Here is a 72089-nt window from a genome sequence, read left to right as displayed (position 1 = left end):
ATCTTGTTTAATCCAAATAAGTAATGTCACGTTCGCAAACGAGAACATGGTAAACAACAACGGACTAAAGATCATCAAACAAAACGTGATATCGAAAAAGGAAATAAAATCCCCAATGATATCATTATGGTCATCGTTAAACTTTTCTTTCGTTTTCATTAACCTGTGTCCTTTCGAACGCTGATGGGAGTTTGTCAGTTGCCGACATCTTGTAAGAAAATTGTGATATAGGGAAAAGACATTGAATATCTAATCACCTATTACATGTAAACACCATAGGTTGTGGATGCAGGCATGTTGCTCTCATCAAATGAAAGATAAAAAAGGCACCCTCATTGATTTCGTTGCGGGGAATGATTGAGGTAAGCTGTTGATTAAAAACGTCTCTCATGTCCTTGATTTGAAATTTAGGTAGGTATATACGATGGACATAATCAATAAATGCCTGGCATTTAAAGGCAAGATATAATTTATATATCAGGAAATGAAATTGAAGGGCTTCGCAAGATCTTTGTGGTATGTTTTGATGAGCACTTAGATTAATTCAGTTTCGTATAAAAAAAAAATGTTTGGATACCGCCAAAGTCAACGAAAATCTTCAGAAATTCAAAAATTCTTTTTCTGTATATTTCGTCTTTGATTTGAACATGTTTTTCACGAAATCCGCTCCATATTTATATATCTATATGTTGTTTACCATCCCCGGAAAAGAAAAGTCTCACCAGGATAGCGAAGGTGGTCCTTCAGTTAGGAATGGAGTATTATACTTTCATAAAGACATCAAATTGAAATTTCATTATTTGTAAAAGATATACAGGGATTGTTTATATAAACACCAATATTTTCCCAGCTTAGGCAGGTGCTTAACACAGACACCGAAAGCGATGTTTTATCAAGAGAAGAATGATAAGGGAGAAAATAGCCCAGGAAGAATAGATGGAGATTTGAAATTATTTTGAAAAAAAAAATGACAACTAGGTTTCACTTGTGTGTCTCTTGTACAATCTTTCACTTAATTGTGCAATTTGTTTCGCATTCTTTATAGATTAATGGAACACCATAATCGGACTTTTACCTCACGCGACAAGCTTATCACTGAATTTATGTGCCATTGTCTCGCGGAAAATGTTCCACAAACTCGTCGTCGGAGTTGTATAACTAATAGAATGCAGCCTATGCACTACGGTCGTTCGTACTTTAATGAAGTGCAGAATTGAAAACACATTAGTGTGTCGATAATGAAGCATCGTATGAGCTCTCGAGTACCTTCATGTCTGTATCGTTTCATAAAAATTAAGAAAAAGTTACTGATCGATGATCGTGAAGTGTCTTCAAGCTTCTGTTACATGTGGTGATCAGAATATGAACTAATGTACTGGAGGAATGTTGAAAGATATTTCTAAGGATGCATTTAAAAGAATGGAAATGCTAGTGCTTTCCAGTCAGAAACGTAATACCGCCAAACTCTTTGTCAGCATTTTCCATAAAATTAGTCTTTCTGACGTCTTGGCAACAACTTATGTTACAAAATGACCTTAGGCTTGTATATACATTGAAAGTTAAGGAAAATATACTTGTATCCATTGTAAATAATGATCTACCGAAAGACAAGTTTGTTTTAGGTGATGTGCGAGTTTGTCGTTATGTCTGGACAACAACCATTAAGGAAACCCGAACAGTCATTCGTTGTGAACCCTTGGGGACCGATTTAAGTCTTTCACAAGGTCGGCAGACGAAGTGATCTGTAAAATAAGGACTATGCATCCGGATGGGACACTCACTGCTAAATGTCTTCATTAGAGATATTAACTGCAAGGGCTCCGAAGGGAACGAAAACCTTTCATCCGGGAATGCGTTTGGTAGGAAATGTGTCGCTGGTATTGAACAAACAGATCATTGCTTTACGATCAATAATAATATATTGATAGCAATTGGTTCAGCTACATTATTTTTTCTGTTTATTTGGAATTGCTTATTCATCGCAGTCATTACATTACCATACATCCACCGTTATCTGTGACCAAGAAGCATTAGAAACAGTGTTGTTAACAACAGAAACAAAATAAAAAGTGACGTTATTATCACCTTGTATATTTTCTTTAGTGACGTCACAATGCATGTGACACCAAGTAATGACGTCACACTTTAAACATTGCCAACATTCGATCAAATGGAGATCTTTTAAATTTTATCACAAATGTGTATTAACGCTATTAGTGCGATTAGTCTGATGGCAAGGTAGTTACGTGATATACAAAAGATATTTAATCGATTAGAAAAAAGTGAAAAACACATTGAACTGGTACTGGACAGCCTTATGGGTGTTATCCATGACCAACGAAGCTGTTGGGTGGACGTTAAACCGACCCGTAAAAAAAATTCCGTTGCGTAAAAATGTCGACGAAAAATCTATTAATGTACTACCGATAATTATCTTGATTCATTTTACCGAATAAATACATTTCTGAAGAGCAAATTAAATATATAACAGTGCAAATATGGCCAACTTCGTTTAACGAGCTAAACGTTTTGACAAACTATTCATTAGACAGTCTGTATGGGCAACTATTTTTTTTATAAGTTTTAAAAATGACATTTTTATGTAATCACGACGGTATAGCTTAATTGTCTCAAATTGTAAATAAAATGTCTGATGATTTAAGAACAACGCCAAGTATATTCTGAACGGTGCCACTATTCAAATGGATTCAAACGTGGCCTGCAGGTTACGGCAAACCTCGGGGACTAAATGTCCACCAGCAGTGTCAACCACCTGCTATCTCATAGATTGTACAAAAGACACACAAGCGAATATTATCTTTTGATACAAATTTAAGTACGATACAGAAGAGCCAAACAATTAATTAAGCTGCTTCGTTCATTTGTTTTGTCATTTTAGGCCTCGTCAGTGATACTAAGGGCCCTAAATACCAAGGAGACGACTGCAGAGGTGGGAGGGGCGTGGTTAACAGGGTTTGGTATTATGGAAATATTCGATTTTCTCCGATATACACAAATAAAAAACAGAATGTTGTCAGTATTAGGAGAACAAATGATGTGCTGTCATCAATTTTTCGAGGTTATATTAGATATGTCTTTATAAACTAATGTGAATGACACTCATACATAGTGTCCCTAGATCATACCACATATCGACCGGATGTAATTTACGCTAACTAATTAAAAATTCAATAAACGGATTTTAAAAAAAGCCTGTTGGAACCACGCATACAGATTAACATCATGCACAGAAAATAACGGAAATAAATTGATAAATACCACGGACTAAAACCAGCTTTACAAACCTACACGAAAACCTCAAGAGTGTATAGAAATTCAGCAGACCGTAACGGACTTAGCACGTCCGAATTCAAAGCGATTAGGAATACGGGGAAAAACACTATTTTTGGGAGCTTTGTTAATGTGAAAACCCAGGCTTGCCAGGAAAATCACACTTGGCTTCGCTTTGAAGACGTGTTGGAATTCTGCTTTTGTTTTCTATATATACAACAGGAAAAAAAATCTTAGACGCGGTGTTTCAAACCATTCATTTGAAAATACACTATTTTAAGAATCCTAACGAAATCAGACAGCAAAGTTATGTCGGATATTAAATTTTGTAAATTATGATAATCAAATTCGGTTTCCACGCAAGTTCAACTAATTGCTTTTAATTATTTTAGATGATATCATTGTGTATCATGAGAAGGGTAACGTATGTATTGAACGTATGTAAAACACATCCACTACACCAGAACCTATCTGCTTCAGAATCTCCCCATATTTCCGTTTTTTGTCCTTTTAAATTTTTGCGAAAATATTGCTTCGAAGCTTGTATTTTAAACATGAATGCAAATTGGATTTTACCCAATATTTCCGGTCTATGCTACATCATATACATATTATAAAAGAAACATTAACAAGGCTAGAAAGGTTATTTTTTAATTTACGAGAGATTGGAACATAAATAATTACAGATTTACTTATTGCCTTTTCATTTTCTATCAAACATTTTCCATACTTATTGAATTATTGTGTGTGTGTGTGCGTGCAAGGGTACGTGCGTGAGGGTGTGTTTGTGTGTGTGTGTGTGTGTGTGTGTGTGTGTGTGTGTGTGTGTGTGTGTGTGTGTGTGTGTGTGTGTGTGTGTCTGTGTGTGTGTGTGTGTGTGTGTGTGTGTGTGGTGTGTGTGTGTGTGTGTGTGTGTGTGTGTGTGTGTGTGTGTGTGTGTGTGTGTGTGTGTGTGTGTGTGTGTGTGTGTGTGAGGGTGTGTGTTTGTGTGTGTGTGTGTGTTTTCATTATATTACAGTTTGGAGTATTCTATCATGCTTGCCATGTGGGTTGCGTTTATCCCCTGTATTTTGAAGCTTCGATTCACTATTTACCGCCTTCTTGGCTCAACACAGCCGATATGGGTTGAGCTGCCGCTACATCAACAATCAATAAAAAAAATATTCGTAAAGTTTGCTATTTTTTTTTCAAAAAAAAATTTGGTGGGTTTTTCCCTGATGATTCACAATTTCGTGTTTTTAACTAAATTTTATCGCGCGCATACAGCAGCCCTTCCAGCACATCGAGACTCTAGTGACCATGACGTGTTTATTTATTGAAAATAAGATTACATTTTAGTTTAAAATTTCGTGTTTTTAACTAAATTTGATAAAGAGCTTGAAACACAACCCTTACAGCATATCAAAACTCTTGTGACCATGAATTGTGTCTATGTTTGAAATAAGATAATATTTAATTTGTTTTTAATTTAATTTTTATGTTCGAAGCCACATTATTCCGTTACATGTAAACCGTATCTTATTCTAAAGTATAGGGAGGTGTTATTGATTAAATGTCTTCTCCATATAATCCTTAGTATAAAAATCATTATAATCAATGATTTATCAGGAGGAAGCTGATTACACAGCGTCAACAGATAATTATCAGGGACAGCGGCCAGACCCATTCATAACAAAACCAGTCGTTTCAAACGTCAGGTTGTAAAACATGTTTTGGCCAAGCTCAGCTGTCAGGCTGCCCGCCATATTAGGAGCGTCACTAATTGTCCTTCATTGTAGGTCGGATGACCTTCATTAAGGCCATAATATACACAAAATTCGTTATATTATTGAATCGGACCCATATTTATCTACAATACAAATCCGAACCGACATTGAGTGCGTTAGTCTTATTGATAGAATCGGGACTTAGATCGATTTGCTCCTTTATCTAACCCGAACGCTTTGTATCCAAACATGGCGAAGAGCTGTTCTATTTATTTATAGGTGAAGTTAACATTATTGAATTCATAAGAGCCCCGGAAACGTAGTGTGAATACAATCATCCACTGTTTATCTCGGAAGCAGTTGAAATGATTTGTATGGCAACGTGGTGATTTATATGGGGCTGTCATCTTGTGTCAATATATGTCAGCGCGTTCATGATACAGCTTTTTACTTCATCCTGATGTAATTTTTAACAGTACACTTCCGAAATAATGGAATAATTTTCACGATATGCTCATCAGTTCTGACGATAGCACAAAGATGCGGTCATCTTTCCGGTTGAGGCAAGAGGTGACCTTAACTTTGGAGAAATTTGTTAAAACCACATGCTTAAAGTTTGGTATCGAAATGCGAAGTGGACAGTATGATGATGAAAGCGACATACTCCGATTGACTTTTCTCTGCTACTAGTGAGTTTGTTGGTAATGTCAGAGTGTCGCTTAGGATCGTTATAGCAGGAGACATTCTCATTCCAAAGATCAACTTCAGTTGATAATATCATAACTAGATTAAATGATGTCATTTTGTATTGTCTCCAACCTTTACTGGATAATAATGAAGAGAATAATACATCATGTGAAATCTTCATGTGAAAGAAAGTACTGTTAATTTCGGATGAGTCTCCCAGGACGATCTCTTGTCGATGCCTCTACACGCTGTCCGTTGCTTTATCGATCTATATTAGGGAGCAAATATCTTCATCATTCAGAGGTATTTCAGAAAGAATATACACCAAATATCAACATAGATAACAATTTACACAGATAATCAACACAGAGAAACATTTAAAGCTTTTTCAAAGGTCTTGACCTACATGTTGACCCGAATTTATCGACATCTTGACTGGAAAATGGGTGTAATGTCTACGTCATCACTGGCTGAAAGCAGCATTTTGATTGGCTAGGACGATGTGAGGGACAGTTTCAAACAAAATTGTACAGGTCTTAGTTGTCGCTGAATTTCAATGATACATATATTGCGATAATTACCACACATTTAGACTCATTTATTTTGAAATGGGAAAAATATGCTGTTTTATGTTTATTATTGAGATTAATCTACAGTATATCCGTGAAAACAAGCATGATCTAATCTCCAGCAAAAACAGGCATGACCTAATCTCCAGGATATCCGTGAAAACAAGCATGATCTAATCTCCAGCAAAAACAGGCATGACCTAATCTCCAGGATATCCGTGAAAACAAGCATACTATTCCCAAAATAATGTATAAAACCCCCAGACGACAGAATATTCCAGGGATTGGCTATTTTACAATGTACACAAACTGCTAGAGTTTTAGGAAATGTCATGTCATTGCTATACTGACATTTTTAGACTCGGTTAAGTTAAACTAGGAGTATTCTGACACACATTCCTTGCATCCATTGCAACACTTCAACAAGGAATATTATTTAATATTCAATATTTATTTGAACCACATACACGTAATTGATTTATTGAACTGGTTTTGTGTATTTTATATCATACCGGTTATACATGTCCTTTCTATATCTCCGGTGTGTATAGAAAACACTATCATAATTTTTACGAGCTCTCACGGAACTAGTCACGCGACACTGGTTAGACCACACCGCTCCTGTCCTTACACGTATATTTTTGAACGAAATCAATTAAAATCAATATAAACATGCGCAGTGGATATGATTACAGTCCTCATCACACGGAGGTTAGGTTTAGTAGAGTTTACTGTTGCACCTATATTTTTTTTAAAGGGTGGTCGGGTGGCCGGGTGGCGCAGTGGTAACGCACTCGCCTTTTTCGGGTTCGATTCCCGGAACGGACGTGAAAAGGTAAGGGGTCACCTGCCCGACCACGTGGGTTTTCCCCGGGTACTCCGGTTTCCTCACACAGTAAGACCCCTCGCGCGCTTACATCCGGCCCAACAAGAGTGATTAGTATAAGTTGACATAACTTGTTTCGCAATTGTTGTAAAATAAATAAAGTTTATATTTATTAAGACTTCTAGAGCTAACCAGTGTTAATGAAAATGTTCAAAGCATGAATTAAACGAAATTGGGAAGATCACAAATCAATTGACAGCCGTAGATTTGTTGTGACAGGTCAGATTGATGTATTCTGAATGTTAAATTTGCATTTATGTATTTGTTTGCTCAGTGCAGGGAATGTTTGCACTAATCACTAGTTAACTCTAGGTAACCTTTGAACAACCGGGGCCTGACGTCGGTGATATTTTCCCCAGGCCTACAATTACCATCTTCTTGACATTTCACTTTAGTTGCGTGGATGTTTAACCATATTTTGAAAACATTCTGATGTAACCGTGTTTTACAATACAATTTATAAATGATCACATCGGCAGTGTTTTATTCCTGGCACCAAATCTATTTTAGCTTTTGCCCTTCAGGTTAAATGCGGTAAGTGATAATTGATGCTTGACGTTTAGGTCCAAACGCAATTTTTAGGAAGCATCATGTGACACCAATTTACCTCAAAAACATTTCATTGTTATTGCGCAATAAAATGAGCAGGGAGTATATATATATTATTTAGTTTATGAAATATTTTTGTACAACATTTGTGAAATTGGTCATATAATCTTAATTATTACTGTTAGTCCGTACAGAAATGCGGTAGGTGTTTTATATAATTACTATCGGAAACAAGGATAAAGCGCCTCAGCTGGTCATGTGTCTCATAGCTATTTATGTATGAAAGGGAATCCTTGGTGCGGTCACCTTGCTGATAGAGGATGTTGCTACTACTGTCGTTTAACTGAACTCTTTTCTCCTTTAAAGTCTCCGAAATTGAAGAAAAAATACACTTTTAGAGAAATAAGCCGTTGGATACAGCAAATTTCTTTCTTTCTTTCAATCCTTAGGGGAATGGTTCTTTTTCAACCTTTTGGTATCGTCAACAACTAAAGTAGAATCGAAACGACAATAAAGACCATAGATGGAAGAGTAATTCTTTTTAATATCGATTCTGGATTACAAGGGTTTCCATTTTCAATTTAGATTACTGATTGCGGAAACACGTTTGATAAGGACGAAGTGAAGAATATGTAGCATACTTCTTTAAAATGACGAGTATCGTTTTACAGACCTCCATAATGAAGTACGGACGTCAATCAGAATCGTGGTTTGAAAATATTTTGTGGGTGTTCCAATGAAAAAAAAAAGTTATTGAAGTGTTTCTCAGAGGAATTTTATTGACAGATTAGGTAGATCTCACGAGATCATAGCTGCTAATATTACATTGCTGAGATTCGTCTTCAAGTAGAAAGAAAGTAAAATCAGCGTTAATTTTCTATTTTACATGTGTTCTAGATGCAGTTTACAGCGATAATTGATCTCGAGACTAACCAGAAGGATACCGATTGATGACAATTTCAAGTGAATAATGCTTCCGAAGTGCCGTTGTAATCAATTCCCACGTGGGAAAGAAATTTGCATCATTAAGGGTCTTGTTAGCGTTTTAATGATCTTAAGTGTGTTATGCGGCGGAACTGACATCTGAATCTAGCACTTTGAAGCTTTGAATTACCTCATTTTCCAATCGCGTTCTTGTTCGTAGTTGTTGCTCTAATCAAATGTTCGTTTATCGTGGGTACAGCAACCTCAAACAAACATGGTATAATTGTATTTAACGTAACTTCTAAAGATTTAAAATTTATGTTATTGAATTAATCGAAGTGGAATGTTGTCGACACAAGTATAATGCCACATGTAGGCGGGTGCCCAGACGGGGACCCCACCACTGGGAGAAACATTCTGAGATTTGCAATAGGCAACAGGTCTTTGTTATCTCGTCAAGGTTATCTGGGCGCAAACTGTGTTCACAGATTGTACAAAAGAGACACAAGCGACAAGCACATTATAGTAAACAATTAGCAATAAATTAAACTGCATCATGCCGGTGTTTCGTCCTTCGAGAAATCGTCAGAAAAAGTTCGTGTTGGCTACGTCTATGGTCTTGCCCATGCTTCTTTTATCCGACATGACGACAGACCAAAAGAGAGTTACGTTTAGACGAAGTATATTCCATATCAGCATAACCTTCTAAACAAAATTTTGGAACAAAATTCGGAAAATTAAATCGCAAGAAATCTTAAACATATTAAGAAATTAGATGAAAGTAATACCACAAACAGTTTGCACTCTCTCCAAGCTTCAATGGCAACGGAAGTGACGTCACCTCTGACGTACATCGTGGTCGATAAATGTTAAAATTTTAATCCTCTGTAGGCCCACAACGCAATAACTGAAATATTTTGGCCGACATTATAAATCAATGCTCTCTTTGGAAACAAAATCAATTAACATATTTGTAACAGAAGTATGTGATAATTGCCTATATTTTCCATAGCCTTATATAGGAATTTAACATTCCAGTGATGTCATATTTCTCGGTGAATACAATCATTGATGCAGAGCCAGACATTGATCTCAACAATTTTGTTAGCATGCACTCCTTGGATCAATGTGACTTCTTCCGTAACTGTCTAGACGTTTTTGCGTTCATCTTGCACGGTGTCCTGACGCGCGTTCAACCGTACGATGTATACTAATGCCGAACATTAGCTATCTCACTTAACATTTACTATACACAATAGAGAGCGCTCTCAGGAAGTTTGGTGACCACGAATTTTCATTGCTTTTTCATGGAAGCAAAGTATTGAATTCACAATTATTATTACTGAATTTATATACCGATCAACACAGAAAAAATATTAAAAACAACAAGAAAATACCGACATGTAAACATCATCATAATCAAAACCAGGATACCTCTGACCAAGTACAAGGAGAATAAGAACGGATGTTCCGGAAGGGAAACCGTCTTCTACTTCATTGACGACAATTAAATTAAAAATCAGCACAGATTGAATAAGGAAAGTCGTTCTGTGGCGAGATCTTGTTTTTCACCACAAAACATTCTCAAATTGTCATGGAAGATGTTCACTGAAGGTCATACCTCTACAAATAGATATTAATGATATCGTACAATCGTTTTTGTTGTTAGATATGCAAACAAGTGTTTCATAGTATTTCAGAGGGCAGGAACCTCTAAGTCATGCGTCTCTTACCGCCTTGTTGTGGGATATACAAGACCTAGTCCATGTCAATTTCAACCTCCAAACCGGGTCGTGACATTATATCCGTATTGCTCCCGTCTCTTGTGATTGATATCTACAACAGTGCCATAACATTGGATTACCATTCATCAGACACGTGTCACGATACTGAGTACTTCCGGTGTAAAACTGAACAGCATTTCCTAGAACATCTATATTGATGATTAAAATGTGCAACATTCATACTTCGGTTTTGTACTTTTGATTATTGTCCACAAAGGCTAACTCTGTAAGGATTTTGTTGAGGACAAATCTAATTGCTTTAACTGACATTTGTATGTTACATTGAGACCTCTATAAAAACAATTTCAGTACCAGATATATCTAAGGGATGTATTTTATTGGTAAGGATTCCTTCTGTAATTGCTGATATAAACTAAACCAATGCGATCATCTATCATCATTACCCTGCAGGTCCTGTGAATTTGTCAGCAAAAAGTACTGTTATAGAATGCTTTACGACAGCAAGGTTCCTCTAAGGACCAATCTGTGTTAGCCTGGTGTCGCCACCTTGTCAATTACGCAACACCGCTTCCTCAAACAGGTGACCCCAAGCTCATTCATTTCCGTTCACAGGACTGGAAACACTTTAAGACAGCCGGGTTATTCGAAGAAGAGTTACAAAATAAAACTGCTTTATCCCTGTGCCAATATGTGCTGCAAGTGCAAATCAAAAGTACACGGTGGTTGGTTTTGAAATCGATGAAGACATATACCACTTTCACAAAATATCAGCCGTGGTAACTTTCTATGGTACTTGTATGTTGAAAACAAATATTGAGGATCTGACCAGACTTTGAGAATCCTTTTTTTTTCTGAGAGTGCTTTGTCAAGAAGATGACAACTTTCCCTTGCAGGTCTTCGATCGATTCATCATGGGGGACGGATTAACAAAATACTTATTGACAACGATATAAATCATGTGAAATTTCTTATAATTAAAACAGTTACTCCCGGGAAATGTTAATAAATAAGGTAGCTCCCAATATTTTGTTCTATTTTTCTTTTTTATTTTCATTTAATCCATCTCGCGTTATCGCCATCGGTTAGGTTAGTGTAGAAGGCAGAATTTTATGACTTTCTACAGGAAGTAATTTTATTTTATGTCCTTACTTTGACCAGTAAGAATGTACATGTATAGGGATCCTCTTTATCTACACACCAAACACTTATACTCCGATAACCACGTTTAGGATCTTTATTTCATTTTTCTATTCCAGTGTCTTCCATAAAACTTTTCTGATTTTCTTAATATGATGGTGACTGAAAATGATGGCGCTAATCGTAGAATCAAGCTAACCATATCCCTTTGTGTTGTTCGTCATCTTGCCAGATAAAACGAGACAATACAGAGAGGTATTTTTCTTTGGGAGTGGGGGGAGGGGGGTGCTAATTTCAGATAATATGGAGGTTGGGGGAAAACAAAAACACATTGAAAGGAAAATAAAAGGCCAATGGGCTTAACTGTCACCTGAGTTTTAGAACTTATCCACCAGTCCAAGCTTTGGGGCAGACAGAATACAACTGATATAGGCATACTTTGTTTGAAGGCTTAATCTTCAATTAAACGAAACTGATAATTCTGTCTGTTGTTGAAGTTAAGCATATTTGACCCCTGTGACTTTGAATGAAGGTCAAGGTCATTCATTTGACCAAACATGTTAGCCCTTCATCCTAGCATACTACTGGCCCAATATCATGACTGTAGAACCGTTCAAAGATTCAAACACATTTGACCTCTATGACCTTAAAATAAGTCAAAGTCATTCATTTTAGCAAACCTGGTAACCCTTCATCCTAGAATGTTACTGGCTTAATATCATGACCCTGGATAATTTGGTTATAGAAAGAAGTCGTTCAAAGATTTTTGATCCATTTGACACATGTGGCTTTGAAAATGGGTCAAGGTCATTCATTTGAACAAACTTCATAGCCCATTATCCAATCATTCTACTGACTTAATACCATAAACCTAGCACTTTTGGTTATTGAGAAGAAATTTAAAATGTAAATTGTTTACAATAGAAGTCGCACGAGGGACGATGCCGGTGGTCTCAGGTGGTATTTGAATTCCATAGAAAAAATAATAGGTTTTGTATTGATTTGCGTATGAAAAGTGCGAAATATTTTATTAAGAATCCGCGAAAATTTGGACCATTGAAAAAACCATATTAAGTACAATATTGGTTGTGTAATGTTTAAAGGAACCAAAACACATACACGAAAGACGTTTGCCAAATTTTGTATTTTTTGTGAGACATTTATTTTCGTTTATTTCGTTGATACTCTTGTTATACGATTTCATATGTTCATAAACTTTAAAATCAGTATAATTAGATTTAAGCAACATTTTCCCATGAGAGTGTCAGTGATATAGTATTACCAACACGCGGAAATTGAACACCACGAAGTTTTATGATTTTACAGTAACCACATACAGCTGGTGATGTAGAGAACGCCGCGGTTTTTAGATGACGTTTTACAAAGAAACACTTACAATGCTCTGTTTACCTAAATATCTCTCTTAAAGGCGTTGTCATAGTATAATGTTTTACAAAGAAATTGTATAAACACAAATTCCCCAGGATTACGGGAACACCGTGTTAAGAACCGCCTAGGGTTACGTTATAGATATACAGGAACGTATTTATGAGTACACGGTTCACGTGGGTATGGTTACTCATCCTTAGCCAACAACCTGTCCGTCGATCGATGACTATCAATGCTTGTAGAAGCTTCATACCTCTCTCCTCTTCACTGTAACTAGCCGGGTATTAAACTCAGGCCGTGTGTTGTGTCTCGGGTCATTATCATGTAACACGGAAATCCTGGTGCTTCTGACACCACAAACAAAGCAACCCTTCGTCAATATGTAGCTAATCCATACAGTAGCATGAAGCATCATACACGAAAGTATGGTTCGGAGGAACAGTGAGATATGATTGTGTGCCCGTGTGTTATTCCTGTACCTCAGGTGTGTCTTAACTTCAATTGTGCTAACACGATCAAATTGGATAAAGTATTTCTGTGATCAAATGTAAAATTATATCGTTAATCAACAACCGCTGTTATAACACTGGTATAACTTATGTATCGATAATGTATCTTGCGCCTTCCAGTATTCACTTTACACAATGTACTGGGGAAACGGATGTCGGGGATATAACGAAAGACATCGACTTGGAACGCCTGACGGCAAAGTTCGAGAGTAAGGATACACTTCCAAAAATCCAGGTAGTCGAAAAAGATGGTCATTATTTCACCTTAAATAACATACAGCTACAAGTGTTTAGGAAGCTGGAGGAAAGGGGACACTGTCAAAATGTCAAAGTGGAGGTCATTGCTACCAAAAGGGTGCCTGTGGCTATCAGGGACTTAATGATCCTCCCTCCGGATTTCGACCGAAATGGTAAGTACCACAAGAACGACATTTAATTAATATCACATGCAATTTATAAGTACTGTATTGTTATTATTCTGATAGAGGTTTAGAAGCAAATTTTAGCAGAGGCTGTTTTTGACAGAAATTTACCTTTAACGAACCCTATGTGAATGTTTCTAGTGACAAAATTGGTATAGGTTACGTTAGAATGTCAAAATTGGTAGAGGTTACGTTAGACTGACAAAATTGGTAGAGGTTAAATTAGAATGTCAAAATTGGTAGAGGTTAAATTAGAATGTCAAAATTGGTAGAGGTTACTTTAGAATGTCAAAATTGGTCGAGGTTACGTTAGATTGTCAACATTAATTTTCCAGTAAATAAACCAGTTGCCGTAATTAAGACGTATCCTTTGTAGTTATGGGATTTCTATGCTAAAATGTACTGTAGTGGAGCGTGTTGTTTTGTTCGCATGGACATTAAGTAGGCTATTCAAACATCAGCGGACCGACACGTCCTCACTATACCTGAACTTAACGAGGTCGTCCACATTGTATTACACATCAAAGCAACTCAACAGAGCTTGTTAGAAGAAAACTAATGTGTGACCAACGTTTTATGTATTGCTAGTTAAAACTTCTGCCTGAAATTGGCCAGGAATTTAAACCAGTAATGTCGAATGCTATGTATTGTTCTGTCAAATGCTGCAATCAATCGGACATAAACTGACGTTACCAAGCGTAGCTTTGTGTAATAATTTAAGAATAATTGTTGGTCAATTATATTAATGTATTGTGACTTTACTTATTCTTTAGCGTTTACCAACCTTCCAGGGGTTAATTATGCTATACTCTACCTTTTTCTTAATGATACATCTTTGTACTCTGTACTTTGTAATATCGAATTAATTTAATTTTGTTATTCTACGGTTCCTTAAAGATGAAAGTTTTTACCAACGAATCTAAATATTGGAAAATCTTCTGCTGACTGTTGGAATAAACTATCTCATATCCAGGCAACAGCGAGTTATCATTTAGGGAAAAGACTCTGACAATTTAACAGATACTTTATTAATATTATTTGCTGGGAGCATATTTAACATTAACGACCTAACGCAAATACACAAACAATCCAAAATCGACCAAACAATCGAAACAATTGCGAATTGTGCATTTTAAAACTTAATTCAACATGTATTATTAAAATAATAATGATAATAATAGTGATAAACTTGATTTATTTTACAAAAATTGCGATGTAAGTTTTTTAAACTTACATTTATCACTCTTGTTGGCTCGGATGAAAGCGCGCGAGGGTTCTTAATATGGAAGGAATCCGGAGAACCTGGGGAAAACCCATGTTGTCAGGCAGGTGACTCCATACCTTTTCACATCTATTCCGGGAATCGAACCCCGAACGGCTAGGTAAAGGCGAGTGCGGTACCACTGCGCCACCCGACCACCCTATTGAATAATGAGAATTACACGAAATTGATTTTCTTTTCTATTATATAGAACATTTAAATTCTAGTTAAATATCTTCAGATTATAATCGATCAAACACATATAATTTCATCCAAATGTTTGTTATTCATACACACTAAACTCTACAAATTTGAAGTTTTTTTTATACACCTTTCTCTTCAAGTCACAGTTAGTCTTCCACAATTCTATACTTGATTTGATATTTGAAAAATGTGTAACAACCGTTAGAAGACACCGAAAGGCTAATATTTAATCAACCGTTTTCGAATGATAGCTGACAAATGGAGATCTGTTGAAAAGAAATCATTACGTGAGAATACAAAAGCGGATAGAGGAATCATGCAGAGTAGCAAAAAAAAAGGTCATAACAAAATGTCATCATGACTTTTTCTTAAAGCAATATATCCAACCTCGGGAGACAGTATCGTAATTTCCGTTTCTTGGCACGTTTTTCACCACATGTTCCTAATATACTATATACTGTGGAAGTATACCATGTAATCTGCGTAAACATAGAATCCGCACTTCTAAAGTTAGACATCACAAAATATTCTATTCGATAAATGCTGTCTTGTCACGTGAACGTTGAAGAACTAACCATTCGATATGGTTTTATGTTCTCAGAATCCATATGATGCGGTCAGCTATTGCTGGTCAGTTTTTTCTAGAATGTAAGCTTTATGATAGAGTAAGAATAACGTTTTTTCAAAGTATAAACATGTTGAATATAGATCAAGTGAATTTACATCTATTTTTATTTGGAAATGAAAATCTGTCCCTAACCACCAATACAGAAGTATTCAGACACGTGCAAATTTCTATCAATTCCAGCAACAGATTTTAAGTAAAATGTACCAACTGTTAAATATATTATGTATGTCTTGTTAATGTTATCATGTAAATATTATCATGTATTGTATTAGAGGAAAAGGCGGTCATAAGTTGAAATAACTTGTGCCTAATCCTCTGCTCAATTTTGGGGCAGTAAATATGTTTAAATCAAATCAAAATATTGCTGATATTTTCACATGTAAAAAAAAGTTATTAACATGAAACGAATTTTAGAATTTGAAATGTCTTACTCTTTATTCATTCAGAAAAAAATAACGGAGCAAAAAACCATAAGCTACTTTCCTAGAAATTTTACAGATTTATTCATCATCGTTGTTCTACTTTATGAGGGATAAAATAGTGCCCATCAAACACTGTTTTATCGTTTCGTCAATACGGTTTAGTTTGAAAAAATCAATTCTGTTTTCATGTCTGGGATGTTCGATAGGTTGTAGCTAAATATTTCAAAAAGCAATAAAACATATCGATTGGTTCCCCACCATGAATTGAGTTCTGAGTTATCGTTCCTCTGAAGAGTAGGTGAGAAAACTTTTAAAGGGATGGTGTCGCAATGTTTATCAATATTCAAATTTACCATGGTCTTTGATACGCTTAAATGTAATGCACTGACACGCTTTTTCTGAAAACGTCATGTCGGATATGATCGAATGAGGATTTCACATTGTAGAATGATAAAGTGATAAATGCTCGGATCCTGCTGTGCACTTCATGTATTCGTTAGCTGCTACTGGAAATTGGTCTTTAGTTATAAGGATACGAAACATTACATCTTTTCAATTCCCATAATACAAAATATTGGTGTTAATAGAAGGCAACTTAACACTTACGTTTCGTTGTTTAAGTATATGATAAAAAATAACGTTCTGTCTTCAAATAAGAAAACGTTAAGCATTATATTGATTGGTTTCTGTCACAACGTTATTAAAGTTAATCGTCCGAACAGTGTGGTGTTGCGTTGTGTCATACGACCTGCCGTACCAAAGCGGTAGCACCATGCATACATGTAAACGTGTTTTTCTAAAATTCAAAATGTCATGTACAGATGCTGCAAGATTTTAGGTTAGCCCATCACATACACGCTATTTTTCTGCATAAATATTCACATAAAGACATCAAAACCCGTCTATGTAGATTTTGATGTTTCCTTCGATCAATTTTAAATGCGTATAGTTTGCCTGCTATGTATTAAAATCTAGACCTTCATAGATTGTGTTGTACAGAAGTGAATGGGATTATGTTGTACAGAAGTGAATTAAATTATGTTGTACAAAAGTGAATGGGATTATGTTGTACAGAAGTGAATGATATTATGTTGTACAGAAGTGAATTAAGTTATGTTGTACAAAAGTGAATGGGATTATGTTGTACAGAAGTGAATGATATTATGTTGTACAGAAGTGAATTAAGTTATGTTGTACAAAAGTGAATGGGATTATGTTGTACAGAAGTGAATGATATTATGTTGTACAGAAGTGAATTAAATTATGTTGTACATAAGTTAATGAAATCATGTTGTACAGAAGTGAATTAAATTATGTTGTACATAAGTGAATGAGATTGAATGATATTATGTTGTACAGAAGTGAATTAAATTATGTTGTACATAAGTTAATGAAATCATGTTGTACAGAAGTGAATTAAATTATGTTGTACATAAGTGAATGAGATTTTGTTGCACAGTAAGTGAATGAGATTAGGTTCTACAGAAGTGAATTAAATTATGTTTTATAGCAGTGAAACTATGATATTATATTTTTGAAGAATTTTCATCAACCTTACCATTCGTTGATAAAATGACTCGAACCAATCATCCTTAGAAACCTATATTTTGGTTTAGTCTCATTTTGCTTAACGTCCTGTCAGTAGGTCTGATGGCGTGATTTAAATGGAAAATCGTCCGTTGACATTGATAATAAATTGGCGAAGTAGTTCGTGAAAATTGCTTATGAAAATGGTCCAGAAATCTTTTATGAAATTATTTAATGATCCATAGATATATTGATGTATGAACCTGCGGCTTAAGTTATCATCATCAAATACGAACACACATGAAGCTGAATGTTGTGGAGAATCAAATAAATGAATACTCTAGTACACAATTATTGTTTTACATATCAGCGTAATTCTGACGACCTTTAGAGATATTTTTCATTGTTCAACGTTAATGGATGACAGACGTTTGAGTGCGAGATAAGAACGTAAATGTCATGCCACTACATTGCTATCATTCTACGTGCATGCATTGTCCGCTTTATTTGCAGTGTGAATACAATCGAACCGGGGGATATACTAATTGCTCGAAACGCCCGTCCTTGTGTGGTTATTATCCGTGTCCTAGTAACATAATCACATAATGTTTTATCTCCGCGCTTTATTTGGCGTCATTCTAAAATGCGGGTCGGTTTTAACAAGATAAATATTCAAGACTTGTACTCAACATTTGTGTACTCTTAAGTGTTTGTTAAGCAACATGTCTTGTTAAAACACACAATAAGCATTGACGTACTGCTCATTAAAAAAATGAATATCTTGTAATGACGACCAAAAAAATCTTTACAAATAGCATTATTAGGATTTTCTTTTCTGTCTCCTTTCTATAAACTGTTTTCTCGTTGTCTGTCTCTTGCTTTCGTTAGCCAGGTCCCTATTCTTTGGGCGAATAAGTTATCCAAAAACTGACATGAAGTGTGGAAAATGAGATACGGAGGGAGGAATTGTCTTCAACAAAAGACATAATTAGGAAGTTTTAGACTTAAGGTCCATTTCCTTTTTGTACAAATAAACGTTGTCAATGCAGCTTATTGCAAGAACGATTTACATTGATCAAACGGAAAACGTAGAAGTTTTTACGTTCTCACTAAAGTAAGGATTACATGATCAGTATAAACTGACCAGCGAAGTGGTCAGCTTTGTGTGTTTATTTCTATTTAACGTCCTGGTATGCTTTCAATAAATCTAATTTGAATGTTCAAGGTAATCGGAAGTGCAAGTTTACAATAATTCCCTTGATATTGTTGGCAGTGATGAGTTTTATCGCAATGTTTTACAATCTATCGATATTAAGGTATTTTGGGAATAAATGTGAAAAAAGTGTGAAGCGCGAAACTTAACACCAATAAAACGTTTGTAAAAAAAGAACAGACTCGAAGAAAAAGAAGGTCAGAAAACGTAAAGCACATGCGTTCTGAAATGAAACAAAAGAAGGAAAGCGTTTAGGTGAATTTAACTCTCCTCATCTCAAAACTTCCCCTATATCTTAAGAATATATGCAATGCCAAAATGTACTTATGTCTATGTCACCTTGTTGTCAACGAGTTTGCTGAATCATGCCAATCCGTGATCATTTCGGTCTTCGGGAAAATTCAGGACAACACTTGGCACAATACTGATCAAAGCGGCAAATATTTTGGTGAATTTCGAAAATGAAAAGACAAGAAACATTTCCATGTCAAGCCTTCCAATACCAATAACACATTTGACTGTCCATTTTAACATCAGCATTGTGGCATAGATATATGGAGGGTAAGGTATGGTATTGTTATTAGACCTCAAATCTCTGAGAAAGCTATATATATATGTGTGTGTGTGTGTGTGTGTGGGTGTGTGTGTGTGTGTGTGTGGTTGTGTGTGTGTGCGTGTGTGTGTGTGTGTGTTTGATTTATACAAGCCGTTCTGTCCTTGGTACAGTATGTGAAGACTGTTTATCTCTCGAGAGACACAAACTTTCCAGCAAACATTACAAACAACTGTGCTGCTGTCTATGGACGTTGCTTCTAACAGCAGATTAGTGGATAAGAAGATGTTGATATATCTGAACCATCGCACGTGTAATGTACGAGATCTTACTCACGTGATATTGTCAGACGACCGACCTACACATTCCCGACATGATGATAGACGGTCAAAAGTAACGTGATGTTGTCAGGAAATCGAATGCGTGTTCGGTCTTAGCGTGTGATTTTACAACATTTAAAAGGAAAGTGATTACTGCATGTGTTCTTTAAATTCAATATGACAACGGCGATACTGTTATGCACTTTTATAAGCTGAATTGATCGAAATGCCTGGGCATTTAAATAGGCAGTTTGATACATTTCAGAAACATATTTGCGGTCACAAGAACATTTCTTGAGACATTGTAAAGACGATTTTGTGACGGGGTTGCACAGCGTCTCCTTGTACTGCCATCTACTTTTATTGAAGAGTTCCATTCCGATCTTGGTATAATTGGTCGGGAGTGATGCTGTGGAAATGTGCAGGTGACATCACATTGTTGAAAAATGGCTCTATTATATGGCTCCAATCAAACAGGTACCGGCTTGAACTGACCTAAATTTTTGTTTGTGCTAGGTACAGTCATGGAAGTCGGTACCTGCATATGATAGGGTCATTTAAGGAGTGGTATAGTACATTCACACTGAAATGTGACTGAAATATCAATCTGAGCATTGTAGCATGACACACAGAGTATCATTCTGTGTCGCTTTTATTTCCTTCGACATTAACACTTAATGTAACGGGTATTAATTTTAGTTATGTGAAACAAGCCATCAACTTATATCAATCACTTTTGTTGGCATGGACAGAAGCAAGTGTATGTAAGAGGAAACCGCAGTACCTGGAGCAAACCCACGTGGTCGGACAAGTGACTCCAATACATTTTCACGTCCACTTGTGGAATCGAACCCCGTTGACACGCTATTGTGTCAGAACTTCGCTTCAAGCTGAGGTTCAAATAGAAAGCACGCAAAAACGACAATTTAAAACCATTTCCTACCAAACCATTTGAATATTATTAAAGATGTTGGATATTGTTGCCAGGACAAATTCAAAAAGTTCAATATAAAGTTATGAAAGAGACAAACCGTGTAAAATGGTACTTAATGCTTCATACTTGATGTTGATTTAGTCTGTTGTCATGACGATGTGCCAGGGTAGTGCATCCTGCCACGGTGTGCAGATTATGCTTTTTCAGTGTGCTTAGACTATAAAAATTTCCTCGAACAACTCTTTTACTCATTGATATTAATTTCATACGACATTGTCCGGTAAAAAGGAGTAAAAAAATAAATAAAAATTGAGGGATGGATTCACAATGTTCAAAATGATTTCTCAATCATTGGTAAATTGTGTTAGTAGTACGGTATACCATGCTGAAATGTGTGTGTCATCACTATGGGAACCTCCACTTCATTCTTTAATGCGATTAGTTCGGGGCACTTTCACTTTAACCTAACGTATCGCCTGTCAGTGGAACAGTTATAATTAGAAAAGACGGAACGCTTGTGGTGAATAGTAAAACGAGGGACACATAAACCTTTATCTTGTCATTGGAAGCCTTAAAAGTTGTTGAGGATGTGCGTTTACATTCAAATTCAAGGCATTTTGGGATTTAAGAGAGTTTATACATATATATCTATATTATATTTGTTTGTATGTTTTGTTTCTGTTCTGATCATATTTGGCGGCAGCATGAATGTATAATTAAAGCTTTAATCTTTTCAAAAAAAGATTAGAAATTGTCAAGAGTTTTGTTTCTATTATGGGCGTTGCAAAGAAAAGAATATTGCGTCTTGAAATAGTCCAATGCGCCGTTACTTTAATTATTTTGCTGCCTTGTAATTAACAACAAGGAAAAAATATCAAGATGTTAACGGATTAATTGTCCAAATTTAAATTCAATATAACTAGGACAAAATATAAACATAAGAAAGATAAAACACGAAATGTCCTGAAAAAGTACAAAGGGAATAAGATTAGGCGTTCTGGAAGAGTTAGCGCCTTTTGCTTCATTGACGACACCCACCATGTAAATCTTGGTCAATCCAAGTAAGTAATCCACCATTCCCATATGAGAACAAGGTAAACAACAATCGAACAAACAGACAAATGTATTGTATAAAACAAGTCCAGCTTCACCCTTAGCTTACAATGACAAAATAGCTACATTAAGCAATATCATTCATTGTGTAGCTAAACTGCTCCTGACTATATTATTTCATACAAATGAATGTCTTCGACCTTGGCATGCCTTTTTTTTTTAAACAAGCATAGTTATAAGGAGCTATAGCCTTCTTGTGCTTTTATATTTAAGGGAACAGCTTATGTGAATTTTCAAATACATTCAAACACTGACGTAAGTATACAAAATAATTTCTCAAATCTTTGTACTAAATGAGCTTTCATATGATTTGCTGGATGTATATGTGAGGGTATAGATAATTAAAAAAAATCATATGCCTTTTTCGCCAGACACCTCATCTAAGTATATAATTTTTGATACGATTCCCGTCACAGCCATCAGTCAATGCCTCCTTAGCATCATAAAAGCTTTTATATATTCTAAATAGACAGACGATTGGCCTTACTCGTCATTTTGAGGTCATATCTTACTGTGGTAATTGGTGTGAAGAAAGCAATGTCCTTAAGGCCAAATTGACTTGTCACTGAATGTTTCACAACACGTGTTTTGGCATTTCGTTAAATAGGATTTGACTGAAGTGTGACAAAAGCCGTAGTCCTACGAGACTTGGAGCTATAGAGATAGATATTCGTCCTCATTAGTAGATACTGTCCATCTAACACAGACGTTCCTGATTAGAACCCTGTCAGATCCTGAAATATCGACAGAATAACAGAATAGGTCGTTCGTTCCTCTACGTTCCCTTTTATCGACCAATCAGGTTTAAAGGATTCATCACACCTCGTGATATTTGATGGTTGTGTCTTATATCATTACATGTAATTAGATCTCATTTGATGGATTCGCCAAGTGTGGCATTACGTAAAAGAGAAGGTTGTGTTTTTGCGTTAAATGAAACAGTTCAACCGTAGAACAACGCTGTAATACTTGTAATATAAAATTGCATTTATTTAGCCAAATACTGACTTTTGTTAAATGAAGAAGAACCAAAAATATAAATAGTTTTGCACTTCATGTGGCTTTAAAGGTCTTTTGTTCCAATACGTACATACTTTTTAACGTTTTGTTATCAATTAATTTTTATTTATCAACAAGATTACCAAATATTTCTTAGCTACACGAACCACACGATTAACAAACACTTCGGATTTGGCTCTGAATGTACAAAGGATAAATATAACGGTTCATTAAAATATATTGACATGTTGATATCAATTTTAAGCCACTTAACTTCACCCAGTTTTCTTAACATTCTTCAGTTTGGAGGCAGCCCTGGTCTTTATGTGGTATATTTGTAGCAATTGCAAAACGGTTTGCTTCATGTGTTTTCTGTCAAAAATAAAATCACGAAACCGATTTGCTGTTCCGAGCCTATGTCAGACTTCAAAGTTTTGAAATAAAAAAAATTAATGACAATTTGAAAATTGAAATTGGATTGTTATTATGTTATTATTTTTACGATTTTGTTTATCTAAGTTAATTATATTTTAAGTTCGTGGTAATGTCATACTAAGTTAGAAGTTAAAACAAAGTCATTTCTAACTCCCGCATTTGTGACCCTGTCCCCAGGTCTCTAGGAATGTAATTGATTTTCTGAATTTAACAAATAATAAACCACACCCAATGATGCATCAGATCAAATTTGGTTGAAATTCATCAAAGTATGAAGGAGGAGTAACATTTAAAGTTTACGCATGTCGGACGGCGACGGACGAAGCCCGATAGCAAAAGGTTGACGCTTTTGGTCAGATGACCTAAACATATTTGTTTTTATTTTCTTCTTTTTTTCTTTTCAGAGTAGATAATTTCATGATTTTTTTTTATTTTTGAAAACAAAGCAAGTAAGAAATTTCATGGACGTCTCGTGAAGTGATGACCTAAACATATTTGTTTTTATTTTCTTCTTTTTTTCTTTTCAGAGTAGATAATTTCATGATTTTTTTTTTATTTTTGAAAACAAAGCAAGTAAGAAATTTCATGGACGTCTCGTGAAGTGATGACCTAAACATATTTGTTTTTATTTTCTTCTTTTTTCTTTTCAGAGTAGATAATTTCATGATTTTTTTTTATTTTTGAAAACAAAGCAAGTAAGAAATTTCATGGTTGTCTCGTGAAAATACACAGACCTACAAAAATAAATATAACTTTTAAACACATAAATTGGCAAAACCAAATTCACTGTTGTATTTGTTTCTATGCTATAACTTCCCCATGATGCAGTTTTGTTATCGATATCATCGACGTGAAAAGTAGCAATCAGCGCCTTGACATAGTCAATATGTGTAAACACACATAGAAATGGCACCTGCTCGCGACACGCTATAGCCGTCTTGCTAATAATGACAGGTAATTCTCACAGAATGAAAAATGAAATAAATGCTTTGATGACACAGATATAAATTGCTCCAGAAACACAATTGAATTGTGATTAAATCCTTAATTGTATTGTGTTTAATGTGAGTAAACTACAAAGGATGAAAGTGTGTTGATGATGGCAGCTTCAAAATAGTCAGTGCCCGATAATCACATGATTGGAGCCTTTACTCTTCCCAGCTTGAATGTACTGTTATTGCAGTGACCTTGTATGACTGGATATGTTCACGCGATAGAAGTCGCGTACTGGGTTTCAGTATGTCAGACTATTTGTTATTATCGTTGAAAATTGTAATACTTGGTGATCCCACAACAGTAATATAACATCAGATATTCTATTGAAAAATGAAGTACGATGGTGCTAGCGACACAAAGAAACGTTTCTTGCATTGCTCTATTAACTTTAGCTATATGCAAAGACAAAGAAAGATAAAACGTTTCTATCTTAGCATTGTTTATTGATGTCAGATTGTCAAGCTACATGAATGTTATCTTGTTGAATAGCAAGGACATTTCATCTATGAGAAATTAAAAGTATGAACAGAGAACGGAATAAACAATATCCTTATCATTGGTGACATGCGTTCTCTAAACCTCCATCAATAAATATCCACCAATAAAAGGGAAAACATTAGTTCTGTCCCCTTACCATACCAACCAAAACATATATTGGTACTTGATACTTCCTGCGTGACATGCAACATAAGGAGAGTATGCATGGCACCTGCTGCCAGTAAGATATAACCAGTTTGGGTATCGTAAACCAATACACAGGTGAATTCACCGTTCCATGTTATAGAAACCTACATGAGTTGTCCTAGTGTTGAGTAGCCACAATCTTTGTAGACAGTGACTGCATGTGCAATTTACTTGTTCAAGTATATTAAACCATAAACAATTCCTTTTCACCACGATATTTTGCAAATTATGACCCTGGATTTCGCGAGGACATTACACCCTTTACGAAAACTTCCTTCTTTATGACCTCAGTAAAACGAGAAAATTAAAAACCACATAAAATTATCGTAATTGTTCAACAATTTTCAATGGGTCTATTATGAAATTTGTTCGTACAGATCAGTTATATAAAAAATCTCATGCATGTTAAAATCATTAAAAAATATTTGGACAACACCCTCTTTATTTCGCAGGATGGACTAATCCTGTCATACATTCGTGATAGTAGTTTTAACGGAACAGTGCTAACAGTTAATCAGGTTACTAATCACCGCAGTTGGCACTACAATAAACAGTGGTTGACAGAACATTTCTGTAATCCCTAAGTAACAATAACCCGTCTCTGGGGATACATTCTATTTACGAAGCGATGCTTTATTATTGTTTCACCCAGATTCATTATTCAGATTCCCAATGTATCGATCGTTTATCTATCCAGTATGACACCAACATAATTTCACAACATAAAATACCTAGCTTTAACAGCATTCAGTAGCGATTAATGTTATAGATAAGGTCGCTATTTTATGAAACAGGCTTAGGTTGCAATTTATAATTTGATATGTTCTACAGAGTGTTCTTGGGTTAAAAAGCACCAGAACATTAATCAATAGGACAAATAATGACAACCAATCGATATTTATGTAGAATCTAAGACAGATACCTAGTTAACTGGCGATTATGTGGGAAAGGCAAATGGCGCATTTTTAATGTATCCACTGGTCCCTCACTGATACGATTTTAGATTTCTTCTAGCGCGAGGTCTGGGTGTATGAAGCTTGTTAGGAGTTATCTGTCCATATGGGTACATATTGTCTAGCAGCTCTGGCGTCAAGGCATAGTAACCAATCTTGATAGTTATTTAATTATATTAGAGGTCTATTTCGATCTGCAAAAAAATAAAAAATTAATGTTTCATGATAAGTTCAACTGCATTAGAAGAGCCGGTTTTTCCTAGTGGCGAGATATATTTTAGTATCACCATGGATAGTCTTGCAGAGTCTCCTAAAGTCGCCACGTCACTGCTGGTTCACTCAAAAGCGTCCCATTTTGACGCCAACCGTATTTATTCACAGTGCATATTTGCAAACGCTTTACTCATCGAGTTCATCCTAACCATGTGATGTGTAAATCAACAGCAAGTCATTTGTGACGTTTTCCAAAATACATCATTTATAGAGACGAACCACGTACAAAAGAAAGAAAACGTCTGCTGTTTTCTTTGCATATGGTAACAACCGAATAAATATGCACAAAATTGTACCCTTGTGTCACTGCATGCTCTATGTTCGACCTCGACATCAATATCCTGATAAACAGCATTACAACCTCGGTACGGCACCGATGATAACTGCACCTTTACCATGTTGCATAGTACTAGTATCTACGACAACCTTACAAACATTTAACCCCGAACAAACCTGAAAAATAAGTCTGCTTCCATTATGTATAAAACATTTCTGTTCGCAGTGATTGAACAGTAACCGAAAAAATGAGTATTTAAATGAACGAGAATATGAAAGTGTGAGCAAGCAATAAAGTAGCCATCCGCAGGTTAAAGCGACATCACAGTAAAACGAAATTGTCTCTGATTTTTAAAAATCTTTGCATATATATATATATATATAAAGTAAATAAGTAATAATAAAGGAAAGTGAATATAAATATATATGTAAACCTCATGACAGTTTGTTTTCTCTGAAATATGAAGAAAAGAGGGTAATGAAGAATTAGAAATCCTTATCTGTTAATCAACAGTCATACATGATATAGTATGCGCATTAAACAACATCGCCTGTAAACAACAATGGCTTCCCTTCCAGCCAGAATTGGTCACGACAATGTTGGCTATCATTGTCACTTATTTCGTAATTCTGAATCGACTCCGAGTTAACAAATAACCACACCCATAAAAAAACCCGGTACTGGAAAACGTGATTTCTTTTACTTTGTCAATACTGTCTGTGTCATTCCTGCCCGCCTTTATTTGTTTTAATAAAGTGAACAGCTGTGTTTCCTGCACTTAATTTGAGAGGGGTTTCCCGAACCAAAGAACTGCTCAAGGTGGACATTGGAAATCAACTGGGAATATCGGGATAGCGTGGAAACGTACACGGAAATATATCAGACCGTACAATCATTAAAAATTCATGTTTATGACGTGATGTCCATTTAAGTCCAGGCAAAATTTTCTTTGATATTACAGACCAGTAGAACGAACGATACAATTGGTCCAAAGGTGCCTTTAATCTCCTATATATAGAAGATATTACAAAAGGACCTTCACAGCTGACCTCTTGCAGTAAATAGTGATCTCCCCAGTAGGTGACATCACTGGTTCATTTCGTTGACATAAAGCACACCAAACTGTGCACTTGTGAGTTTTGCTTACCAAGAATAATATCTCTTGGCGCGTGTTAATTCATGTTCTCACATCGATGTTCTGTTATGGAATGTAACACACCGGTCAACACCTACAGTGCTGTTATCTGAGCAGCATAGGTAATCCAAGCCTCCCTTCCACCATTAGGCACGTCACAGAAAACCTTAGCAAAATCCTAACCATACAGTTGTCGAAAGTTAGTGACTTCATAGCATGTCGGAATATTAAATATTAATATAAAACAATTTTCATGTGTGATGTAAGACTTACTTCCAGACAAACGCCAAAACTGCATGAATAATTCAGAATGATATGCAATAATTCATAAGTTCCCGTTCTCTTAGCAACGCTCTTTCTGTCCGCGATGCAGCTTTGTTTCAAGTGTCAGTCAAAGAGAAAAATATAAATCATTGACCTCATTTTTTCTCGGTCACCATGCTGGTTCGTTAGCTGTTATGTGTTTATTATTTGTTAAAGCACTTTGTCTCCAATTATGTAGCAAAGGATTAATTTTGTAAATGGACATATCATGAATTCACTTGACCTCGTAGTTTTCTTCTTTTCCGATCTACTGTCTGCTTTTGTGGGATGTTTTATTCTATTTATCTCCTTTTGACGCCTGCCTCCACATGACAGCGAATGCTCAAAATCAGGACCTTCTTAGAAACGATATAAATAGTGGAAACACTCGTGTTATGCAAGTAATTATACCAAAATTAATTTCAAAATCCATACTAAGGTCTGTGTGATAGTCTTATTAGAAACAATGTGAATTTTAACATCGTGTTCAGAATATGACATTGCAATGAGATTGCACTATAAAATCGACCTTCATGAGTCCCAGTCTTTATTCAAGAAAGAATACTCCTAAGCAAATCATCTCACTTATGTATTGTGTTGAATCGATATTACGTCCATTATATTTGTGTCACCATATACAATGGTTACTGGCGTATTAGCTCATTTGTAATCGTCCACTATCGAATGGTTCAAGCGAAAAGTGACATAAAAGCTAGATACATTCAAATTGTATTTCCTACCGGAACTAGGTTAAGAACTTTGTTAAAATGGAGACATACCAGACGTTTGCTCAGTTTTCCAATATCAAATGAATTAAGGGATAAACAATACCATTTCTGATGTACAACTTTTGTTTAGATATACTTTGAGTTTAGTCAGTGCAGTTCTGGATGTCCACTCTTAGACGGGGTCATCCGTGGGTTATTTAGGAGAAACCAAACAATTTTCTTGGCATTGTTTGCATTTTTATATTAAATACATTTTAATTGTACATGTACAATATTTTGCTTTAATGATTTGACATCTGAAGTGAAGTGAAGGTATACCTGCCTGCTTAAACCCCTATATGTATAGTATATTCATATAAGGGTAGTGTTGTTGCATTTGAAAACAGCAAAACATCAACTTGTCAACAAAATTATAATCCAAACTCAAATGTCAATAAGATAAGGGCATAATATGGAGAAATATTTACAATGGCGACTCCTAAAAAAGTAGAAGGAAAATAAGACTATGTGGTCCGGAAGAGTAATCGTCTCCTGTTTCCTCGAAAACACACGCTATGTCAATCCATGTAAATAATGTCATGTTCTCAAATGAAAACATATCGCTCAAAGAAATAGAACATGTCTCAATGAGATCGCTATAACGACCCCATAATTTTCATCCACCTGCATAACAAATGTATTACGACGTTTCCATCAGTTCACGACTTCTTGTAGGACAATCTTCACTATGGGGCTAGGCCATTGTACATCTTATCAACTGCGAGATGATTACAGGTTTGGGATGGAAGAATGTTGTCAACCAGACACTCTATCACTTGATAATTTCGTTCCCCGTATATTTCTTCTTTTGATTTGGACGTATGTTTGACGTAATGTGCTTCGGTATAGTTCACAACCGTTTATTTGTACCGCTATTCACCTTTCCTGGAAAGGAATGCTATCATAACAAGAGAAATGTAGCATTTAAAGAAAACACGATTGATCATGCAAGATTTCATTACATATCTCGTCATGTTACAGCAAGGTTTGGTCTGCCATCTGATTCCATCTATAAAGGAAAACAAATCAAAGGAAATGTCAAGTGATGTATCATATCATCTGGCTTGATGGCAGCAAACAGTGTATTGATTAATCTATTCAAACAATACTTGAAGAATGTAGTCATGAAAATGGGAAAACCCCAATTTTTTTCTTTTTTCTCTAATACATATTTACTATATAAGTGATAATATGTGAGATTCATCTGAATAACATTAAACTAGGTAAATCGTACGTGTAAAACATTCAGCAAGAAACATCCTTTAAAAGTCAGTAGAATATAACTTGACCTTTATACGATTGAAGAGAAATAATAATCCGAATATATTGCGAGAAAGGTGATTGATTTTCGTTAAGATAATCAGGTCAACAATACAAGTCAATCGTCTGCATATTGCAATCCTGACTCTACTTACACTACATAGTCATGTTTTATGCATTGCATCTTCATCCTCCAGCAAAACATCCATATCTACCATAACAGTCAGTTTTTCGACATTTATAACACGTCTTGACTTTTTAATGATTATTAAAACAGCATCCATTGCTGAACGCAAACTGTCTCGATATAAGAAGCATTTATGATATTTTAAAAGTCGATAAACCACAGATGTTTTTTATATTTCGATGGAGAAATTTGGCTAGAATATACCATTGAAGGTAATAGTTACAGTTTCGTCAATTTTTTACAGAAATAGAATTGGCTTTTACATGTTGGTATTTTCTTGCCATTTTTTTTTAAATATCTGTACCATGGAAACTTGCCCACATGCCTTTATTAAGTTATTTTCCTTGTCATAGCATATCGCAGACACATAGATCCATTATTGCGGTTCTGAAAAACTCGCTGCCTCCAAATCAAAATGTCTATGTCACAATTGTTATGAACTAACGAGTGTCGTATTTGTGTCTATAAAACTTCATAGCCATAAAATATCTTAAGATCATTCTTACAGTAGAAACCGCAACGTGTCGTTTCTTTTCTCCTTTATATCTAGTATGCATAATTTAGACATCAAACAATCGACCTTAAATGTTATGTTACCAAACGAAATGGTTATGTAATGTTTTTGACACGGCATTGTGGCAGAAACGCAAGAAATCCATATACGTGACAAGCTGTCAAACCCTTCACTCTCTCATCCAGATAAATCACGGTTGTGGCATGACAAGGAAAATTATCAACGATATTGTTCTCTTTCAGTTTGATAAATGACAGTGATCTATAGCCACGACGCGGATCTCAGTGGGAGGGAATACCCAGGAGAGGCATTTTCTGGTCAATTACATGAAATCTAAAACAGGAAACACTTTTACATCATTTTCAAGATGTGAAAACCATGCATCTATTGCCTTTTTACTCCTTTTTCATTGACTTAGATAAATGCAATTTTCAATTTTTGAAAAAGACAACCTTTAGGTTTTAAGTCTTTTTTTTTCTTTGAAAATTACGAATTGGATATTCAACATAATGGAAAAATTATCTATCATTCCTTTTTAAAATCGAGATCAGAGTTATCTTTACAAATGTCTTATTTGGATGTCGATTACGAAGTGATTCTTTTCATAAGCCATTGTCATCTATCACATCATTAAAACATTTATACAACCGATACATTACATGAAACGATGTTTTTAAGTTCGAAACCGTCCTACAGAAACTTAGCAAAAGAAACCCAGCAGGATGACGTACTCAGTCACAAAAATATGCATTTATCACACATTCATATCCCATGGCATTGCCATGCGATATATGGATATAAGGTAAACTTAAGAAAAGTTAAATTTTTGTTTTTCTTTTTCTATGAGCGCCATGAGAAGAGAATACAGCAGAAAAGAAGCACATTTTAAGTGTTGAGCCTGTTAAACGCCCCTTAGAAGAATATTTGACAGGTTTAGACCAATAAACAATCCTACATTCCTTAGCAAGATTCGCTTAGTGTGCTACATATGAAAACATGACAGACCCAATTCGATGTTGATAGGGATGACACAATGTGTCAGGGCCATAAAACGAACTAAAATGATGCTAGAGTATAAAGTTTTAAGCACTTTAAGTAGCAACGCCCACTAGAATTTTAAAAGTATTGATAGAAATTACCAATCTAGCCATTAAATCCAATGACATTGATTGATGTGGTGACAGTAAACACCAAGCAAACGATACTACTGTGTCGTGAGAATGATGTTTGGTTTTAATATCACGATATCCAATATGTTTCTGAATATATTATGGGAAGTTTTGTATTAGTAATTAATAATCTGACCAAAATTGAACGGTTTCACAAAAAAATAGTTTTTCACACTTTTTTAAGCTTATTGCTTTATTCATTACAGAACGGCCTGTGATCAATATTGTTTAAGTATTGTTTTATATAGCTTTGCCATTTATGTCATATCCAGTTTAAACAGGTAATAAAGACATTTAACGACACATGGCCAATCCCAGGTGATGGCGACATTAAAAGAACTGGTGTCATGTAAGCAGTTTTATGTACATCGCATCATATTGCCTCAATAAAATGTATTTTTATTTGTCATTGTCATGTTAATTTCATCAATATTATTCCGATGCGATATCAATCCAATTTACCACTACACCTGTTACCATTTGAATGATTTATGTCTCGCTTTAGTGTTACTGCCCATTACCATAAACATTTAGAAAACCTCTTTATATATCCACCTTATTTATAATTTGCCGTTCTGCTGAAATTGTCAGATATATAAATAACTACAAAATGTATTTAATCATCTGGCTTATGCACCTCCCAATCTAGATTACGACCTTTACTTTCATCACGTTCGGATTACCACTGTCGCCCTCTACGTTTCAAAATTGAGGCCCTTATCAACACTAATGAGTCCTCGAAGAACGAAACACAAGAAAGTTGAACTTTGCAATTCCTTGTTTGATTCTATTGTAACTACCTCTAAAGTTGTATTCAAATGTGCCATTCACTTGAGTGTCTTTTGTACAATTGCATCACGTTCCAATAATAATAATGTCAAAATGGTCACAAAATTAAATTATGAAAAAAAAACTTCGAAAATGAGTCACTTAACATTTTTATGAAGTACAGTGATCGAGGAGTTACGTTCGCTACTCATGATGGTTGATGGCTTTGAATTTCTTAACATTAACGGCACCAAGAAGGCACGTTAAATGCAGCATAAGAGAAACCTTCACTAGAATGTCATGTCACAGACTCATTGGCACCACTTTTTTTTATCCATTTCTAAAACTGATACAGGAAAATAGACAATTTGAGCTCGCCTGCGTTATATGTGATTGTGAGAGACAAGCAGAGGACATCATGTGTAATTATTTATCATTTTCGTGTGTCAGTGCCCGGAGAATCCATTGCCTTTCTTACATTTGTGAGTGAAACTCAGTTGGAAATAAAAAAGTGGGGCAATGGCAAACACTCAACGTGAAGGCAAAATGTCAAGAAATTTCAATTGACGACATTTAAAAAAAATCGGTCTCTGCTGATTAAATGAGTAAATCGTGACCAAAATTGGATGTCGCTATAAAACGTCAGTCAGTGATCCCATCAACAACGATCTTTGTATGGCATGTCTATACAACTAAAAGGCGATGAAAGAGCAAGAAACCTAGGGCGAATTTGGTAGCAGTTAATAACAACACCAAGTTCGTCTCGATTTTTTTTTGGTTTAATTTCTTACAACCTGGTATCAGCGAAGGATTTACTAAACGTATGTTTCTAAACGGGCCAAGAAACTAATTAATACATTTTCGAGTTAAAACTCATCTTTTTTTAGATCGGGCTTTATGAGGATTTGGGTATAGATATAATTAATTCGTTGCATCTGTAAGGAAGCTTTGGCGCTGTAAACGCAATGATTAGGTTCTAAATGGGACGAATATTTCCAATTCTGTGTTTATTTTAGATAAAAGCTTAAATCATATGAAAAGAATATCAGTTGGTGATTCAGTCGCTGACGGTGTCATTCAGTGTCATTAAACTGCATTGTCCTTGAAATGTAGAACGACACCCTATCAAATCCCATTTTAATGGCAGTGGGCTTACTTACTCTTTTACATCCCAATGAATGCTGAGCGACAAGCAGGGAGCTAAAATACCGTTTTTTATTACACTGAAATGTTATGCCTTGGCGACAAAACCAAACCTGTAGCCATCCTTATTCTGGTGAACGCACAATTCGAAGGAGAAAACTGAGGTAGTGTCAAGAGATATTGTACGAAAGACACACGTGTGAACAAGTTTCAATATCAGTTTAGAATTAGATGAAATATAAACACTTAATGAATAAAGCTGTATCATACAGCTGTTTCGAACTTTCAGGACTCTAGGTTTCGTAAGCTTCTAAATTGTGCAATCCAAAGAGGCAACTGAGAAAAATTAAATTTGGTCAAAACCCAAATACGGAGATACAATAGTCCCAAAATTAGGTCAAAGTCGATACATGCTATTAGAAAAAGAATCAAGATATCTACGGTATATATGATTCATCTGCGGCATCAGTGTGTAAAGGCATGTAAGATAGATTGTCCGAAATATCGATTCATCTTTAAATTATGTAATTACTTTAATAACCGAAAACATAGCTTATAAAGTGCGCACTGAAGATCCTTTACTTCAAAACATGCTCTCTAACTTCACGTACAAGGCATCATTTCTAAATTTTCGACTGGTGTATGACTAGCTAGTACAGCATAATGGTTCGTCTTAAAAGTCTTCGTCCATTCAGGATGGTTGTGAGTCGATTGTTCGCTTGTGGTCGGATGTCTGGCGCCAACTTGTAATTGGAACTGAATGCCTTCGCATAGGTCACACAGAACAAAATTCAGTGGTGCGTTTCATGTTGTATTTCATGGCGGCTAAATGGGTATGGTATTGCAATGCCGTTAAGGATTTCTGGAGGCAGTCTTCGATACTGCTTTTATTGAACAACACAACGGCTGAACACAGCAGGGAACGGGATATGTTATTGTAGTCAGGTTGCACGCGTAAAGTTCTCGCCGATATTTCTGGTTAATTTGGCTGCATAACCCCAAGGGAAACTGTTTCTACTGATTGATGTGAAGATGAAGTTACAGAGGTAATCTTATATATATGACAGTCAATATAAAGAACATAGACAACGGAGTATCAAAATAACTTTCTGCAATTACGCCATCTTTCTAATCATTTGTCCGCATTGTTGTACTTTTATTAACTCGAGTTATGGATTACGGATGACAGAGCGTTAGAGAACGTGTGTAGGATAGACACATTAATATCTAGGCAGATTTAGGACTTACTAGGAAATTACTAACATAAATTGCAGCAATTTTAATGTTAGCTTATAAAGAATTCTCTGTCCACTCATGAGTTAAGATCAGATGTCAATTCTATGCCCTTGAGCCGTGGTAACTGAGTTGCAGGAACATCGGCTTATGTAAACTCAGGTGAAGAATAGAGTTGTTTTATTAGAACCTCCCTACCCATGGAGGTTTTCATTGCTCAGGAAGCTAAGAAAAAAGATCGGTCTGTGCCCACGTGGCTGTATCATAGGACATTACATTTCATCTTAATTGCTCTGGATGGCATGGACCAAACCTCCCGTATGTTGTTCAGTGTGGTAGTAACCGGCTACTTCCGGCAGACGCAGCCTCAAAACGTATGTGATTGATTTTGTTTTGTTTTTAGAAGGATTGGTCTGGTTTTATATTGTTTTATGTCGTCTCAACAGCATTTGCCATTTTACGATTCTCTATCATTCACGTCTGCCATGTAAGCGAGTTGAATGCACGTGTTTAGTATGTGTGTTTGTTTGAGGCTGCGATCGATATTGAATAGTTTCGGCTGAACATAGTGAATTGAGAACCCAAGGAAATATGCCACCTTCTCTGGTGATAACTAGATATAACCATATTTTAGAGGAACACGAAATATACGCAATTCCGAAGTGGCCACGTGGTGATTATGTAGACAAAAGCAAATCCCACTTCTAATGCATAGGCTTTTAACACACTCAAGAAATTAATAACGTCAATTTTTGAGAGAGCAGTCATATCCGTTCCAAATATGTTTCCACAAATATGTAGAAACTGAACCAGCATTATGATATATTTAACATTTCGCTTGAAAATTTGTATGAAATTAGCTTTAGCAGGGAGCAACAGTAACACATTTGCAACGTGTATTTTTGACAAGAAAATTTAATGTCTTCAGTTTTGAAGGTTTCATACTGTCGTATGTTCTGAAATGTTTTCTAACAGCGCATCAACACAAATATATATAGTTCGTACTGATATTGTGTGAGCATTTAAATATGCTATAATTTGAAACGGCCATTGCATCGAAAATGTCACAGACACACTTGCAAGTCCTGGTCCAATCTGCTATAAACTATGCATCCTAGATAATCCTTTTCATGCTGAGCATATTTTTTTCCATGTTCAATGTCATCACAGTACCTATTGTCATATGGGGACGGATGTCAAGATGGACACCGTGATTTGAAAACAAAGTACAGAAAATCAATATCCGAAGTGATACGATGGAGCAGCAGACATGTTTAATTTCCTCAATATGCCCTTGTGGAAGACGAGGAAGACAAGCTAGGATTATTCTAGGGCCCACTTTCAGTCTCATTCTACGAAAATGCAACTGCCTACAGCCAATCCTACTCGCGGGCTCTGTGATCTCCCTTTAACAGAAGACATCGGAGGAAAACCCATAATGTGCAAGGAGTGTCCCACAATTAGTCTCTTCATTTGACATACGGTAAAATGTAGCATGTGTATTCTTTTCTAGTCACGTACATCTTCGCAACAGATTATGTCATATAAAGCAGGGAGCTTTGATAGGGTTACTTGTATAACCAGGAATAGCGTATTAGCTTGCCTGGTGATTCCGTTGTCGTTGACCGTGCTCACATTTGTGAACGTGACATCACTTAGTGGACTGACTGCGACTTACAAGGTAGATATCCTCGATGAAGCAGAAGACGCTTCCCCTTCCAGAAAACCTGGTCTTATTCTCAATGTACTTTGTTTTTGGAAGTTACCGTTTAAAATTTTCTTTAGTGTTTAATTTGCCATAGTTTGCCCGCAGAGGCAAACGCTTCACAAAATGTCAAAGGATAGACAGCAGTTTCAAGAGAAAAATAAGGAAAAACAGATGGTTGAACAGAAGTGATCATATTCCAGATTTATTCGCCTCTTACGGATCATGCCATGAGGACAGTATAAGTATAATTCCTGCGCCTTACCTGCAGAGCAATGATTATATTGTGTAAATCGCTCCCGCCACTTTGAATTAATACTTAAACAGTCCTACAGTTGCATACGTGGAAAAGGTTTCCAGTGTAATTCGCTATCCAATGCAATCATATCAGCCGATACTTAAACACTGTCTATATATCCAAATATTGTCCCTAGGGCTGAAATAATCTAAAAGGTAGTAGAAAATAACAAGAAAGAATCGGAATCTAGTTGATCCATGTTAAAGTTGAATGTATTATTATATGGGTCAATACTAATATAATATATGGCCAATGTATTTCAAAAATTCCTCCATAGGAATACCTACATGTAAACAAACCCCTAATTCACATTCAAAACAATGATCAAAAGAATTATTTTAACGGAGAATCCTGAAAAAGTACATGGAGGAATAAGACCGTGTGTTCTGGAAGAGTAAGAATCTTCTGCTTCTTCGAAACATGCCATGAGAATATTGGTTGATCCACGGAATAACACCTTCACGAATGAGAGCACAGTAAATAGCAACTGAAGGCACAGTTATACTTACAAGCATAACATACACCAAATTTCAAATCGCATAAAGTAAATTTCCCATTGAGATTACTTTAACAACTGTATATCTTCACAATCAACCGTGACATGTTAACACCATAAGTTGGCAATTCAATTATATTGGTTTTTTTTTAAATCTTTATGATGATGGTACCGTTTCAAGTTATAAGAAGACTTATATAGGCTTCCATTCTTTTTTTTTTTTTTTTTTGCAATAAAAGATTTTAAGTTAAAATGGAAATATTCCAGTAGGGACATCGCAATCATCGCGCTTATCATACTTTATCGAAAGCTGTCCCTGTAGATTTCGTTGTCAGAAAAGAAGACAGCGCCTGATGTAGGCGAGTATGTCGATTCCTTTATTTCCAATTCTGGTCGGTATATACGATGGTCTTTGGCAATGAATTTCTTGTTATTGAAAGACAAAAAATCATCAGTATATCTGAAAATGAAATTGAAGGACTTCTCACGGTCTTTGTGACGTGTTTTGAGAGCTCTTAGATAAATTCAGTCTCACATGAATGCAAAAACATGTCATCCAAGATAAAGGGCACAGTTGTTTTCATAGACATTCTAATAGTTTGAAATGCGATCGTTTTAACAACGTCTTCTGTCGTATGCAAGTATTTCTCTTTTATATTGTCATCTTGTAATAAGTGACATATACGGTGTAATTAGGATACAAATGGGTGGGACTTTCTCTTGAATATTCCTGTGAACCATATCACTGGGAGAGTACTTCAACTGACAGATATATTCCAGAGTATCGAGAATCATACAATTTAGAATAAAAACAAAACTGGCAAACGGATGTATGGATATCACAACATATATTTCTGCCCTCACAACTACCGTCGTCATTTGGAAGCTGTGTCTATGGATAAAGGAACCACTGATGGACGCCTCCATAGCGCCATCACACTGGAATGTCATAATCCAACCATGGTAGTCTAACATCCTTATCGATCACATTATACCGACATCGATGTAACCAGCCCATGTGCATCCCATCCGATGCTTGGTAACAAGTATTGAACACGAATTACCCGTTTTATGACTTTGTTAATGCAAATCAGCATTTTCCTCAAAGCATACTGGCCTTCATTATCTATTGGCTAACCAAATCAAGACAATAAACAATGCAACTCGTAAAAAAGATTAAACACAAACATCTTAAAAAACAAAGCCCAGTCCTGATAAAATAAAAAAAGTGAACAACTCATCATCAGATTTAATCATTTACATTAGCTGACCTTCGGGAATGCCATAAATAAAGCAGACTCTTGCTCCCAATATCCGAAAAAAAACATCTAAGTTACAATATATATGACAACCAGGGTAAAAACCGTATAATAGTGTTATGTTTATGGTGATATGCAAAACTCAAAATGCTTTGTTGACATTTATTGCCTACGGGAAATATGTTCTGTCTCTATGATTTGTTTAAGTCTTCCTTTAAACCTGAAGACATCGTTATATCTCAATCATCTCTCTCTATTTATGTATGTCCCTAGGCAAATTACAGCTGTCTGTATTTTTTCACGGTGATCTTGAATAAGATAAGATATTCCGGCCTTGAACGAACTCCAACGTGCAATTATGTGAAAAATAATTTAGGTTCAAGCACTTAATTGCATGTCACACCGATGCGAGAGTGGAGAAATATGTCTGTTGTATATCACAGCATGACGTAAGAGATAACTTATTATATGGCTTCATGCAGAAGTGTTTTTTCTTTAACTTTTAAGGGGGCATTGAAGAGACCAAAATTGATCTTCTGCTTGAATTGCCTCATTTGGGATCTTAACTATTCTTTCATTTAGGTCTACTCTGTCTTCCTTTTTCGTTTGCCTATGACTCCCTAGACATGCATCATGTTATGCTCCTGGCTGGAGACTTAAAACCGGACATATACAAGGAAATATTTGCATGCTATCCAAATTTAAAGGGAGTGAATATCCTTTGTATCCCTTCGTACCATTTTGATTTCTTTAGTTTCAGTTCTTCTAAGTTTATCTATTACAACACCATCGAAAAATATTTCGAGAATAGTTCATCTTGGTAGGGAGCAAATTACTATTTCTGAAAGGAAAGTGTGTTGCAATAAAGTGGTTATGTCGGATCCGTTCCGATGATTAATACGTATTAAAGGAGATCACGGCTGACAAAGATGAAGAAGAAGATGGAAAAAAAGATATGGTTATAAAACATTATGTTCCCGGTTGCAACAAAATTATGAAGTGGGACATTAAATCTGCGTAAGGCATGTGCTATTTGCATGTATACGTTGTGAAACACGTATGTCTTTATTGTGGTAATGAATTGATCATTTTAGTTCAATAGTAAGTGGCAGGAAACAGTTAATTTGCATTTTTTTCTGACATTATTAGTAATCTTTGTGATATACAGGTATAGCAGATTGGTTTTGAAAATACATCCTTACAGGTATATATCTTTATAAACTACACAACAAGTACATTCATAGTAGAAAATTAAAAATCGTGTAAATTCCAATCTAACATTACAACTTTACAGAAAGAAAACAAAAAACTGAACACCTGTCGTAAAATCAGCATACTGTCATGATAACAAACTACTTACATTTCAGCAAATTCCAACCCGGAACGTCTTCACAATATGACCTCATGTAAACACTACGAAAACTTCACTTCCTGCAAAGCTAGTTTTTGGTGTGTAGACACAGATTCGAGACTGACCAAATAGTAATATCCAACACAATGTAAGAATATCAAAAATATGAAACATTGACCACTTTAACATGTCAAGGACAATTTTAGAAAGGATTTTCTTTTTAATTTGAAAAACCTTTATAATGGGATAATCTAACGAATCCCTACCTCTTATGGTGCAATAGTTATGGGCAAGGTTAAAATTTGACAACAGTTAAACAAACAAACAGACAGCGCAAAACAAAATGCATCCGATCTTTCGACCTGGGGCACAAAAAGATTGTCCTTTGTTTAAGTATTGTGTCCAGAGTATTACTTTGCCTGAATTTAAACTACGATATATTGAAATGTGAGGTATACATCAGCCATACAAAAAAAGGTGCAGTAGAGCAAAGTCTGGGCCCATGATCTCTTAGTACAGAGTTATTGCCCCTTGTTAAAATTTCGTGTCATGAGCTTAACTTTGCTTTTTTTGAAAATGGTTGTTTACCAGCAAATTATACAATATACAATTGTCATGAGATAACACAATTCATTTGGATCGTGGGTGTCTGTGACATTTATACTTTTGTAAACATGTGGTGTCAAACATCCTGACATGTTCCCACCTATTACATATTGTAATCCAAGGATTTCTTCGAAAAAGAATATGGCGTAATTGCCATGAGTTGGCAAACGATAAAGAGATTTCGTTTTTTCCAGATACCAAATCTCCTGTCACTACGGATGTACGGATGTAAACATTTGTCTACAATTGACACAAAACAACGGGATTCGGATATAAAAAATGCTCTTTCTGTTTTTAAAATACAATAGACATAATCATATATATAAAAAAACTCATCGGAATTGATTTTCTCCAATGTACAGATGGGAAAAAATGGATTCATGCTAGACTACAGCAGTGGTTTACGTTAAAAAAAATATGCAAGTGATTCTTATCACAGCAATGAACGACTTCAATGTTCAATACATTACAAGATTCGGTGAGAAGAAAGTAGGTGGTTCACCTCTGCAATGCAATCCTGTTTAAGCAGACAGGTAATAGGATGAATGTAATTAATCTTGTTAGCCTGCATCAAAGCTAGTCTGCTTGGAGATGATCTTCTTTGTATAGAGATAACATGTCTATTGCAGAATCTTCGTTTTCCTGTCTTTCGTTATGTTTTTCTGTGCTCACAGTTGCAACAGGGGTCCGCTACACTTTGAACATGTTATCGCAAAATGAATCATGGATTTAAAAACCTTAATTTAAGAAAGAATTAACGTATTGCCGTTATGCAATATACGTTTTTGCTTGAGAAGCGAGACGGAATGACAGTATTCACTGTGATTTTTTTTATGTCAGTTCTTTCTCTTCCTGAATTCATTTCCATACTGGCACGCCATACAAAGCCATATATAGATTCCCATCGTAAGGATGAAATGACAAGAAATTGAAACATAGGTGTCTTAGTCTCCAGCAATAAAGTATCTTCACGTAGGATCCAAACGAGGTTTGCAAACACGTAAAGTATATCATAGTTTAGGCCTCTACCACACTGAAAAACTATACCTAGTCATATTGATTTGGTAGCAATACGCCACAGAATATTTTAGTATACTGACTACGGTAGTAACGTTTGACATTTGTTTATTTGTGTATACAAGTCTTTGGAATTCACTGTCATATAAAGAAAGGTGACATCATCAGTGCAAAGACTGTGCGGTAGGAAAGGAAGAATGGGAAAAATCGAAACAAAAAAAGTAAACTTCATCGGTATAGCTGAAATAGTTATGAGTTTACGTCCTTAAGACAGTCAAGGTCATATTAAGCAATGATAATAGAAAATAGGTCAATCAAATTACTATTTGTTCCACTTATATGTCAATGCTAACGTGACGTTACAACCAGTTAAAGGATTTTCACAAAGACTTACCAATCCTTACCTCAGTATTTGTCTTTTATCACATATATTGTATATGAAAGGCCGAAACAAATAAAAAAAAACTTGTCAAGTTGCATAAGTTACGGGCCAGGATATGACAAAAACACACATATTGGAAGGATATATTGGTAGGGTTGAAACAAATAAAAACTTGTCAAGATGCATAATTTACGGCCCAGGATATGACAAAAGTTGAAATTGAACTGTCAGGTTATAGAAATACGGGTTCGGATAAAAAAAAAGTCGCATATTTTAAGGCCTGAGAAAAATTTAATGATGCAATGTTTCTAAAATAACAGGCTGGAATATGACGAAATTATTTACAAGTATAAAGAAATAGATTTTCCAAATACGCACCGATTTTCTCCTTTTCGTATATAAAAGAATAAAAAAAAAACCTGATACATGTCAATTCTAATTTCTGATAAGACTGAGCAGCTTTCTTACTACTACAGGTCTTTCATTTCTACAAATAACATGCACACTGTCACTCCAAAATACAAATGCAAAATATCTGAATATGATGGTATGTTCCAGGTTTATAATTCATATTTCTATACTTTCCTGATTCAGCGCTGGCTGTAAGCTACAACATATAATCAAACTGGACGACTTTGTCTAATGTTTAATTCATGAGTTCAAAGCTGCTAGCGATTATACAGAATTATTGGGATGAAGCGGTATCCACATGTTTCTGCTGTTTTTCGGGGTCAAAATTTGCAACATTGATCTATGCTCTGCCGTGATGAATAGTAATGAGTGAATTTTGTAAATTTCTGATTGTGAAGTACAGCATTGTACGCGAGAAAGCTTATACACATACATATTTTATTTGGGAAATCAAATTATAGAGAATGTCTACAGAATTACCGTGGGCTTACGCTGTGCGCTTCGTTTTGTTATATTGTTGGAGAGCTTGCAGCAGAATCAAGACCATCGAGTGGAACGTGGCTATCTAAAGATAACATCTTACAATTATTCCTGATATTTTTCGATGTCCAACGAATTTATTAAACATTTCACTTTTCTGAAACCGTTAACTTTCAGCTCTAATTTTCTGGAATGGAATAAAATCACGTATGACAGAGCCCTTCCCTTGAAAAGAAAACTAATCAAGAAAGCCAGAGGCTGATCCATGATAGATAAATCTCTTTATTCATTAAAATAGAAGACCACAACCAGTAGAAGATCAGAGTGTGGCGTTTCGATGACTACATGGTCACCTTCATCAACCAAATAACCAATTTGGAGCGTACTAGCACTGACGTACGTAGTGCACGAGATGGTGCGGAATCGACCAACTTTTAGATGTGAAACGAATGTCACAGAAGAACGAGACAAGAAGCAAAAATAAAATCACAACCATAGTGCCATGAAAACACGTGGATACCTTGATTGGGCAATCCAGAAAGTTAACAAAGAATTTGATGCAAGAAAAAGACTGAAAGACGAAACACCAAGGAAAAGAGCAAAACGAAAAAACAAGTTGTCATCCCTTACATCAAAGACCTGTCACAGACTATTAAGAGGATTAACAGTGATCATGGCATTGTAGCGGCCATGAAACATCACAGGACATTTCGAAAGTACCTATGTTTACCCTAATGATAAAACACCCAAAGAAAACATCTCAGAATGCGTATACAAAATCGGATGCAAGAACTGCGATGCATCACGTATCGGAGAAACAGGCAGGAGATTCGAGGTCCAACTCAATGAACATCAGAAAGACGCGGAGTCCAAAGAAGACAAAAAATCATCAGATCGTGGAGAAAACATTCACAGTCTCAGATCAATGAATCTGCACTTACAGATCATTCCACACCGCAAAATCATATCATTGACTAGGAAAATTCCAAAATAGTCGACAGGGAAATCAACCTTTATAGGCGGTTGGTTAAGGAAGCCATCTGGATACGCAGCAACGGGCAAGTTCTTAATAGGGATGAGTCACACTGGTCATTTATCTGATAAAGATGACCGTGTAGTCATCGAAACGTCACACTAATCTTCTACTGGATGTGTCACAGGAATTGCTGTTCTACTTATATTACCAAACTGAAGAAAATGTTGCAAAAAAATAAAAAAAATTAAATTTTTTTTTATTACCCACGAGAATTGGAACCAATGTAAATATCTTGCAAAACATACAGCCTATATGGATCGATGCATATAGCGTAAATTTTCGAAACATTTCTGCTGTAAACATATTGTGTAGCTTTAGGCAAATTGCTTAAGATTTCATATCATTGTATGTTTTACTTCACTTGCAGACGAATACGCATGTTCAATGATGAAAAGGGACATTGCCTAGATAGAAAATTGGTTATATCGGTGGATTGGTAACGTGATATATCCGGATACAATTAGACTGTCAGTTTGCAGTGTTTACGTTTGTTTTCCAAGTACGAATGAATTGCAATGGAAACTAACATGACCTTGTGAGTCAACATTATCTGTTATGAATAGGAAACCACTCAGCTTGCGACGAAAGAAAGCAATTTGTTCGTTTCATTACAACCTGTTCAAAATCGATTTTTAAAAACTCACATATTGGAAAATGTCATTTCCCAATGAAATGTTATCTGAAATTCAAATTCTAATTTCATTAAACAAAAAGTCAATTTTTTTTCAAGAATAGAGTTCATGTTCTACTGTTTGGCATTGAGAGGCGAAAATCAATTTGTATTCATATTATGTTGTATATTGCCACCTAATTGTATACTGACTAAATTTAGGAATTACTCATGCATATAAGTTAATTAGCATACGGCCGGTGGTCTGTTCGATGTTGCGAGGGTTGAACATGTCCTTGCCAAGGTCATATCACTTAGTCTGTTGGCTTTATAAGATCAGATGCGGTGACATTCAACCGTACCATTTTAAGTCGTTTTGTTGCTCGCTTTAGTATCCACGGACAGGTTTCCAATTAAGTGAGCTAATTGTTTTATTAGGGTTTCATATTCACGCAACCCTCAGGGTCATGTGAGAATGGATGTCAAGAAAGACATCAATGATGAGGGTTATATGAGGACGAGTATGAATTAATACGCCAACAGCCGGGGGTCACATGAGTTGGGGTTTAAAGGGAGACACCAGTAATTATGGACCAATGAGGACGAATGTCTTGGGTGACACCAACAGCGTGGTCGAGGGTAACAATCACGGTCAGGTGGAGAGGATATGCAGGATGACAACAACCGGGGTTATATCAGGTGTCGGGGTCGATAGCCAGAGTCATTGAGGATGGGCGTCAAGTGAGACACCAAAACGTTATATAGAAAAGCACAGGAAAATATAATATTCCCAATAGTGTAATCCTAGAAATGTTGTTATCCTAAATTTTCACTTAGAAAAAGGGCAAAGAATAAGATAAGTGATGTTTAATATTAGGCGAGGGAAATATTGAGAACTCAATTTAACATACCGGTAGGATTTGAACTTCTGTTTAATGTATCTATTGCAAATTTGAAAATGAAAATTTCTTCATTTTTTTTCTTGTTCTGCTTTTTTCTTTGCTTTATGTTCTACTGTTTATCTTGTGTTCTGTTTCAACATTTTGTGTTATATCTCTCTTGACACCAGCTTTAATAGGACACTGACTGTAGCGAGAACGTTAACTCAGTAAAATCACTTGAAAAAAATCTATGTAAGGGCCTATCAATACATAACGGTAATAAAACATGGACAAAGAGCCTCAAAGAAACCAAATATTCTGAGAGGACAACCCCAAACTAAACACATATAAGGTTTAACGATGCCAATGAAATCCCTTACGATATTCTTTATTGTCTTGTCAAATCCATACTGTTACATGTACATATCTTGACTGAGGAATCTGTCACATAATGGGCGATTCTGTTTTAGAACAGCGTTTGTTCGTGTAATATTCAGATTCATCACAAATATCATGACTTGCTCGTTTTCAGTATGACGATAAAGCTCTAGAATATACGACTTCCTTGCACGAACTTGCTTTAAAGACATAAAAAAATATTTTTTTTACAACTTTTGATATACGTCTACTTCCTCTGAAAGTAATTGAAACTATAGAGTATGTGTCGAAGTCCATATCAGGAATAGAACCTATCAATTCCACGACCTTAGGGAACACTCCACTCCGCGTAGTTTCTCTGAAAACAAAAACATCATAGACAGATTGTATCACAAAAGGCCTTATACTGAACATCAATTGAAGTACTTAAAGCGTGTTTTCAACTGGTGCCATGTACTTAAAAAGCTTTGTCCCTGCAGATCAGATGTATGAACGGTGCCCTGTTTTCCTCCTTGCTTTCCTCCTTGCAGCAGCATCAGAGACTTTTCTACTCTACATAAATAATCTGTCCTGCCACTTTTCTTTGCAGTAAATATATCTTGTGCCTCTCCTCTGACAAACAATACTGCTTCATTAGGCAAAGGACAGGCCAGCCTATTGCCAGTATTGTTTCCTAAAAAGTACACATAATTCTCGCTCGCTAGAAAACGATTCTGTAATTGCACTCATAAGTTGCATAACACATTTTGGTCGTGGACTACATTTTGTTATGCCGTAGTTGAAAGCGTGATTCAGTTAATAGCGTCACCAATTTCAACGCTTGCTGGTTGCTACCGTATTTCTTGTATTGCCTTGGGTAGATTTCAATTAAATTTTGCATGAGTTATCAACACAAAACACACATTTCAAATTTCTGCATTCCAACTTGGTGACCAGCTTTCCTTGATTTTGAGAACCCGAAAAATAAATATTTCAGCTGATTTCTTGATCTTGAAAATACTATTTGGATAAAAATTGCAAAAATTAAATTACCTAGACAACCTCGTTTTATTCATGAAAAGTATCATTGAAAACGTCTCTATAAAATCTTAATCTATTATAAAAAGTTTAACAATTAAAGAGATCAAATAAAATAGTTATGTCATACCCTTAATTTGTAATGAATGACGAAAAGTTATTTTAAATAAAGGTTGCAGCGAAATAATAGAGAATGTCCATTATTCAGAAAAATAATTGAATAATATATGGAAATTAATTTTTCCGAATACATATATGCTGACTTCTGTACCGGAAAAGGTAGTCCGGCAACATATTAATATATTTTTTCGCTTTTAATTAACTATCTAAAATCAAACCTGCAAAGAAATCACCGTCAGAAAAAAACCCTTAATACAGTTTTTGTATTCATTGCTGACAGGAGAACATCCTTAAGTCAAAAGATGCTTACAAACATTACAATGATTTGGACCTTGATTTTCCACTTTTTATGTTCACTCGTACCATTTTATTACTGTCTTGTCCTCAACATTAGTCCTCCTATGACTCTTCAATGTTAAGAGGACAACTATTAATTTGGCTTTGTCTTCTTTGACACTGCCTCACATTTAGCCTTCACTTGGCCGCTGTCTCCTCTTTTTTTGAAGGCCTTAGGCTCTATTCCTGGCCAAAGCAAAGCAGAATCTACAGAATTGGTAGATTCTACTCCCTGTTTAACGCCCACCATGGGTTTGCCCGTTTCAGTATAATATGATCGGATGTGGTGTATTGCTGGGAGCCATAGACAGTATACTACAGTGTGATAGTACCATATAACTATAACCCTACCGATCTTGCTATAGTAATAGTGGTCTGTCAATTGAAGAGAGTATGACACATAAATACCTTATATGTGTCAATAGAACATAATTTTTAAAAAATTTTAAAAAATGTAAGATTTATGTCTTACAATTTCCAACTGTATTTCCAATGTATATACATTTGTATGTATATCTCCCCATGCTTGTGTCCTCTGTATCAAATGTCCGTAGGTCGCAAGGAGCACGGATCCTTTTGGGATTTCCCCCGAGGTCGACCTTTCAGACAGATATGTCATGTTTGCTATTCACTTTTACCCAAGTTGCCAAGCAAACGTGGCTCTGTGATATTAGGGGATTAGTTTCGTGATGGGGTTAGGACATGGGTAAAAGGCGGACATGTAATTCGGAGAGCAAACCAAATTGATAAATATTGATGACTGGCTTTCGTAATCATGCAAGCACTTCCCAAATCGACATTGTATTCCCTTCGGATAGGAGAGGTGTCAGTTTTAATTATCTCCACAGTTTTATCTTAATAAACATCTCAATATTTATCGCTGATAATTATCCAAGAGACATTTCTACCATACAGTGTAGAACTGAAACGTGCACAAGATTTATAGGCGATCCACAACATGCAATGCAACGTCTGGGAATGTAGCATCTATCATGTATGGTTTACTGAAGCTAAGCTCAATAGTGAACTTCTTTAATAAAGAATATTGTATGTTCTCATACAAACTATGATTATATGAAGTATAAAGTTAAGATGGAGTAATTTATTCCCAATTATCTCACTGATATTTGATGGCGAGGATCATCCAATATCATTGGAGTGCGAGGTCTGATTTATAAGTTGTGAGCTTCATATTTATGGATTTGTCTTTTGGCGGACAAATTGAACTATTTTCAACATATCAGTTTCACTATCAATACATTTTTGCCAGCGATGTTTATGGGCCTCAATTCCACTTTTAATGATGTCCTTTTCTTGACCATTCAGAAAGTCCTTTACTGCACGTATTACGACATCATCATCTGAACGAAAGTGGATACCGGAAATGACCTTTTTGGAAATTTTGGAAATTAACCATCGTACCATTTGGCGATGAATGTCAAGCATGACCTTGCAATAGTCACATTCTACGATTAAAACTGTTTCGTAAAATGTCGCAGAATTCCAGGAAATACAGAAAGTTGCAAAAAGGGAATAAGATGATGTTTAGTTTTAAACACATCCGAGAACGATGAAATAACAGACCGATAGCAGTTGTATAGCTCCACTCATGTATTTTGAACAGTTGGTGTATTATATCATCCAGCGATACATATGGTTTAGAAAAAAAAAACTAAATAATTTTGTTTGAGTTTGTAAAAAAAATGGCATTCTTAACAATCAACGTATTATCGAAAAATATATTGGAATGTGATTGAACAGGAAATCTCCGTCTGTGTCATTGGTTATCTCGTAGACTTATGGTATCTAAACAACACTGACGTCATGATTACAATCAAAATCTACCTTAATTAGTTGTTTTTTTTTTTTTAAAAAGTGTTGCTGACTTCCAAAATATATTGTTATTGAAAGCGAATCTGGAGCATCTTGTATTTGCCGGAAGCTAAAGTAATGGTAATATATATTTAGCCGACACTGAGCTCCTTGTATATTTTTAACTGGAAATGATCACACACACACACACACACACACACACACACACACATATATATATATATATATATATATATATATATATATACCAAACGTGTTCGGCCTTGATAACACAATTTATCAGGTGACTGAAAAATGACTTGATATACGTGTCTTTGGGCTTAAGCCTTGAACGTCAGTCATATTTAATCAGGTGTGAAACATCAGTCAAGCTAATGGTTTTTTGCACTTAACATAAGATGTGATTCGTCAAAAGATGTGATTTGACTCCTGACAAAAGCTCAGTTGATACCAATTCTTACGCGCAATAATTCCACTTGAAACTTCAAAGTTGTTGCTTGAGGATACGTCTGACCCTGACGCTACAATAATGATGTGTTCACGTTCAATCCATATTGTACTTAAACCTTTGAGCTAAGAATGGCGGCGTAGATTAGCTTCCGCAATCTGCTGGGTATTGGGGGCAACTGCTGAGAGTATTTAGTATCCCGTTAACTGTAATAGGCTGATTAATGTGCCACCACTGTGTTACCGTGCAGGCTATTCTGACTTTTCATTATTGACAAATAGATCTAGTCGTTTAGATGGATAGTTTATTGCCTTTCTATTATTCCCTGGAATAGGGTGAGTAGTAATTGTGATTCGAAGTAAACCGCCAAACACTTAACAAGACAAATCGTAGTGTTATCGTCTGTCAGCAGATCAGGTTTTCCCGTCAGTCTGTCTGTTACGATGTCATTCTGCATTAGTACCGGACAAAATAGGGCGATGTAAATATACCTCAAGCAAAATACTCCAGAGGTTTATATGTACAATTCCTTAACGTTGTAAAAGATTGTTTCATTCGGTGAAGGGAGGGGATGGAATGGGTGGATGAGAGACACACAGAGAGACGGAGAGAGAAAGTAGGGATGTTTTATGTCATTTATTCCTTTCACGATTTCCTGTCGGCTTATTATTTGATTCAAGTATGATTATATTAGCGATAATGGCACTATAACTCTCCTGTGAGTTTGACGTCAACTGTTGTTATGGAAATAAAATAGCGATATACATTCTAACTATTTCAATATAGATACATAACATGTGTGAGCGGGAAGAATTGATTCAATGCGGATAAGCATGGTTTACCAAAGAAAAGAGAAATACCAGAAATACGGTTCTCGCCAAATGAAAGTTACGAATGTATGCTAATAGGGATCCTTGAAACTTAAGTATTCATGCAAAGTATGCATTGTAACAAACTGTTTTAGCTAAAAACATCGTCCTGTGTGTTACTAAGGCGGTTGTAATAGACTCGTGAACACGTAGTACAAAAGAGTTCCGTTCATAATGACATTAATATCGATTTTTTCAAAGAGCAACCTTGTAGCATATATGGAAAAATTAAACAATTGTGTCATCAATAGACAGTGTTCGCTTGAATAACACAAATGCTGTTTTTTCCGTGCAAATATTGCCGTAACTTCGCTCCATAGATTGGTTTCATCGTTCTTTTAAAATCAAATCACGAAAAAAATATTACAAAAGACAGTAATTTTTGAATGTTCAGACAATGCTCTCTACGGTAGTTTGAATCTTGTTATAACACTTATGTTATTTAGATATGTCGTTCATTTTCGATGTCGCTGTTAATGGTGTATTTGACACGAAAACGTCAATTTGACATCGGGACGACATCTATCATCTATATCATTGTGTATAATACTTGTACCGATAGCGAAATTATGAAATTAAGGCATAGAACGAAAGGTGGTGTATTTTCACGGTAAATACTGAAAAGCAAATTTGATTTTTATGCGTGATATTGAGTGACATTCTTCAAAATGGAGATATTTAGATATACAGGTTTGTCATTTCCTAAAAGGGTGTCATTTTTTATTTTCGCATCAAATAACACAACACAGACCATCATAGACCTACACTAAAACATACCATCAACCTCCCTTTGGGACAGTGGGACTGATGACTGAAAAACAAACTGATCGATAATACGTGTATTTGTTCAGGGTATAACGACCCCAGCAATAACCAGGGAATATGAAGAAAGGACACATGCGTAAAATTTCGAAAGGTTTGAAACAATTATTAAACCGTGGTTGATATTTTTTTAAGATCCAACATGTGAAAAAGATGAACAGAATCATAATTCAAAATCAAATTCGAAAAAAACTAAGGTAAATTGTAAACAAAAGGAATATTTGCAATAGAAGGAGAATAAGACCAGGTGTTCCGGCATAGTAAGGTACTTCAGCTTACTCGAAGACACCCGCCAAATAAAATTTGGTCAATACAAGTATATTGCCAAACACTACATCGGAACAAAAAAAAGGCAAATTAACGTGTTTGAATCACGTCTAGCTTCATATGGCACCAAAAAGTAGAAAAATTTCTCACTAAGATCACTATAGCAACCGTCAAACCTCCCCATAATTTTCCTCAACATATAACACACGGAAACTTGTGTTGCGAGTTTGTCCGTATGTTGTTAACATCTTGTCCAAAAATCAAAATATTAAGAATCGGTGGTGTAACATTAAAATTTACCTCCGATGAAAAAAGACGCGGGACCCACTTTCAACGCGGGTCCATTTTTAACGATCGAGATAAGAGTCTGACGTATAAGTATTTGCCGTGTCCTTGATTTCCAATTCTGATGGATATATACGATAAACGTGGTCAATAAATATCTTGTTGTTTATAGGCAAAAAGTAATCACTATATCTGAAAGTGAAATTGAAGGTCTTTTCATGGTCGTTGCGACCTGTTTTGAATTTTTTAAAAAAAAATATAATTCAGCCTCTTCTGAAAACAAAAACGAGTCCGCCAACACAGAGACACAGTTACTCCATTAGTCTGCTGGCAGCTCCTACCACCAACCTCGAGAAAGGTGTTGTCAACCAGGAACTCAGATCATTCTTTGATTTATATGTATTTTTCACGAAACAGTCTTCAGTGAACTTGCCATATCTGTACTGCCGTTCAACTTTCTTGATAAAGAAAGCTTTCTTAACATACTATATCAACGTGATGATAGTGTAAACTTCAGCGGTGTTCGATGTATTCCATGTCAAAACGATTTGGATCCTACAATTCTTTCAATATGGTCGTCAAGCCATTAGAAAAAATTAGATTTCTGCTGTGAAATAATAAATAAATAATAAATGTTGTTTGTTGACATATTACCATGATCTACAAGGTTATGCCACTAAGGTTTTAAGTTATGTTCGCCTCCTAGGCTTCAAAATGTAGGCCCTTAGCATCACTGACGAGTCCTATAAGGACGAAACAGCTGTTTGATGTGGTATCACTGACGATTCCTATAAGGACGAAACAGTTGTATGATGTGGTATCACTGACGAGTCCTATAAGGACGAAACAGCTGTTTGATGTGGTATCACTGACGAGTCCAATAAGGACGAAACAGTTGTATGATGTGGTATCACTGACGAGTCCTAGGAGTATCAAACAGTTGTATGATGTAGTATCAATAACGAGTTCTAGAAGGATGAAACAGTTGGATGTAGTATTACTGACGAGTCCTAGAAGGATGAAACAGCTGTATGATGTAGTATAACTGACGAGTTCTAGGAGGATGAAACAGTTGTATGTATTATTACTGACGAGTCCTTGAAGGATGAAACAGCTGTATGATGTAGTATTACTGACGAGTCGTAGAAGGAGGAAACAGCTGTAGGATGTAGTATCACTGACGAGTTCTTGAAGGACGAAACAGTTGTATGATGTGGTATCACTGACGAGTCGTAGAAGGATGAAACAGCTGTATGATGTAGTATTACTGACGAGTTCTTGAAGTATGAAACAGCTGTATGATGTAGTATCACTGACGAGTTCTTGAAGGACGAAATAGTTGTATGATGTGGTATCACTGACGAGTTCTAAAGGGATGAAACAGTTGTATGTGTTATTACTAACGAGTCCTTGAAGGATGAAACACCTGTATGATGCAGTTTATTTCATTGTTTGGCTGAGCTGTATCGAACTCTTAGTTGTTTAAAGGTTCTGTTAACTTTTGTGCCTTTTGTACAAATTTCAAAGCTATGATTAGACATTCATCCAAGGTCATAAGGGGACGAATTTCAAAGTGGACTCCAAAAGAGAGAAAGTAAATAACTTGGTATCCGTAAGGTGTTGATTATTTTCAAATGGTATGATGTTCTAGCAACAGATAGGGTTATATGATGACTGTGTCCATAGATGATTGGGGCCAATGGCGGACGCTATATTGTAATCACACTGAAATACCATAATGATTGCATGTCACCCGACTAGAAGGTACCATTATGCTGACAACGGGCTACCAGCCCTTGCTTGTATATCCCATATATACTGCGAGATAATGAAAAAAACACGAAGTACCATTTAATTGCTTTGCTTCATCTTGGCCAGGGGACAGTACCTATTGCCTTAAACAACTATAATGGTGATCAATTCAATCATTAAATCTTAGATCTATTTAAGATAAGAGAGACAAAAAGATACTAAGAAAAAAGATAGTGGAACTTCCAGTATGTGCCAGCAGAATACATTTCCCGATTTATTAGGCGGTCCTCTGAGGATAAGTTTGGTTTTCGTCTCACCAGCTGGAATGGCATATCTCAAAATTACAATACAGAAGACACATTTTCCAGACTCGGAAAAGATGAGGTTTTATGATATTCCATAAACTCACTTGGGCAAGGTATTGGAGTCTTACGTTCTCGCAGCATCTCTAATGAGAGGTTTATATTTTGATTATGAAGCAGATTATTCCTTTGCGTTAATCGTGAATTCATATCCCTGAAAATTGAGTTTTTAGTGACTCAAATGTTGGATCACACAACGCATCAAACACATGTCAAAGAATGTCTTTACCACAATCACATGAAGGTAATGTAAATTTTGCGACCAGGGTTCGATTCAGTCATGCCAATATAATGAGAAAAAAGCAAAAGTGCCATACAAAGGTGATACATTCTGTTGTTGCGACAAGAGTGCGATTAAGTTATGCTATTAATGTAAACAAAACAAAACAAAAAACAAAAACAAAACAAAAAAAAAAAAACAAAAAAAAAAAAAAAAAAAAAAAAAAAAAAAAAAGAAAAAAAAAAAACAAAACAAAAAAAACAAACAAACAAACAAACACACACACATAAAGCAAAAGGAAAGCTCTCGCGTGCTATAATTGAATGGATACATTTGAAAGTTAACCTGATTGTACAGGCTTACGATGTAATTGACATGATCATGTAGATCATCCGAGGGTCACATGCTTTTTTTTATAGTTATATCAAGAGAACTCAATTATCCGTCGAAAAATAATTCAACATGAGTTATGATAAAACCAATATCGACGTGTGGACATTGTCTCAATTCAAGATTAAATTCGCCTCGAAGGACGACAACCATCATGTAAATCTTGATCTATTCAAGTCAGCAATATCACGTTCTCCGAATGAAAACGCTGTTGACAACAACCAAAAATCTAAAGACACTAACGGCAATTTAACACGCTAAATGAGATGATGGTCCAGACCATTATATAGTATTTACGACTGAAGTTCATCCAATGCTGTTCTCGCCTAGGTGAGAAATATAACCAGCCACATCGTATTGCGCTTCTCACGAGAAGGACTCACAAATTGCTATCGAAAGGATCCAGGTTAATCATTGACTTACATGTAAATTATGATGTATATGTATGTATGTATGTATGTATGTATGTATGTATATATATATTATGTATGTATGTATGTATATATATATTTTATACTTAAAAGGAAATATAATATTGTATATGCCAGGAATATAGGGACATTTATGAAGATTTGAAATGTATCCACGAGCATACCCTGACTTTTTCCTTAAACGAAACCACAGACACAGCTATTCGACTAGCTGTAACTATGATTTTTATTTCCGATAACCCTATTTCCGTCCGAAATATCGACAACCGACATTAGGAGTTTATGCCGCCGTGCTCTGATTAGGAAATAATTGATTTACTGATATGATACTATGAACGATACCTTTCTTTATATCTAAATGCTTTGTTCCATCGTAAATTACCATTTGAGCATGTGATATGGACCAATTTGAAACTTTGGAACAGGTCTAATTTTCCTATTCTATATATTAATGACTGAATTATATTATTCCACATCAGGCAGTCGTGTGGAAGCAGATTTATATGAAAATATGGTAAATTATCCGTGTCCAGAAAACATATAAAAAGTTTTTAAAAAACTTGAGATATATATAGGGAGAGAGAGAGAGAGAGAGAGGGGGGGGGGGGAGAGAGAGAGAGAGAAGGGATGGTGTTGGATATCGATCATTATTCTTCTTGCCCGTTATATATCGTGCACATATCGTGGACTGCTATGCAAATCAATACCTATATGTTTCAGCTTCACGTAAATATTGGTTTCTCAGAACTTAAAACAAAAGGAAACAGGAAACAGACACATGTACGTCATTACGAAATTCGAGGTTGGTAGGTAACTGAATGCTTAGAACATTTAAATATTATCACGTATAAACCCGATTGAAAATTTCGAGAATCGATAACATTACAAAGTGACCTTGGGTACTGCCAGTGTTCTGTACCGCATTCAGTGTAACTTGATTCAAGCAGTTAGCAACTTAAGTACGAGCCAACAATAAATTTTGTTTTTTTCTTGTCAGGCAGCACGTTTTAAAGATAAAAAGCTGTTATCATATGTCGTGATTAGCAATATTCTACTCAACATGATATTTATAGATAACTTTCGAAGAGCTGCTGCTTCGGTTAAAGATATTTGAACGTCAGAAGACCATTTTTCATGTCCTTAACTAACTGGACTGTAATGATAAGACAATAAAAGGAAAACAAAAACGATTCACCGGTGTCCAATTTCAGCATCAAAAAGCGCCTTCTTCCCTTTTTGACACAAAAATAGATTGGACAAAATGACTAAAAGCAAATAGGCGCCATGAAACCGGAAGTTGATATGTTGTGGTAAGTCGATAGGCCAGCGTTTCACATAAACATAAAACAAGAAACTACTTTGTCTCCAGCAAACCTTGATCCAAGGCTTAGCTCCCACGTTATTGCATATGGTCAGGAAAAGATAATGGCCTCTTGGGGGAACTTTAATAGTATACGCGCGCACAATGCAAAACTAAAATGGGGATAGCTTTGTAATATTGTTAAATCATTTTTAAAGTAAAAAGAGCAGAGAGGCATATCATCATCAATATCAGTGTAATTAAAGCTCGGAAACGCGATGGCAACAAACATGAACAAATTTCTATAATTCTCATTTCACTTACTTGGCAGCGGATTCTGTTTTAAATAGACCAAACGGTTAAAATGTCGTGGATGTTGAGCATATGAATGCTGTCGCAATTAAACGAATAATGACAGCTAATCTTATTCGGGATTTTTTTTTCCGCTTCCAAACATTTTTCTTCTAGGCCACACTTTGTGATATCTCTCTTGTAGCTTTCGTGTTAAGTATCCGCCCACGCGAGGAAGAGTATTTGTGACTGTTATGAGGACGTAAACAGTAAACAATCTGTTTCATGATTATTTCATAATACAGCTTTAAAACTGATAAATTCCTTAATTGCAATTATTTCCTAATACCGCACATGTGTTTTTTTAACCATTGAGGACAACCTAATGGTTTCAGCTATTGTTTCAGCAAGCACGCGTAGCATTACTATGTATAGATTTTTCACTGATTTATAGTTAAAAACTTAATTTAGTCTGCTTTCATCTTTTTAATGTGTTATTCCTTGTTTGATTATTTTACAGATATGACGGCCCATCAATATTTCAAGACATGATAAGACTAAGCTTTGCATATTCGGAAGAATCGTGGTGTCAAGAGACAATGGAAAGAAAAATATCAATATTCCTTGAAAGTCTTGTCCTGGTTTATGGCTTGTAAATGGGTGTTGCATATCCGACAACATAGCAGACATGACAGAAAAATACCGACATTACTTTGAAGATAGTGAATATTTGATAAGTTCACCGAGATGACTCAGTTAGATATAGACATATTTTGATAGCCTCATAACATTATAACGTCATTGGGATCAGAGACAACTAGGTTAACTACCAACAAAGATATTGCTATCGTGTTTAGGTCAGAGCTTGTTCTTGACGGAACTTTGGGGGAAATAGTTTGATCTGAACGACTGTGTGAAATATCTTGACTGTTTATAACAATAACTGAGTGGCAGAAGCTGTGGCTTTGCTTGTCTAGTGTACCAGAGCCTTGTTGGTCAGGCGTAACATTTGTACCTGAAGCTCTGATATTAGCATTGTAAAACCCATATCTTTTCTCTGTTCTAAAACTGTTTTTCTTCCCTTGATCTTGCATGGAGCTATCTTCCTTTTGGGCTTTGGGTTGAGCGTTTGCCCAAGTTATGTAGGTTGTGGTTTTTGCCCGTAAGTCAGCTCGCGTGGTGCTGTGATATCGCACTCGACTCGAGGCTCGATTTCTCGAATGGACGTGAAATGGCACGGGAGTCACCTGCTTGGTCGCCTTGATTTCTCTGAGCTCTCCGGTTACCTCTCTTGCGTGCTTCTAACCTCGTGCCTCGTTACGCAATGGTTGTTAAATGTAAAACGTTCATAAATGAACATTATATATATATATATAAGATTGGTAGTGTCTGATCCCGGCTTGTCGCTCAGTATTGTGTTGGACGTACATAGACTGGTTAGCATCAGTATAATGTGACCGGATGGAAAGTCATCCTACCGTGTCCAGGTTATGATATTTCAGTGTAGCGACACTATAAAAAATAATGGATATTCCCTGCAAATTACACAGCATCTTACACGGAATTTGTCATCCTTGGGGTAGGGTAATTATGTCATTGAACCCATCTAATTTAATGTGAAAGCTCCAGCATGGTTTTCAGTAGGGTTGGTTTAAAAGTTCCCATTCTTAATTCTAGTAGACAAATATGTACCATACAACCCACACCATTCTAACGTCCCGGTAATAGTAAAGATGATATGAAGGTACTGTATACGGACGAGGGGTTAAGTTACAGTGCATACATACTGAAATATATCGTGTTTTTAACATTTATTAAAGTCATTACAGGTGTAATATAATCTATGTGCTATGGTTGCTTGATTTCGTGCGAAAAGAAACATGTTGCATATGGCGTCTGCTCAGCGTACGATTAAAACAATGCTAACAAATCGGTCTTGCCTCTGACCTTCATGGCAATTAGAGCACAATGTTTGGTAGAAACACATCTGGTTGTACATTCCATATCGTTATCATCTTAAAGGGAAGTAAATTCCCAGTGGTGTAAAAAAAGGAAGTGAAAGACAGTGAATGACTGCATTTCGGTTATTCTTTAGATCACTTCGGATTTTCCTCTTGTCCTCGCCTTCTTGTCTTCAAAACTGTCCTTTAGCACCACTGATGAATCCTAGATGGATAAAACAGCTGTATGGTGCAGTTTATTTCATTGATCGAATTTTATAGTATCTACCTCTCTATGAAAAGATGCTACTTACAAAGCCGAAAAGAAGAGACATAGAACAGAAAAGCCATGCTTCGTTTCAATAAAAAAAAACCAAGAAATAACCAACATGTCAACATAAGCATAATCCAAACTAAATTTGTAAATAAAAAGGTGTGGTGAAAAGTTCGTCATTGCGAAGTCAGCAAGTTTTCCTTGTCTTAAGGGTAACGAAGATTAACAGCTACAGTAAGCCTACAATTCTTCGCCTGCAGCGTGTCCCTTAACATCAACTCCATGACCTTATAATATTACGAGGATGTAAAACCATAAAAGGAAAATTGAAAAAAGCCTCTTTCAAAGGAATCAATGCTTCTCCTGTTCGTTTCAGGCCTCTGGATATATCTTGTTAATAAAACATTGCAGAAGAATTCAAATATGCACCTATGTCGGTAGGATTGCCTATTGTGGTATAGTATGGAGGATAGTACTTGCCTTTCTAGGACCACATAACTAAAACCAAAAGTAATCGAACCAACCTGAAGGTACTACCGCTAATACGCGTGTTAAGCCATTACAGGAGCTGTCTGGCCAAATTGTGTTTGTTCTCTGTGAAAAAGATGCGGATCCGTGATACTATGAAATAAACACCCAGAGCGTGCTAGGCTAGTTTGATGTGTAATTTAACCAATAAAAAATATACACCTGACCGTGGTTGTTTTTACAGATCAAGGATAACGAGGCTAAAATGGTCTAGACGAAGAGTTACACATTCATTTCTATGTAATTAACTGTCAAGGCTTAGCTATGAGCACGATAAATTGCATGTTTCCTACAAGCTGTTTACACGTAATGAACACAGAATATACAGATCGCACGAGATTATCGACTTTACTTGTATACTGATATGAAAATGCAAATTGCAGGCATTATACCCTTGCAGTCGCTGCTTAATATCAACTTTTGACGGTGGATGCTTTCGGCAACCATGTCTATGGCACAATATCAATCATATTCTACGGAACGGTGCATTTCGTATGTTTCTTTAAACTATTTCTTTGACTTGCTTTGCATCCTAACAATAGATGTACCTTAATCACATCTCCTATCAGCGGTCAATGCAACTTACTGGCGTGTTCACGACTTATTTCAAGAAGTGAATCCTGAAAGCAATATAGACGTGCTTTGGGACAAAGAATTGTCCAAATCAAATCAATCCTTCATTTACAAAATAAAGCGTTCTTTTCTTTATATATATATATATATATATAAATATGTTAACGCTAACCCGAATCTTCATGTTAAAAGGTCCGTCTAAACTAGAAAAGATCTAAGTGAGAAAAAATGTATATTTATATGACTGTTGGTTGACTAATTTCATTGGCCATAAAAAGCAAGAAACAGGGTTTCATTTTGCACCGTACGTGGTTGATACTTTACTAAACACCATGCTGGAGGCCTGTGGTATATAATAGTCGAGGTAAAGTATCTCGCCGAAAAACAAAACAGTACATATCAACCAGGTTTCTGTTCTAACGACTGGGTTATCAGGCTTCCTCCTACTAATCCGAAACTCTTATGTCTTTAGCATTGAGTAAATACTGAAGAATATATAGACCGATTAGAGTGTTATGTTACCGTGGTTATCGTATTTAAATGTAACGACACTTTAAAAAGATCCATGATGATTGTTATGATTATATTTCATGACTTTATAAATGACAACAACAGAAACATTTATTTTGTTTACGTAAAGCCATTATAGATAAAGTAGCAGTGTTTCAAATGACAAAGGTTGATGACGAATAGGCGTTAAGATGACATCACTTCAATAATATATTATATCTTATTAGGTTATCTAAAACCTTTTCGTATTTAACAATCTGTTTACCCGAACGTCCTAGCCGCCCAGCTTTAATGCTTTGAGTTAACAATTATAGATGATCTTTCAGAATAAGATAATGCTAGGTTAAACATAGGCAAATCCGATGTTTACAAGACAGTTTACATGAAAACGCAATGTGAAAATTGTTCATGAATAAAGCTTTAACGTCAGGTTACCAAGACGTCAGTCACTCGTTCATCCTGAATAGCAATTTGTGACTTTCGTTCTGGGAAAGGGACATTACACGGAGGATGTTGTCTGTGAAACAGGAAATATTCTTCCATAACACACCGTCGTATTATCGTTCTCTCATTTACATTTTTTTTCTGTTCAAGTTAGAAAAATATTTGGCGAGATGTTGATATTCCCTTGATTGAAATTGAAGTCCTTGCGAAGCTATTCAAGTAAACGTTTGGCACACGAAATCAACAGGGACAGCTCTTTACCAAGTTGTATGATAAGCATGATGGTTTCAATTTCCCTATTGTAAGTTTTCCATTTCTGGAGAGCAGAATCCCTGCCTCTCCGTTAGTATAATTGCTGGTTGAGTTGGGAGTCTGGGAAAATGACATTACTGACTAAGGTTGACCAAACTTTGCTTTTTACGTATGTTGCAGATGAAGCAGAACACTCCTACTCGTCTGGAAACCTGATCTTATTCTTCTTGTAATTTTTTTCAGAGTTTCCGTGTAAAACTTTCTTATTTTGATATTTTGACTTAGTGCTAGTGAATCAGATTTTGATTCTGTTGACCTAAGATATATTCTGTTTTTGTTCTTGTGTGTTATCAATTTCCAAGACCATATTCGGTATGGAATAAGAGCTAGCGTTTCTGATGATTTAAGACGTGTTTTGACAGCATCAAACGTGAAGATTTACAATTGAGATAAATGGATGGATATATGAAGCGAGTTCATACCTCTATACCGTAACATGACGATAGTGATAAATGATTTTGGTGTTGTTGAGATAAATATATTGCATAACCACATTGATTTGTACAGCAAATGAACTATCATGCAGATTCATGGAAATATAAATTCTGTGGAGTACCGCTGTATCATATGCCATACACATAAATTCCAAGGCCAATCGACAATTTAAGTTTTTCAGGGTTGAAACACGCCAGAATAGGCGGCAGACGAATCTTAACAATAAAGTATGCAAAAAATAATACAGTTAAATATTCATGAAACCGATGCTGTAAACAATGGAGATCTTCCTTGTATTTTTTTGTTTTGTTTTTGTTTTTTTTATAATTGGATCCAAGTAGCAAACTTTCTTGAACGAGAACGGACCACGAGTTTTTGCAAATAACGTACGGGTATTCATCTACCATGGTCCTCTGTTCATTGGTATATCAATAAAAAAATATATATTAGTTGTTGCTATGTTGACATGAAAGGAAATAAGAATCACATTTCATGACCTACGAGACAAAAAAGGCGATTTGTTTTAGCGATGCTGATGTTGCTCAATTTGAATTTCACGTAAGTAAGGTGACTCATTGGAAAGGACGGCTGCTACGTTATAAATTAATATGACAACATCGGTATTTCGGTAAAAAGACAATTATATAGCAATGTGACGAAGAAAGTTTTAGTCATCGCAGAAATGACTTATTTTGGTGGACTTTTATATATAGCGAGTCATTATCGTCCTTACAGTAAATATTAAACAGTACAATGTCTGACCGCAAAGATTTCTTTAATAAACAAATATAAGCATCACTGACATGTATAAGGACCGATGGACATCTAGTGGTTTGGATTACAGTATTGCTTGAATTCAGATTGAAGTCAGATTGAATTCCATATCATTTTAATTAAATTCATTCGACTAATATACTGCAATATATTTTTGTTGCAGAGTAAATGAAGGTTTGATAGCAATTAAAGATGTATGTCTTTTTACGTTATCCCGTGTGTAACACTGCTATATCAGCCGAGTATCAGTTATCATACTACCTTAATTCCGACTTCAAACACCGGTGTGAGAGACTACTTGTAAGACTTCTGAATGCTGTAACATTGTCATTAGGTTGACTTTCATTAACAGAAAACCACACAGACGGCCTAAAGGTGGATAAAGGCTGTGGTAAATGTGTCCGATAATGTGTATTGATATCGAAAGATATGTAAAATAACTCCTGATTAATTATTTTTATTGGTGATCATTTGTTGTTGTTCAGGGCAATTTCTGTTTCCGTTTAATACTGAGCAGGAAATATACTTTCATTTACATTTGTTTATAATGGGTTTTGATCAGTATGTGTTGTCTTCGTAACTTCGTAACAAACGCTCAACACAAGCACCAAAAATGAAGAAAGTGTAAGGAGTGACATTATTTAGCCTGAAGTCATGATAGTGTGACCATGACATTATTTAGCCTGAAGTCATGATAGTGTGACCATGACATTATTTAGCCTGAAGTCATGATAGTGTGACCATGACATTATTTAGCCTGAAGTCATGATAATGTGACCATATTTGATGTGATGATGTTTCCGTGAGATGGTGATGTACAGATTCATCTATCTTTCATTTTCGCAAGATTGTTTGAGAAAAATGTCAAATAATGTGAATATACTGAACCATGCCAATATTCAATTGACGTAAAACGTTTGCAGTCGCATCTCGTTATTAGTCCTATCTTTAAGATATAGAGTTAAAGAATAAGTGAACAGGTTTGCATCAGAATTAAATAAATTTATTCATTTTCGTATATGTGACCGTTTTAATGAACGCCGGGTACATGTATTATTTAATATGCGGAGTCATGACAAGGTGGAGTTTCCTCAGAATAGGACGTTTCAGTGAGCTAGCACTATGAAATAGTCACATGGAGAGTGTGCCATCCCTGAACACCGTTTTACTTGTTGTGGTATAAAAAGCGAGAAACAGCAGTAAATTACTTTTCTGATATGATTGTTTGATATACTTGACAACTGACTACAGCCAAATGAACTTTCAAAAGCAAATCTTGCGAAATGCGTTGAAAAAACAACATTTAAGAGAATACCTACATAAAATCCTGATATCAGTATTCCCCATTCGCCAGTTGTTCTGGATTTGATGATGTTATCCCGCGTGTCATCTATGTACAAAGCGGCTTGGGAATTGAGATAGTATTGTCTTCTCTTAAAACCTCAATACACAGTGTGTTAAAAGGGAAAACCATATGGCTACCTGTCACCAATATGTGAAAATAGGGATGATGTGTCCATTCTTCTCTGTGAAATAAATGCCTGATAATCAATTCCAGGAATATCAAATCGGGAAATGGATTCCGTCTGTGTAGCAAAGGCTTCTTCCCAGAAATTGTTTACACAGTCGGTTTTTATTCTAATCTTTGACTGTACTTTAACTGGAATAAACGAAATCGGTGGGATTAACACTGCAAACGTTTAATATGTGTAATTCTGGTTATAAGTACATTTGTATTGTGATTGTCTTACTTAGCGTTAAGAATGGATGAACGGAATCAAGTATGATTGAGAGCGAACAAGGGAATAACTGCTGGATATTTCAATTCAGTATCGATATTGGTGTATGTACTTTTGTGGCTCTGTTCCATGCGTTGTAGTTTGTAGAATGTGATAATATATCTTTTCATCTATTCTAATCCCCAGCATTTACTGCTCGTTATGCCGAAGATAAAACCCTAATGTTCGAGAATTTTGTTATTGGGAACAATAAATGGCATGAAGGAAATCTATATATCTTGCACTAAACATCCTCATCTTTTGCTTTTAGATAGAAGGTCTTAATATTGGATTCCGTGGGCAGTACATGAATCCCTCGTAACTAGGTTAATATTTGGGCCCAGAAAACAAAACAAATCACGACATATTTGTTGAAAATGTATTTGAAATATATAATGGCTTATGACCACTGCATCAACATCAAGAGAAATGTGATATTTATTTCGATTAGAGATGATTTGAAATTTGAGATCTCATGTATGATATTGAACAACAATTTAGTCGAAAATACATGCAGGTGCCAATTGGTAGCTTTGTAGGGCTCTGTTCTTTGACCGTTGTATTCCGATGTTGTTTCAACCGGTGCGCGATTTTCCCAGCTTCACTAAATGAGATAAACTTGCAAGGATAATTGACCAGGAGAGATGTTAGGGCACTTCTGTGTGCGTCATGACATTTGAAATCATGTACTTTTAGTTGTCCATAATTTGTCTGTCTTTAAATGAACTTAGTGTCAAATGGATTTTATAAAAGACACACTGTTGATAAGCATCTTTCAATATTAATTTCGAGTTAAATACAGTAAAAATGTAATATCGTGCTGCTGTTTCGTATTTCTAGGACTGACACTAGGTGTGGAAAATGCTAGAAAATCGATGCAAAAATTTAGATAGGGAGTTTCATTAGCTCGATAATTCTATCAATTTCACTTTAAAAAAATAGAGTTATTCCATAACAAAATCAAGTATATTTGTTTAATTCATATTGTGAGCTGTACCACGTGCATAGATAAGACAATCCGTGTTAAAAGTACGTAAAGTAATCTAAAATAAATTTGATATACATATATGAAATGAAACCTGTCAGGATACAAATTGGGAATCCGCGCCTTTGTTATTACAACATCAACAATAACAAACTCAAATAACACGCACACAATATCTTAGCTGAGATTTTTGTTATTTACTGAAACACACAGATAAATAGTTGCATTTTAAAGGGAATATGGGATTAACTATCCAGCCGACAGACAATACTAATGGATGTTTTTGTCAAAACTACAATTGAAACTTACAACTTAATATATTTCATACGTGTCTGTATATTGAACATTACAGGTGCAATCACTGGGATGGAGTTGTTGGTTCAGTCTCACTTTCGGTATGAAACTTTGTAATAGGAAGGATATTTCAAATCAAAAGCAGCTACTAAGTCTTTCACGGTTTTTTCTTCCCTTGGTGCCACTTCATGTATGAATCAATGCCATTGAGAAATTACACAAAGTCCAGCCGATCTTAAATATCTATACTTATTTTAAGTCCTTGACATTTTCTACAATCCAACGGATACTTCACAGTTGTTAAAGTTGGTGTTTGTCTGTCATTTCAAAATAATATATACAAGCATAACTGATATCTTATGAGATTTTTATTTACTGTAAAAATGTTGGCTTTGTGTTAAATCTCTTGTTATCTTTAATGACAGCAAATATGGTGAAATTAAAGCCCTGCGAATGTTACCAACTACTAAGTTATTCCTCAGTGGTAACACTATATATATTTATGTTTTCTTTTTTTCTTTTCCATTGTCTTTCATATGCAAACATTTTAGCGGACATGTGTCCTCATCTTAACTTAGTTATTATGATTTCAGGCGAAGACTGTCAACCGATGGTGAAGTATTTATTTCACGATAAAAGCGTTCCAAATTATTCCAGTGTTTTCCCTTTTTGCAGGCTACTCTACGGAATCCCACAGATTAGGAAAGAAAGGTTCATCTAAAGACAACGACACAGATGAAGACGACGAAGATGACGACGACGACGATGAAAGCACTGTAACGTCATGTTCTGTAGCCTCAAGCAGTGAATCTGGTGAGACAATTATATTCTAATCATCATCAATTAATGTGGTTATTGCTGAAGTGATAACAACAGCAACAAGACTGCTCTAGGGAAAGCGCACTTTAAGTTAAACAAATACGCTTTTGGAAAAGGGCGTTATAATCAGATATCATCGGAAGTGTTTACAGGTTTTAAAACGGGATGCCAGAGATTAAACAAATGACGCGCCTTTGTAACTAATCCATGTATTTTGAGCCTACGATAATCAATGGTACTCAAAATAATACGAATGTTTTAATATGCGATAACAAATTCATCATTATATGCTTCTAATAGGTTACAGTGGTATACATGAATCCATTCATATTTAATCCATTCGCAATTATACCAACAACGTACCTAGGAGTGACAAGTAAAAAAGTGAACATCATATGTAGAATTACAGGTTAGTTCATATCCGACTTATAGTTATTATTGAAGCTCCTGACGAAGACAGACATATTAGATACCAATGGAGCGAAATACAGAAACAATTATTCGATGCTTTGGGCAAATTAACCAAACTTTTGTCAAATAGAGTCTGATATTACATTGTCTGCAAAATACTTTAAAAAAATAACAAAATCATGCTTTAGAACATCCCCTGCCATTCTTTATCGTGATGCCAGCTAATGCTAAAACTTGTAAAATTCCATTACTTGTAGATATCGTTATCGACCGATGCTTCAATTTTCAAACTATCAGTAAATTAGAAACAAAATGTCATATCCGATTGAAAGAAAGTTTAGTTGGTCTTAGTGTAAGCTTTAATAATTTCATTTTCTTTAAATTGTCTTAATAGATTCAATGTTAATAAACTGGATGTAAAACAACATTACAAAGTTTAAAACAAACAACTTCACGTGTTTACCCGATGTTTGCATGTGTTAATATCAAGCACTGCTCTTACAGTGTTTAAATGAACGATGACTGCTTACATTCCTGAAATTTTCATAAACATGATTTACATATGAAGAGACATATAAAACATACACGTTTAAGAACATTTATTTAAAAAAAAACAAAACATAAAAAATAAATTCACTTTGGTTGCTCTTGCCTTTTGTTTATTTGTTTACATTGTTGTTGATACCCATGTAGCACTACCTTCTACCTACCACTGTAGAATGGATATTGAAATGAACAAGTCATTATTCAAAAGATGTGAATAAGATAACTTGCCTTTTACATTTTTATCCGTTGTTATATGTAAATTTAATATCCTTGTATATGTAAATATAAGGAGAGTTGCTCATTTACTGTACCTACATAGCTTTTAACAGCACATTAAGCAAAATCACACCAGACCAAGCCAAACTGGAAATTTATTTACCATATTCACAATTGGGTAATTTTAGATTTTACTTCGTGCGCAAACGCTCGCCAATAAATATTTAGTTACCAAAATGTAAAAAACAATTTGATGCCAGGACAGAACAAAATATTCGGTGAACAGTTTTATTGTGTTTGTTCTTCCAACAGTACAGTAAACGATGAGGTTCAACAGCATAATAATCAAGCTGATCTTCCGTCGTAGGATCCTACAATGATTTTTCACCTTAGATTCTTAAATAGTATATGTAAAGTTTGCTGCCTCAGCAGAAAACACCAACAACATGTTTAACAAATCGTAGGATATCATATTAGGGACAGCATTCGCCTTTCTATGACGTGATGGATTCTGTTTCGGAATCAGATGCCAGTTTCAGTCTGGTGATACGTAAGATGGACTCTCCCTGGACGACCATCATCGTCTTGATTTCTCCTATATCCCTTGTATGATACTTTCCGATGTTAGAATGATCTTTACTGCTACATTATCACGTTTTTGCGCTAGTTTTGGATATCATCAACAATGACAATATCGATGAGGTAAAGCGATATATCTCGACGTTTGGACGTTCTATGAATGAAACAAGTACGGGACAAACATACATAAAATAAATGGAATGCAATTATCGTCAAAACTGCAATGGGAAAGATGAACCTCATACGAGTTTCATAGAATCCAGATAATCACATTTCGGTTCTTCAATATTCACTTAGCACACAACACAGAAAAAAACTTCTGACTTAAATGGATTTGCCCTACATCAGTTCATATGCTGTTAATTGTTTTCCTTAACTCGCAGGAAAAATTCAAATTCAAATTACATAAAACTTGCTCGCGCTGTCTTTAGTGTTATCCATATATGTTTTGTTGACATACTAAAGGGAAATCTTTTGTATTTCTACATTTCCCATTTCATGGTTTATTATCATTTCTGGAATTGTATTGCGTGATCAGCACAAAAATTATTATCTGTTAAGTATTGCTTTCAGGTCTCGTGGCACATCAATGTTTTTATTAAAGACATTTCCTAATTCGTTCCGCGAGTAGAAGAATCCCCTGGGTGCCGACACAACATTTCTGTAGCTAATGAACTATTTTAACAAGTTTTATTATACGGCGTAAAAATAATTTTTTGCTGAAACTAAATATTTTGTTAAAAAATTTGAGGTACTTCCAGCGTTTTTATTAAATATTTATATTTTGTCTTTTCAAATGGATGTGTAACGATGCTTTGAATACATACACAAGATAAATGTTCAGATGACACATTAGTAAGTTAATATCTTTCCCATTTTTGTAACGTTTCTTTTTTATTTTACATCAGAAAACACTTCATGTGTAAACGGTATCTGACACGAAGTAAGATATCTTGATTTTCATATTAATTTATTTATTGATTTTTTAACAATATTTTTTGTTGATTCCCCGAGTACTCTATTTTAGTATGCACATGTCTACGAACTGTAGCAAACAGACTCTTTTATTTATTGAATTGGAGGATTTCGTGGGCACCACGTATCAACGACCTCAGATGGTCGGGTGGCGCAGTGGTAACGCGCTCGCTATTCACTTAGCCGTACGGGATTCGATTCCCGGAATGGATTTGAAAAGGTATGGGGTCACCTGCCCGACCATGTGGGTTTCCCCGAGTCCCCGGGCCAACAAGAGTGATTTATTTGATTTCGAAAAACTTGCTTCGCAATTGTGGTAAAATAAATAAAGTTTATCATAACGACCTCAAATATCAACATTTTTAACAATAGAATTTAGGTCCAGCAGATAAAACATAATTTTACTGAATATGTTATTAAATGTAACAGGATTTCTTGTGTTACAGATACAAGCGATGATGAGGGCGAAAAAGGAGATGAAAGCTATGACAGCAGTACAAGTGACAGTGATGCAGAGGAGATTGAAGAGGAAAGAGAGAGTCTTTTATAATATGATCCAATGTGTATGATTATGTAAATATTAAAATAGCAGTCATCAGCTTCCAGAATGGAAAGGAATATCATAGATACTGACTGAAAACTAATTGATACTTTTCTGAATTGACGCCATCGAATTACGTCACTGCTACTATTCTTTGATTTCCAGAGCTGAAACGATGGCTATTATCGTAACATGTATATGTGATGTATTTTGAAATAATAAAATGTATGTTAACCTACCTGTTACAATTTATATGACACCAATACATATGTTTTTTTTTTTTATTTTAAAAAGATATATTAAAAAATGTTAACAGGACACGGTCCTCGGCAACTACAAAACGATTTACAGGGATAGCAATTATTGCCATATAAAAGATAGGTCGTCAAAACCAAAATCTTCTTTTATATTACATATTAGATGTGAAGTTTGCTTGTTGATTAGAATTTTCAATACCGCGACTTAAGCACAAAATCCATTGCGAAAATTTACTAGAACATTTTTCAGAACTATAGAAGCAGGAGCAGGCCGGCGTGGTTTGTACACAATGTTTGATACGGTCTCTGTCACTCAGCTGACGTAGCATGTGTCTTTGGCTCAGTTGGTGGAGCCGACTGATTATTACGCCGGGTTATTTTCCATGTTCTTCCACACTCCTAAGATTGTACAAAAGATGCTTCCGTGAAAAGCACATTAAACCAAATCAAGAATAAGACACAGAATATAGGATGATTATAAAATAATTCCAAGTACATGTGATTATGTTGAATCAGGCCATTATTTAGAAAAATTAAAGCGTTGAATACTGTTTATTGTTTGAATTAAGTCCACCAGTAGATTTCGCAACTGGATTTCAAGTGTCTGTGAAAGAGTGTTTTTGAAATGTTTTACTGTGAATGGTTATTTTCACGAGCGTCGGACATATAATTTTGATTCAACCAACTGACATATTTTTTTTCACTCAGGAATTCGTTAGGTACGCAAGGACTTGGTAGTCCGCTTTAACTATAGTGTACCTAGTTTGGATAACATTTCAGTGTGATGACACTGTAATACATCCGTCAGTGACCCAACATTCATCGATATGGACATACTATTACCCTTTAGCTGTTGCGAGGACGAATTATCCCAAAGAAACAAAGCCTACAAAAAGTGCGTTATATGTACAATTAAGATTGCCTATCGTTCCAGCCAATAACTTTGCCTAAACTGCATGCCACGTTTGAATTCATTCAAATAGTTCTTTAAACGTGCAGGGTATACCCGTGAACTTGACGTTCTTCTGAAATGATCTGGCATAAAAATAAATCTAAATTTGTTGAATTATAGGGCTAAAGCACTTCCTCATTAAAATTTAAAAATTTTTTTTGATCACTTTGGAAATTCCTCTATCGACTCCTAGGTTTCAACAGTGAGGTTTTTAGCATCAATGACGAGTCCTAAAAGGACAAACAGTTGTATGATGCAGTTTAATTCGTTGCTTGGCACTATCACTGTTGTATCTCATTCTATAATGATAAAAAGGTGCTACTCACTGGTGTGCTTTTGTACAATCGTTGAAACATAATCTAGATTACTTGACAAAATAGTTGTTATCGTTGTAAAATCCATTGATGTACGAAAAACAGACGACGTGAATATAGCAAAAGTAATTCAAATCCTTTTGATGATAAAGCCAATGACTTATTCCTTGTTCTTCACATTTCCATGAAAAGTCATTCACGATGCTCTTTTGTTGATTACATTCAAGGAGACGCTGTGATCCAATTGCATGTATATGTTTAACTGGAATGAAACTAGACAAATGGAACAGAGGTTTTGACATTTCTTATTTCGATCTGCTGCTGTCGATTATAGAATTGACAAAAGCGGCAATTTAACAAACTGATGTGAAATCGATATTCATAAAATATCACATGCTCTCCGGATTTTTTTCATTCACACTTTTTAAGAGTCATTTCATAGTTGACTTTACATGCAGGCATCGAACCTGGCGGTGAAGCAAACTGTGCCATCTGTGTTGCTGATAAAATATTTTCTTTTTACTTTTTTTTTTAATACGATGTGTACATGCTTTTCAGCGACAGAGCACTTAAAGTTAAGATCGGCGAAACAAAAACAAAAATTTATCTTCAACTGTATGTAGGATTTTAAGAATGTCGTCATTCCAAAACTACTATTTATTTGAATTGGCGTTAATTGGATCTGCGTCATGTCAGAATTAGCGGTATGAATACCAAATAATAAAGTAGTCAACTTTACACAGATGGAGTGACTTTACCTCTAAGACTCCATATTAAACATCACAACTCTGATTTGAAAACGTTTCGAGACAAATGCTATTAAAACGAACAAGCAACACCCTTATTCACCATAATTAAACTTTATGCTGATTCGTATGCAACCAGTGAAACGAT

At 35.5% G+C, this 72089-nt stretch overlaps 1 protein-coding gene across 1 annotated transcript; it reads left to right on the top strand.

Annotated features, from left to right (window-relative positions):
* Nucleotides 1-13492: 13492 nt before the first annotated feature.
* On the top strand, nt 13493-69681 carry LOC132553991 (myelin transcription factor 1-like protein). The gene is made up of 3 exons (XM_060218646.1): nt 13493-13802; nt 66261-66398; nt 69578-69681. Exons 1-3 carry the CDS (start codon nt 13493-13495, stop codon nt 69679-69681), a joined length of 552 nt encoding a protein of 183 aa, XP_060074629.1.
* Nucleotides 69682-72089: the final 2408 nt, after the last annotated feature.

This window comes from Ylistrum balloti, unplaced genomic scaffold (genome assembly GCF_031769215.1).
Source record: "Ylistrum balloti isolate Yb309-2 unplaced genomic scaffold, AGI_CSIRO_Ybal_v1 Utg369558, whole genome shotgun sequence".
Taxonomy (NCBI): domain Eukaryota; kingdom Metazoa; phylum Mollusca; class Bivalvia; order Pectinida; family Pectinidae; genus Ylistrum; species Ylistrum balloti.
Note: the sequence above shows the minus strand (reverse complement) of the source record. Positions and strands in the feature narration are given on the sequence as shown.

Coding starts and splice junctions, on each gene's coding strand:
- LOC132553991 (XM_060218646.1), top strand. CDS start 13,493: ATGTATCTTGCGCCTTCCAGTATTCACTTTACACAATGTACTGGGGAA. Junction 13,803..66,260: donor TCCGGATTTCGACCGAAATG/GTAAGTACCACA, acceptor CCCTTTTTGCAG/GCTACTCTACGGAATCCCAC. Junction 66,399..69,577: donor AGCCTCAAGCAGTGAATCTG/GTGAGACAATTA, acceptor CTTGTGTTACAG/ATACAAGCGATGATGAGGGC.